Raw genomic sequence first — 72,089 nt, forward strand, 5'->3', positions numbered from 1 at the left:
AAAACTTCTAAAATTAATTTACAAAGTAAAGGCAATTAAGACAATTTCAGCATTATTTTTTGATAAAGTCGACAGACTCTCAAATTTGCGGCTACTATTAAAAGCCCATGTGTAGCCAAGTCAATTTTTAAAAAGAAGAGCCAATAAGGGGGAATTCCTTAGCTTATATGAAGACATACTGCCCACACATGGTAAAAAAAGAGTACTGGTGCAGGAATAACCAACTACAACAATGAAGTGAAATAGAAAGTTTAGAAGCATATATATATATATATATATATATATATATATATATATATATATATATATATATATAGGGTTAACCAAAGTTTTCGTTCAGGTTTTTCCATAACGTTTTATGGAAAAACCTGAACAAACTTTTTGGCCAACCCAATATCTAGGAACTTGATGTATGAAAGAGGTGGCAAGACAAATTAAAGGAGAAAGGACAAGTTCTTAAGAAGGTGTTATTGGGAAATGGATTAATATTATAGAGAAAAATAAAGTGGGATCTCTACCTCACACCATACACAAAGGGGGAACTTTTAGATAATTTGAGACTTAAACATGAAACATAAACTGTAAGGTAATGAAACAATAGGAGAATTTTTGAGTGGAATTAGTATCTAGAATATACAAAATGCTCCTGCAAATCAACAAGAAGAAGGCACAAATATGAACACAATGGTCAAAGAGTAGCGGATTCAGAATAGGAACCTCAAGCAGCTTACAAGTATAGAAGAGTTCAGCCTCACTCATAATCATATAAATGCCCAATTTAAACAGCAGTGAAACATGGAAACAACCTAAATGTCCATCGACAGATGAATGGATAAAGAAGATGTGATACATATAGGCAATGGAATACTACTCAGCCATAAAAAAGAACAAAATAATGTCATTTGAAGCAACATGGATGCAACTAGACATTACCTTACTAAGTGAAGTAAGTCAGACAGAGAAAGACAAATACTATATGACATCACTTATGTGTGGAATCTAAACTATGACACAAATGAACCTATCTATGAAACAGAAATAGACTCATGGACATAGAGAACAGACTGGTGGTTACCAACGGGGAGGAGGTTAGGGGTGGGATGGAGTGGGAGGTTGGGTTTAGCAGATGTAAACTTTTATATATAGAATGGTTAAACAACAAGTTCCTACTGTATAGCACAGAGAACTATATCCAACATGCTGTAATAAACCATAATGGAAAAGAATATATAAAAAAGGAATGTGTATATATGTATAACTGAATCACTTTGCTGTACAGCAGTAATTAACACATTGCAAATCAACTATACTTCAATAAAAAAAATAAACAGCAATGAGATATCACATTACACCTATCAGGTGGATTAAAATCAGATTGTTAGAGCACATTAAGTCAGACAAAGATGGCAAGGATGTGGGGAAACAGGTGGGAGTGGATCAGCATTCTGGGAAGTGATCTGGCAAGTAAGACGACAGAACTCAAGAAGATATCTTTTAGGTTGCAAACAGATTTTTAATTAGAAATATGAAATTCTAAATGGATTTTTAAAATAAATTTATTTATTTATTTTTGGCTGTGTTGGGTCTACATTGCTGTGCGCGTGGGCTTTCTTTAGTTGCGGTGAGCAGGGGCTACTCTTCGTTGTGGTGCGTGGGTTTCTTATTGTGGTGGCTTCTCTTCATTGCGGAGTACGGGCTCTAGGTGCTCAGGCTTCAGTAGTTGTGGCACGGGGGCTCAGTAGTTGTGGCACTCAGGCTCAGTAGTTGTGGCTCGTGTGCTCTAGAGCTCAGGATCAGTAGTTGTGACGCACGGGCTTAGTTGCTCCGTGGCATGTGGTATCTTCCCGGACCAGGGATCAAACCTGTGTCCCCTGCATTGGCAGGTGAATTCTTAACCACTGCACCACCAGGGAAGTCCAAAATAGATTTTTTTCACACAAAATATTATGCCAGAAGATATCAAAGAATTTATATCAACAGCTGTGGCACCTCAATGAATGACGGAAGTCTGGGTTTATTCTCTGGGGAATGTGGTTTGGAGGAAAGGACATGTCCTTTGGAGTTAGACCCTCCGCCTCCAACTTGAGTGCTCTTTCTACTCTTCCATGGACGACTTGCAGGTGCTGTTGAAACTATTGTTGCCATGAGAATGAAGCCAGCCACAGCAGACGACTCTTGCTAATTGTCAGCTCAGAGTGAAAAGCCAGGTGCACAGTCCTAAATAATATAGTGCTTTAAAAAGTTACTTTCATAAGTAAGATTAATACACTAATGCCTCCTTGGCATAATCAACTCAGTATTGATTGAGAGGTTTCAAAGATTGGACCTTTTGGGGCAACATGCAGGTTCATCTTTTTATCTCTGGTACCTGGCTCGATTTATAACATTTATGGACTTCTTAATCACTTTAACTGAAAGAAGGGACAAGCTATTTACTTCCAAAATCATAGGAAGATTTTTTTTTTCTTTTTGCAGACAGTGACCTCAACTCCTTTTTCTTGTTCAAGGATCTTTTCATTCAAGAAACATATTTTGATCGACTGTGTGCCAGGACATGTACCAAGTGCATTACACGCACCACCTTGTTGAGCCCTCCCAAGGACCCACTTGTAGATGCTCTCAGATCCCTGTGTACAGAAGAGCCAAGGCTTGGAGAGCTTAACTGCCTTGTTCATGGTCACATAGTCAGGTGTACAGTAAGAAATGAAACCAAGGGCTTCCCTGGTGGCGCAGTGGTTGAGAGTCCACCTGCCGATGCAGGGGACACGGGTTCGTGCCCCGGTCCGGGAAGATCCCACATGCCATGGAGCGGCTGGGCCCGTGAGCCATGGCCGCTGAGCCTGCGCGTCCGGAGCCTGTGCTCCGCAACGGGAGAGGCCACAACAGTGAGAGGCCCATGTACCGCAAGAAAAAAAAAAAAAAAAGAAATGAAACCAAGTCTCCCAACTTCACCGATATTAAAGGAATAGCTACAAAGTAAGGTCCTCCCTCTATTATTATGCAAGATGCAAAGATAAATAGGAAATTCTTTCCTCAAGAACTTACCACCTATTCAATCAGTTATAAACTGTGGGAAGCCTGCAATTATTTTAGGTAAAGATTAAAATATGGTGTAAGAGATCACAAAAGGGAAAGTTTAATTCTTTCTAATTAGGGGCTGGCTTCCCAAAGATGGTGGCATATGAACTGGACTTTGAATGGTGACCCGAATTTGAAGAGGCATTTTATGAGAGGGGGCCAGTTTGTTTTAAGGCGGCAATAGAAAAGGGTAGGATGTTTCAATCAGGAATAGTGAGGTTGGAAATGAAAGACTGAATATAGGACTACCCTGATGGTGCAGTGTTTAAGAATCTGCCTGCCAATGCAGGGGACATGAGTTCGATGCCTGGTCCAGGAAGATCCCACATGCCACGAAGCAACTAAGCCCATGCACCACAACTACTGAGCCTGCACCCTAGAGCCTGCGAGCTACAACTACTGAGCCCATGTGCCACAACTACTGAAGCCTGTGTGCCCTAGAGCCCACGTGCCCTAGAGCACACGTGCCGCAACTACTGAGCTCGCGTGCTGCAACTACTGAAGCCTGTGGGCCTAGAGCCCATGCTTCGCAACAAGAGAAGCCACTGCAATGAGAAGCCCGTGCACCGCAACAAAGAGCAGTCCCCCTCGCTGCAACTAGAGAAAGCCCGAGTGCAGCGATGAAGACCCAACACAACCAAAAAAAAAAAAAAAAAAAGACAATATAAAAAGGCAAGTGGGAATCTGAGATGCATCTTCCTAGATGTGATAGTTAAAAAGTCTGGGATTCTATAACATCACTGAAGGAAATACTATGGAGCAAACATTATAAACATGGAGTCAAGAGCTTTGTGAACCCCCTGAAATTTTTGGCAAAGATGTGTAAGCGTGTGTGTGTGTGTGTGTGTGTGTATTTGTATGAGAAAGAGTATGTGAGTGAAGGGGATGCATACGTCATTTTCTGGAAAGAAGGACCATAGTCCATGGCTGACCACTGGTTCTCTATGGGTTATGTAACCTACGAAAAGAAGAACTACTGCACATACAATGAGAAAGCAAAGATCAGACCTCAGGAGTTACATAGAGAAAGTGGATTTGGTGAAGGAGCCTAGACGGATACTGTCAGAGAGAAGAGCCATAGACATCTACTATTACAGAGGGCCAGGAGGGAAAGGTTAAAGCATGGGATGACTGGTCAACCATGCCTAATGAGTTTAAGTTTGAGAATTCTACCAGGTGTGATCATCTGTGCTCTTGCGGGTTCTCGGGACATCATTTACAGGCTCCTAATGGATACTTTAAGTGATGATGAGTAGACAACTAATGCAATCACAGCCGGAAACTGAGCCCTATTTAAAAATGGTCCACTAGATGGCACTATGGGCCAATAAGAATATTCATCTGGCCTTCACAAGTGAAATATGTTTACCTTCCACTTTTTTTTCTTTCTCCTTTGCTAATATACTGCAGCCTGATCCCCTGCATTATTTGCCTATTAAAAACAATGGCATTTAGAAATAATATCCCTACTTTTCACTATTCGTTGTTACTCTTTATGTAATCCTCAGTAGATTTTGGAAAACCTTCATTCGTATCTCAGTTCTAATACAGAAAGTTGGATCTAATCCCCAATTTACTAAAACCCCTCATAAGACTGTGTGTAGTCATTGCTGGCATTTATTGATTCTTGAGGAGCTGTGAGATTGGGACAGGCGGGAAATAAGAGTGAAAGGAGAGAAAATCCTCTAAGTTTGATCAGAAGAGCAAGGAACACAAGCTTTAGCACTGATTGATCTGGCAAGGGAATAAAGCAGCCAGGAATTCCACGGAGGTGCAACGTTGCTTTCAAGGAAGAGAATCTCATTATCCTGGGGCAGAGATTACTTGGGACTTCCATGTGAAAACCTGCATTTTAAAAATTATTATTTTTATGCAGAAAGAATGGACAGCTTGAATTAGGCACCAGGAAGAGGAGTTAAAATATATCCTTTGGCCAAAGAAAATCATAATATGCAATTTTACATTTATATGTCACTTAACCAGTTTACAAAGTGCTTTTCTGCATGCATCATATTGTTTGATTCTCAAAACCACCCAGGGGGCGGGCAGTGTAACCAACCCCACTTCGCACAGCAGGAGACAGAGACTCAGAGAGATTCAGAGCCTTGCTCAGGGATGCACAGCCATCGACAGGGAAAGCTGGCATAAAAATCTAGGTCTTCACTTTTTTAATGTGAAAAATGGGGCTAATGACACCTACCATGGTAGAGATGTGTTCAACGTAACCGCATAATAAAGGTCTCGACATGGAGTCAGTATATGCTAGCTGGTTTCATTATTTAGAAGTAGGTTAAAATGCCTATTTCCAATGATATATATGTTAAGGATCTTTGATTGCGACAATAGAAACCAATATAGCAGATTGTTAACTTGTTAACCTTACACCTCCCTCCCTGCCCCCCCCGCCCCCCTCCCCCACCCCTGTCATTGTGCAGAAAGGAATTTATTGGAAGGACACAGAATAGCTGCAGAATCAGAGGGAAAGCAGAGGAGCCTGGCTTTGAAAAGTACAGGATGCAAGAAAAATTGGGATTGACCCACCTTGGGCCACACGTATACTCCACAGCTAGGGGAGAAAAGGGTCCTTGGCTGACATCTGCTTTCAGGGGAGGATGAGTTATCTGAAGGGGAAATTGGGATGCTATTGCAGAAGGAGAAGAAATAAGGGCCCGGCAGAAAAACAAAACATTGGATGTCATTACACAGGGTATTTCTCAAATGAAGGCCTTAAACATCTCTTTCTGTAAAGCTAGAGATGATGACCTATATTTATCGAACATTTATGTGCCAGGTACTGTTACATTTATGAACTCACTTAATTCTCTGACAACCCTATGAAGCAAGTAGTAGTATTAGTACCATTTTACAGGATAGGAAACTAAGGCATATTTGACCAGGGTGGCAGAGGCGAGTTTAAAACCCAGCGAGAGCTCATCACACCAGAAAACAATAGTCTTTAGAGGATTACTGTAAAAATGAAAAGTTAATTTTAGACGGAGACATGAAATTGCTGTTATTTAGCCATTTTTGACCTCGAAGAATGACAGTTGCCTATGACTCCCCTTAGTACATGTACAGCACTCAGAACAGGCCCTGTAATATAGTCAGTGCCCAATGATGTATTTCATTATTATTAGGTGATCCTGCCTGCCTGCCAGCAAGTGAGATTTAAAAACTAAAATTGCACAGGCCATTATTATGTAAGCTGGACTGGGTTAGGGTAGAAGTGCAGGAAGGTGTCCTTTGATTAGTGCTACCCTGAAGTTTCCCAACGAGCAAGTTAGGCGTTTTGGTAGTTTTTCCACTTATGATCTCTGTGTGTCTAAGCTTCTCCTCTTTTTTCTCAGACTTGAGACTTGTGTGAATTCTTTGGGACTGAGAGCACAGCAAAAAGTCTTCATTTTATGGCAACACAACGTCATGTGCAGAAGCCCTTAACCATCCTTTGGGACTCAATCCCCTCCTCTCCTTCTCCCCTCCCCCACTGCCTCCCCCTCGCATCTCTGCATCTGAAACTACCCTGAAGAAATGGACTGCATGACCCAGAGCTGGAATGGTCTCTGGGAGCTGCTTAGCCCAAACTCTGAGCTGTTTATCAACAAGAAGGGGGGACAGTTTTTTGCAAACAGTTGCAAAAAAAGGTGGGGGGATGGCCCACGTCTAGGAGGAGTAGCTGCTGGTCAGCCCAGGAGGTCTCTGAGCCTCTGATTAGGTGAGACAATCAATGACTCCACAATTCTCCGCAGATTCCGGCACACAGCTCCACACACCACCTCTGAAAAAGAAAAATAAGCCCTGCAGCACAATTCCCTGCTTCTCCCTCAAACCCAAGCTTCGCTCCCATCTGCCTGAAGAAGCTTCGCTCCCATCTGCCTGAAGCCAACGGTTACTTATTTTCTGGAAGGACAAATGAGGACCTGTTTTCAGTGAAACTGATTTCCAAGAAGCATGTGACTCCTTGACGGCTGACCCGCTGTTGGATTCAATCCTGGCTGCTGTGGTTTCGAGAATATCATCAGGGTAGCTTCCCCGCTGTGCAGTCCATGTTGGGACTTACACCGTCTTTAAAAGGCACAAATAGCTGCATTGAATAATGTAACCCAATGTTCTAACAACCCCACTTATACTCAGGCTAAATGTAAAGGTCACCATTGCGGGGAAATAGTGGCAAGAGAATGAAAGCGTCTTAAACACGAATTTCACAGGTGTTTCCTCATTTGGAAAGTCTTACACTATAAAAGAGGCAAAATTGCCTGTGAGTTTAACAAAATATACAAGCGTAGAATTCATTTCTTGGGAACAAGATAACTTTAACAAAAATTGTAAACTAGACAAGTGTGGAGTGGTAAAGCGTGTCTCAGATGCTTTCTCTAATATTAATAATTCTTGCCCCCTATAGTTATTGAACACCTACTGTGTGTTAGGAACTGGGCTAGGAATCAGATGGTACACAAGACAAACCCCCGCCTTCACAGAGCTCTCAGTTTGTCAGGGAAGAAAGATACAAAAGCATGGAGTTACAATAAAGGGAGATGAGGGTTATGAAAGAGGACGTACATTTGGGAAGCACATAGCGGGGGGACCTGTAATAGTCTGAAGATGCAGATAGCATCATCCCCCAATGAAGTCAGGACTTGGCTGAAAGCTAAGGGATGAGTAGGGGAGAAGCATTTTAGGCCAAGGGAAGGTGTAACATGGATAGGGGGGTAGGGGGAACAGCATATCTAGAAGTTAGGGGAGGAGAAAGCACGCCATACCTGGCACCGAAGATAATCTAGAGCAGGAGAGACATAGTATGGCCCTCAAGCCAAATCCAGCCTAATGCCTAGTTTTATAAACAAAGTTTCACTGGAACACCGTTGCATCTGTTTTCACTGGAACACCATTGCATCCATTTCTTTATTGTTTACGGTAGCTGTTGCATTGCAGCTGTTGAGTGGTTGAGACAGAGGATGTATGGTAACTAGACCACAGTAGGCACTTAACAAATAGTGGCTGCTGTTAGTATCTGCATTCCTCTCATTACTCAGATAACAACATTGCAGTGAAATGGCTTAAGGGAGAATAGAAAGTTCCTACCTTCCTAGGAACTGGGCCAAAGCAACAAGTAATTGTCAGACCCGGTTTAAACCCATTCTAATCGATCAGTACCCATTTTACATCAACACCTACACTGCTGAAATTCATCTAGTCAGCAACAGTGTCACACTGTCATTCAAGGCATCTGCAGCTAAAAGTCAACCCATGTGCACTCTCACTTCTGAAAAATTCATCAATCTTTGAATTCTACTCTTCATATATATATATTTAAACAACCAGCCCTCAGCTTTGCTTAACGAGTTTGGACTTTACAAGTGTTATTTGTCTCTTCAGTGATGATGACCTCTTTTGTGGACGTGCACAAAGTGAAAATTTGCCTAAGCCAGGATTTGAATCCAGATATATCTTACTCCAATCCCACATTCTCTTATCCACCCCTGTACTTCTCAAGTTGGGAATGTATACTGCTGCTGTTAGCTGAGAAAATGGTAGCTGCTACACAAAATTGGCTTTAAATAACATTGCATCACATAACACGAGGAGGAATTCATTTCCTTTTCCATCTTCAATTCTTTTACATAGCAATGAAGAAAACAGGCTTTGGAGCCAGACTGGTCTAGGAATGTATTCGTTATCTATTGCTGTGTAACAAATTAGTCCAAAACTTAGAGACTTACAATACCAATAACATTTTATTATCTTAGATCATGTGGGTCAGGACTTTAGGGTGGTTAGGTGGCTCCAAATAGGGGTGTCTCATAAGATTATTGTCAAGGTGTTAGCCAGGGCTGCAGTCCTTTGAAGGCTTGACTGGGGTTGAAGGGTCATCTTCTACGTTTGCTCACTCACATGGCTGGCAAGTTGGTACTGGCTGTTGGTGGAGGCATCAGTTCCTTGCCATGTGGACTTCTCCATACAGCTGTGTGAGGGTCCTCATGACATGGAAGCTGGCTCTCCCAGAGCAAGTGATCAAAGGGAGGAAAGTGGAAGCACCTGTATCTTTTATGACTTAGCCTTGAAGTTTGGTAGTTGGGCTGCTATAAGAGAATAGCACACATTGGGTGACTTTTAAATAATTGAAATTTGTTTCTTATAGTTCTGGAGGCTGTAAGTCCAAGATCAAAGTGCCAATATAGTTAGTGACTAGTGAGGGCTCTCTTCTGAACTGCAGATGGCCATCTTCTAATTGTACCTTCACATCAGGGAAAGAAGACAAGAGCTCTCTGGGCTGTCTTTTATGAGAACACTAATCCCATTCATGAGGGTTCCACCTTCAAAGGTTCTACCTCCTAATGCCATCAGAGTTGGGGATAGGATTTCAACATATGAATTTTGGGGGGACACAAATATTCAGTCTGTAACATTGTGAAAGTCACACACTATCACTTCTGCTGTATTCTTTGGTCACACACACTAATGTTGATACAATATGGGAGGTGACAACACAAACGTGCAGATGCCAAGAGGCCAGGATCATCGGGAGCCACTCTGAGGGCCATCTTGGAGTCTACTGCTACCACTTACTAGCTGTGCAATGTTAGACATATTAGATTTCACTGTGTCTCAGTTTCCTTACCTGTAAAATGAGAATACTAATATTACCTACCTCATATACAAGGGTTTTTTTTGAGAATTAAATGAGTTAATATTAGTGAAGCCCATAGAACAACGCTTAGCACATAGTACATACTTAGAAATGTCCTGTTAATACTTTTATACCTCTCTAATTCAGTCTTACTCAAAGAGCCATTCCACCAGGAGATAAAGGGCTAACACAAGAATATAAATCAATGTATTGCTCCTTCATCAAGGGAGTTGTGCTGTCATAAAAGAAGTCTGTTGTAAACTAAAAAAAAAAAAATTAATTAAAAAGTGTCACTTAAACAAAATATTGCATGTAGTGATGTAGTTGATTTGCATTTTGGAGCAATCTGTTAAGAGTAGACAGAAAAGGCAGTTTGCAGACCAACAGCCAGCCCACAAATCACACTTTGACTAGTGATTTCCTAAATCTTGATAATCTCCCTTTTTAACTGCAAGAGTACAACAGCAGTGTTCAATGGCATTGTTTTTTTTTTTTTTTTCCTTTCTTCTCTTTTCTTCCTAATTTCTCAAAGTGTAGAGGGAAGTGGGTGAGAGCAGGGAATTTTATAAAAGTGATAGCATGCTGTTGAAATGCAGAAGAAGGATGGGGAGAACAGTCTAAGAGGAGTATGTGTTTGACAGGAGGAGAAGTCATGGAAAGTTATGAAAGGACAATTATCTTCTGTTTAATGGCAAATGGTTGTTTTCCTCCATTTACTGATGTGTTACAGAATTTCTTTTAAAATAAACTTATGCCTTAGTTTGGGTTTCTTGAAAGCAGAGCCTGAGACAAAGACTTGCTTGTAGGTTATTCATGCTGAAAGTAATTCCAGGGAGCAGAAATTGGGGAGTAGATAGGGAAGCAAATACAGCAATGAATTGTTGTATTGGCCAGTGCTGCAGGGGGCTAGTGTTTTGTCTCATCAGGGTCTTCTGAGAACTTTTTGAAATTCTTGTCTCCCTGGGATGTAAAAGGAAAAAAATAATATCCATCAGCTCTCTTCCCCTATTGGCCAAAGATGGTCTCCTGGTCTTAACTCTCCTTTACTTCTAGATTGCATATTGCAGGTAAATGTTGCATGGGTTCCCCAAAAGAGTCAAGGGCTGTGTCAGAAAAGCTCCAGGCTAGCAAATAAGAAGTATGTGGTGTATGTGGAGGCCAGGTGCTCTCTGGTTATTCCTTCGTAGAGCTAGTCAAAGTCTGCTGCTTGGAACTTCCACAGCAGCAGCTATAGCAAAATGTAGACCCCAAAAGATTTCTGTGGATCACAAGAAATGTTCAATAGAATGCATTAAAATAAGGAAGCACATTTTGAAAATAATAAACATTAAGTAGGGACTTTGAGTTTCAGCTTGAACATGTAAAGAACTTAGAAGTCATCACTCATCCTTACAGAAAAATCTGGATAAAATGACCATCAGAGAAGAAGATTGGGCCCTCAGAGAAGGTTGGATTCAGAAAAGCGTGAATGCAGGGCAAACTGACACTTCTAAATGTAGAGAGATGGAAATTTGCTTACCTTGAGGGCAGATACTAGAACCATGAACTCGTGGGGGCATTTAAATGGTAATTTCAACAAATTGCCAGGTATAGAGTATGGACTAGTGTGACAGTAAAGACTGCTGGGACCCATCAGTCTCAGTCTTCCCCCCAACCAAACTTTCATGGGCTTTTGTTCCAGGAGTCCCATCAGGTTCTCATGGTGGGTATCTGAGAAAAATCTCCCTATAACTCTGGCAGCCATTGTGAAATAAGCCCAGAGCTATCTTCATAACAAAGGCCTATTCTCCTAGGAAAGAACTTTGCTGGAGCCTTGTTCCAGATGGAAGAAGGGAATTCCTCCCCACTCCAGCCTTCCTATCCCACTTATGGGGAAAAAATTCATTTTAATCAGTGAACAGCCCTTCAAGGTAGTAGACTGGGAATGCTATAGTTAGGGATGGGTGGGGAGCAGGGAGAAAATAGCTATTCCATTGAAGAAACGATGTGAAGGTCACAGTCCCAAGACTTAGGCTCACTGAAAGGCTGATATTTAATTGGAAGATTATAGACTGCTCTCTCTCTCTCTCTCTCTCTCTCTCTCTCTCTCTCTTTCTCTCTGATATCTTACCACCAAACCAACAGTGTGGGGATTACGGCTAAAAGAACTGTAAGACACAAGCTCTCTCTGGGGAAAACTACATAGGGAAGTCCTAGGTCAAGAGAGGAGACAAGATGAATAACACTAGAGGAATTTGAAGACTCAGTCATCAACAATTACAAGAGACATTAAATACAGCCCTGATACTAGCCTGACTAGCATATATCATTACACTAATGGCCTATTTACCCAAGTCCCTATTACCTGATACCATATGTCTCACCTTCAGCAAAAAGTTATAAGGTATGCAAAAAGCAACAGAAAATACACTCTGAAGAGATGAGAAACCCATCAGAACCAGACTAACATATGATATGGATGTTGCAATTATCCAACAGGAAATTTAAAATAATTATGAATAGTATATCAAAGGAAAAAGTAGACATCACAGAAGAACAGATGGGACATGTAAGCAGAGACATGGGATTTCTAAGAAAGAATCCAAAGCGGGTGCTGGGTGAAAAACCCCACAGTGACAATGAAGATTGCTTTTGATGGGCTCATTAGTAAACTAGATGTGACCAAGGAAAGGATCAATGCGCTTGATGGTAGGACAATAAAAACTACCCAAAGTGAAATGCAAAAAGAAAAAAGAATGAAACATAAAAATGTATCAAAGAATAGTGGGACAATATCAAAATTTGTAACATCTGTGTAATGAAAATACCAGAAAGAGAACAAAGCAGAAGAAATATTTGAAGTAATAATGGCCAAGAACTTTCTAAAATTACTGGCATACATCAAACCACAGATCCAGGAAGCCCAGAGGACACCAAGAAAGATAAGTACAAAAAAATCAACACCTAGGCACTCAAACTTCAGAAAACTACAGACATAGAGAAAATATTGAAAAAAGTCAGAAAAAAGTACCTTACCTGTAGGAGTAATAAGGACAGATTCTATCAGACTTCTCATCAGAAACTGTGCAAGAAAGAAGGGAGCAGAGTGAAAAATTTCAAGTGTTGAAAGAGATATCTACCAATCAAGAATTCTAAATGCAGCAAAATTATCTTCCAAAAGTGAAGGAGGAATAAAGACTTTCTCAGACAGATAAAAGCTGAGGAATTCATCATCAGTAGATGTGCAAGAAATGTTAAAAGGAAGAAGGAAATTTTTCTTTAGGAAGAAGGAAAATGATATAGATCAGAAATGTGGAAGGGTGACAGAGTGACAAAGAAGGAATAAATAAAGGTAAAATAAAATCTTTTATTTTTCTTATTCTTAATCCATCTAAAAGGTAACTGTCTGCTTAAAGCAATAATAGGAACAATGTATCAGGTGATGACAGCATATGGATAAGTGAAATAAATGACAACAGAGTCATAAGGGATGGGAAGGAGAAATTGATAATACGTTGCTAAGAGATACTTGCACTACTCACGAGGTGGTATAGTGTTCTGTGAAAGTGGACTTAGATTAATTGTAAATGTATATCACAAACTCTGGCAACCGCTAAGAGAGCAGATAAAATTAAATCATACTCAAAATGAATCATACACCTACATGTAAAATGCAAAGCTATAAAACTCCTAGCAGATAATACATGAGGAAATCTAGGTGAACCTGGATTTGGTGATGACTTTTTAGATACAGTATCAAAAACAAATTCAGGAAAAAAATTGATAACTTGATTATGATTAAAATTAAAAACTTTTCCTCTGTGAAAGACACTCTTAAGAGTATGAACGGATAAGTCATAGATTGGGTGAAAATCTTTGCAAATCACATATCTAGTAAAGGGATGGAAATCAAACTTCACAAAGAATTTTAAAAACTCAACAATATGAAAACAAACAACTGAATTAAAAAAACAGCGAGATACCTGAAAGAAGATGTACAAAATAAGCATATGAAAAGATGTTCAGCATCATATGCCATTAGAGAATTACAAATTAAAATGACAATGAGATGCCACTACGTGCCTGAGAGAGTGGTTAAAATCCAAAGCATTGGCAACACCAAATCCTGGAGAAGATATGGCAAAACAGGAACTCTTATTTGTTGCTGGTAGGGAAAGGCATAGCCATTTTGGAAGGCAGTTTGGAAGTTTCTTTAAAAAAACTAAACATACTCTTACCATATGACTCGGTAATTGTGCTCTTTGCTGTTTACTGAAATGAGTTGATAGCTTATATTCACACAAAAACTTGTACATGAGTGTTTTTTTTTAGCAACTTTATTCATAATTGCCAAGACTTGGAAGCAACTAAGATGTCTTCAATAGATGAATGGATTAATAAACTGTGATATATCCATACAATAAAATTAATTATACAGTGATTTTAAAAAATCAGCTATCAAGCCACAAAAAGATATGGAAGAGCCTTAAATACATCTAAAAAATTTTTTTATTGGAGTATAGTTGACTTACAATGTTGTGTTACTTTCAGGTGTACAGCAAAGTGAATCAGTCATCTATATCTATATCTATATCTATCTCCATTCTTTTTCAGATTCTTTTTCCATATAGGTTATTACAGAGTACTGAGTAGAGTTCCCTGTACTATACAGTAGGTCCTTATTAGTTATCTATTTTATATATATAGTAGTGTGTATATGTTAATCCTAATCTCCTAATTTATCATTTCCCCCCACATTTCCCCTTTGGTACCCATAAATTTGATTTTGAGATCTGTGAGTCTGTGTCTGTTTTGTAAATAAGTTCATTTGTTTCATTTTTATTAGATTCCACATAGAAGTAATATCATATGATATTTGTCTTTCTCTGTCTGACTTAATTCACTTAGGATGATGATCTCTAGGTCCATCCATGTTGCTGCAAATGGTGCTACTTCATTCTTTTTAATGGCTGAGAAATATTCCATTGTATATATGTACCACATCTTCTTTATCCATTCCTCTGTCAATGGACATTTAGGTTGCTTCCTGCAAAATAGCTTGCTGGGATTTTGATTGGAATTATATTGAATCTATAGATAAAGTTGGGAATAATTGACATCTAAACAATATTGTGTCTTCTAATCTAGGAACATAGAATATCTTTCCACTTATTCACCTCTCCTATTTCTTTTATCAGTGTTTTTTAGTTTTTATGTATATATCTTGCATATATTTTGTTAGATTTATATCTAAATATTACACTTTATGCATAGTTTTGCTTCTTTTCAGAATTTCATATATTGGAATCATATAGTACATAGCCTTTTCAAATTGGTTTCTTTCACCTAGAAATAAGTACTAAAAAACACTGTCAATTATTCCCAACTTGATCTATAGAGTCAATGTAATTCTAATCAGAATCCCAGCAAGCAATTTTGTAGATATCAATAAGCTGATTCTATAAAATTTAGAATTTACATGGACAAACAAAAGACCCTACACAATACTAAAGAACAGAGTTGGAGAGCTTGCATTACCAAATTCAAGACTTATATTAAATGTAGTGTAATCAAGACATGGTGGTATTAGCAAAAGAATGGACACTGATCAATGAAACAGAAACAAACCCACAAAAATATAGTCAACTGATTTTTGACAAAGGAGCAATGACAATTCATTGACAAAGGATAGTTCTGTTTGATAAATGGTAATGGGACAATTAGGTATCCATATACAAAAATATGAACCTCAGCAGGGACCTTATACCTTACCAAAAATTAATTTGAAATGGATTGCAAACCTTAGTGTAAAATGCAAAACTATAAAGCTTATAGAAGAAAATCTTGGAAAAGTCTATGTGACTTTGGATTTGGCAATGAATTTTTAGATACAACACCAAAAGCATGATTCATCAAAGAAAAAATAAGTAAGCTGTCTTTTATTAAACTTAACAAAATTTTCATTGAAAAAGACACTTTTAAGAGAATGAAAATGCCAGCCACACACAGACTAGGAGGAAATATTTGTAAGACATATAAAACAATATAAAAAGGAACAATGCAACTGAAATATTGGCAAAATATCTGAATGGACACTTTACCAAAGAAGATATACAGATGGAATATAAGCATATGAAAATATGTTCAATATCTTTTGTGTGGTAGGCAGAAAAATGGCTCTCCAAATATGTTCACGTGCTAATCTCCAGAATCTGTGACTATGTTACCATTCATGGCAAAAGGGACTGCAGATATGATTAACAATAAGGACCTTGAGATGGGAGATTATCCTGAATTAATCTGCTGGACTCAATCTTATGAGTCCTTAAAACTGGAAAAATTTCCTATGGCTGCACCCTAACAGAAATGTGTTGACAGAAGAAGGGTTACAATGATGCTTTTTTTAGGGTTTGATAGTACAAAAAAAGGGGCCACGAGCCAAGGAATGTAAGTGTCCTCTAGAAGCTGGAAGTCCAGGGAATAGATTCTTCCCTAGAAATGCTGACACCTTGATTTTAGCCCAGTGAGACCTGTATCGAACTTCTAACCAATACTACAGAAATATAACAGATATGTGATATTTAAATTCCCTAAGTTTGTGGTAATTTGTTACAGCAACAATAGAAAACTAATGCAATTTGTCATTAAGAGAAATGCAAATTGAAATTACAATGAGATACTGCTACCCACCTATTGGAAGGGCTAAAATCCAAAAATCTATAATACCATCACTGGTTAATATCCAAGCAGCAGAAACTTGTATCATTGATAGTTGGAATGCAAAATGATGCAGCCACTTTGGAAGACAGTGGACATTTCTTAGAAGGACAAATTGTCTTACCATATGGTCAGCAATCATGTGACACAGTATTTACCCAACCAGCTTAAAAATTGAAGTCTACACAAAAACTTATATATGAATGTTTATAGCAGCTTTATTCAAAATTGCCAAAAACTGAAAGCAAACTGATATTGTTTTAAAAAATAGGTGAATGGATAAAAAATCTTGGTACAACCATACAATGGAATATTATTCAGTGATAAAAAGGAACGTGCTAGTAAGCCATGTGAATATGTGGATGAATCTTAAATACATATTCCAAAGGGGAAGAAATCACCCTGAGAAGTCTAAATACTTTCTGATTCAATTTATATAACATCCTGGAAAAGAGAAAACCATAGAGTCTATTAAAAAAAAACAACCAATGAACAAACAAACAAACAAATCTAGTGGCTTCTAGGAGAATTAAGGAGATGGGAGGGTGGAATAGGTTAAGCACATATGATTTTTTTTTAAAGCAGTTCAGGTATTCTGAATAATGCTGTTATTGTGGATACATAACACTGTGCATTTGTCAAAACCCATAAAACATTAAAGCATGAGCATTAAAGAGTGAACATTAACATAAACTACTTAAAAATAATCATTTAGGAGGTTGGGACCTACCAGGGTGGAAAGCAGAATGTAACAAAACATTTAGCTTTGATTACATTGGTAGTGGATGCCGTGTGTTCACGTGGGGAGCTGTATTAGAAAAATAAAGTGACTGAAAGGCCTGTTGTCAACCCAAAAGGATAACCTTGGGGATTTTCATAGTCTGAGTAGGGAGAGGAGTAGATACTGCAATTATAAGATTAACATTAGAAGAGTCCTGATCTATCCATGGAACAAGCCCTGGTAAGGAAAGCAGATAGTGGTGGTCACACGAGAGGGTATCAGCAGGCCTGTGGAGGTGATTCTGAGGCAGAATAGTTTAGAGGCTAATAGAGTGGACTCTCAAGGATGACAGCCAGGTTCCTTCCTCTGTCACTTGCTTGCTCTGTGACCTTGGGCCAAACACTCAACCCCTGTGGCCCAGCTTCCTCATCTATAAAGTAGGAATGATAAGAGTACCTACTCCTTTAGGGTCGTGGTGCACTTTAAATGAGTTCAGAGAATGGTCCGAGCACACAGGGAGACCTTCCTAAAAAGTCAGCAGCCGCAGAAAGGTGAATGCTTCGGTCCTGACCCATTCGTGTAGCTCCATTTCCCATTTGCTCCTGTGAGACCAGCATGGGCCACTCTGTGAAGCTGGGCCATGGCTGCAGAGAGCCAGTATCAGGGCTTGTCAATGAAGGAGTCCCCACTATGTCATCAGTGGTTAAGCTCCTTGGGCATCTTCAGTGGCACGCCGATCACGGCCTTCGGATCTGGCTCACTCTAGCTTTAGACAGTCCAAATGATTAGAGAGGACCTCCAAAGTGAGTTGAAAGCGTCCTCCTGTTTTTTCCATCCGTTGACTATCATTTTGCCCACTGGTCAAAATGCACCTAAAATGGACCTAATCCTTCCACATGACACTCCATCAAAGCACTGGGGTCAGGCATCAAGCCAGTTTAAGGGTTTCCTTTTCCAGCCTAAGTCTAGAAGAATAGGAGAGTACATATCAGAGTACCTGAGAGGGTTGACTTAAGGTGTCTGAAATAAACACGGTGTTTCTCAAAGCCCACACTTCGGAACCTGTGTGCCTCTGCAGTATTCAAGGGCCAATTTGGCGAAGGATGGGGCTGTGTGTGTTTGGGAAGAAGGGGATGACTTTAAAGGTGTTTTGTTACCAAGTTTGTTCACCTAAGGGTCTGCATGGTCTGATTTCCCCCAAACCCCTCTAGAAGCTCCGTTTCCTGTCGATCAGTGGTGAAACCCCCAGAACAGAATGGGTTGTGTGAAATTTCAGATTTTATGCAAGTTCGCAGGTAGAACCCATGCACAATTACTGCTTAGAGTTTGATTTTGCCACAGTGAAAGCCCCGCGGATTAGGCCTTTCACAAGAAAGGAAAAAGCCCCTTCTGAATTTTTAGTCTCCATTGGCTATTCCACAATAGAATACTTCATACTGCCAGTGCGTTTACAATGTAAACGTTTTCTTTTCAAGGTTAGTGTTTCAGAGCCCAAGGCCACTATTGAAACTGCAGGGGCAGGGCTGGAACAATTCTGCTGGCATTCTAAAAATAAGAAGCTTTATTTTCAAACTGCAGGATGTGGTTTAAAAGACAGATGTCTCAACAGTTTACTTTTTTGACTGCCACTTGTATCCCTTTTCTGTCAATTTGGCCTGGAGAAAGAGGCTGGTCCCATACAGAGGGAATAGTAATTTCTGAGAATTCTATAAGATGAACTCTCTGGGATCCCAGTAAGAATGTCCCCAACTTTCCCCTCCTTTTAGGGCCCAGGTAATGAACTCTTAGATTCAGGGTGGCTGAATCCTAGGCAGGATCAGGCCTCTGCCAACTACAGATTGGCATTTGCCATCTACCTCTACAAGGATTGAATCATGAGCTGCTGCTGACCTTCAACACCCCCTGAAAGGAGTTCAGGGTGCAGGCCAGGAATGAGGCACTCTGTGCTCTGGGAAAAACTGGCAGGACCTATCTTTAGATAGTTAGATATTTCAGGAGAAGATTTTATGAGCCCAATTCTTTCATCTCCTTGTACCTAGAAAAGCACTAAAATTGTTAATGGTGACATCTGCTTCTCGTGACTAGCAGCAAGTCTCTGCCAGCATGTGTGCCTGTTTTGCACATACTCCCCTTCTCCAAAATCATATATAACATTGACCTTCCCCCTACCTCTTTGGAGCAGTTCCTCAGAGCTATCTGAAATGCTGTCTGCTGGGATATAGTCCTCATTTTGCCCTAAATAAAACTTAACTCACAACTCTCACATTGTGCATTTTTTTTTTTCCACCTCCATCAGATACACCAGCAGGGAGAAAATTCTGAAAGGGAATCAAAGCTGCAGTGATTGACAGAACTGGAGCATCAAGGCCTTAGGGAAAAGCTTCCCTTTGCTGTTCTAGAGGGTAAAACGCTCATAGGAGTCAGGCTGGGATTCTTGGTCGTCTTCATTCCTTCATTCTTCCCAATTCTTGTCTTCAGTGGGAAGGAGAGAGTGTCCTTTATCAGAAGAATGCATCCAAAGTATTCCATAAGAGGGCACGCCATTAGCACCCAGCAGATTTGTTTGTCTTGAAGATGCTTTTCCCAGAAGGCTGGGGAAGACCCTGGTAGGAGTCAACTTGGTTCTCTCTAGATGGTGGATCTTTACCGTGACCATCTCGGACCCAGGAGCCATGAAGCTGGGGCTCTGGGGAATGAGTTTCTTGGAGGAGGGGAGACAGAGGGAGGTCAGAGAATCTGGAAAAGAGAGTCTAGGAGTGAAGCATACTGCTCCATGAACATCTGAGGCGTGAGTATGTGTGGATGGGAAACTGACCCAATGGAAATAGCAAGCCCATGGCCCGGTCACTCAGTTGGCTCAAGGTCTGTAATCAGGGAGACTGTGTGCTTTCTGTTGATGGACTGAATCAGCAGACCCGTCCAGACTTTGCATAACAGCAGCTTTTCAGAGATATGTATGTATATAATGAAAAACATTTATTTTATATATTTATATATTATATTTATATATAATATTGTGGACAAAGAACCTGCCATTTCAGTAAACAAAGGGTGTTCTGGCCATAAAGGCACCAGCTAATGCATCCGCCCCCATGGTGAACCCTGAGGCAAATTCAGGAGGGAGAGAAAGAGGACGCAGGTCCAAGATAGTGTCCCTGAAAAAAATGCACAATCTAAAATTTGAGAATTATGGTTTATTTGGTGGAATTTCTGAGGACATCAAGCTTGGGAGGCAGTCTCTCAGATCCCTCTGAGGGGCTGCTCTGAAGAGGTGAGGAAGGAGCCCGGATACAGAGGGGTTTTTGCAACAGAGACCAGGTAGTCAGAACATCAAGAGATTACTGTTCATTAAAGAGGATCAGACACCACAAGTTAAGGAATTTAGCACTTTTCTATGTATGGGAAGATGCAAGAGTCTGGGCTTATTGAAATCATTCCTTTGTTCTGCACCTCAGCTATCTCGGGCCAGCATCCCATTCTTTCCCATCCTGAGTCCCCTCAGGGTGCACCTTTGGGGGTGGCTGCAGGGACTGAGGGCTTGGCAGTGGGCAGCCCATTTGTCTCCATCCGGCATCCCCTCTGGGCTCACTGCTGGGGCAGCTGCCGTGGCTTGATGGCTGCAATATCCTTTGTATACTGATATGGCAGGCAACATTTTTCATTCATAATAGTTAAGATACATATCAAAGGAAAGATTTCAATGAGCCCAGATGCTTGCATCTTTCCACACATAGAAAAGCACTCAGATTATTAACTTGAGATGTCTGTTTTTTGTGATTAGCAGTACTCTTTGATGTTTGACTACATGTTGTTTTTTTTCAGCACAAACTCCTGTATATCCTGGCTCCTCCTTTACGTCTTTGGAACATTTCCTCAGAGCTCTCTTAAAGGCTGTCATCCCGGCTATAGTCCTCAGTAAGACCACCAAGTAAAATGTAATTCTCAAATTTTACATTGTGCATTTTTTTCAGTTGACAGTATATTATATATTATATTTTTATTTATATATCATATATCTATATTTTATATAAATATATTATATTTATATGTTTATATATTATATCATCTATATATTATATAGTTATATATTAAATTATTATTTATACATTATTTATAAATATATATTTATATATTCACATAATGTATTATATATTCATATGATGCATTATATATTCCTATAATGAAAAAAAATTTTCCAGCAAGATGTTATCCTTAGACCCCCCCCCCTTGAAATTTTGATTTTGACAAAATTGAAGTAACCATTTTACAGCCATCCTAGCCATCATTCTCTTTTCCATCAGTCTTTTGGGATTTTTGAATGACAAACATTTTTTTACAGTATCATTTAGGATTGCTTTTGTGGTGCTTGAGAACCCTGACATCATGGCATCACGGTGTAGGAAGAGCTAGCTGGCTGGCATTCAGGAAGGTCACCTTTACTCATGTGGCTCAAGCTAGCTGGCTTTTAGAAAATAACTTTAATTTTTCTGAGCCTCCATTTTCATATCTGTGTAATGGGAGGCTGAGATGGCTCAATGGTGGTCAATTTTTTTTTTTTTTTTTTTGCAGTACGCGGGCCTCTCACTGTTGTGGCCTCTCCTGTTGCGGAGCACAGGCTCTGGACGCGCAGGGTCAGCGGCCATGGCTCACGCGCCCAGCCGCTCTGCGGCATGTGGGATCCTCCTGGACTGGGGCACGAACCCGTGTCCCCTGCATCGGCAGGCGGACTCTCAAACACTGCGCCACCAGGGAAGCACCCCGCTGCTTTTTTGACTCCTCCTTTGAGTCTCTTTCAGTGCAGAGATTCACCCTTATAGGTCCCTGCTCCTATACGATTATTTCCCTCGCTCTTCCCATGTCTAGTTCATTTTCATACTGTAAAACTCCCAGCTCAAAAGTTACCTCTTCAGAGAGGATTTCTGGGACAACCCTATCTAAGTCATCCTGTCCCTCAAACTACCCTGTTTGTGTATATAATCTCACGTATTTATTTTCTGTCTCCCCATAAGGGCTGGGATCTTGTGTGTCTTGTTCACAGCTGGACCTCCTAAGCTTGAAGAGTGCATATGCTGAACACATATGTTCAAATAAATGGAAGGTTGTGATGGAGGATGGCTTTTGATGTTTTCAGTTAGTCCTAAGGGAATACACTACTTGAAATTGCTGTAATTTTTGTCACTTAACCTTATCTTTAACTTCTGTAGGAAGTGGAATGTACAAGCTTGGACTCTAGAGTAAAATCTTTTTTTGTGTGTGTGGTATGCAGGCTTTTCACTGTTGTGGCCTCTCCCGTTGCGGAGCACAGGCTTCCGGACGCGCAGGCTTGGTGGCCATGGCTCACGGGACCAGCCGCTCCGCGGCATGTGGGATCCTCCTGGACCGGGGCACGAACCCGTGTCCCCTGCATCGGCAGGCGGACTCTCAACCACTGAGCCACCAGGGAAGCCCTAGAGCAAAATGTTGATTCACATTCCAGCCCCAATACTTACTGACTGTGTGTCATTAATTTAACCTCTGTCCAATCAGCCATAAACTAAATTTAATGGTCATTATTCGAAGGTTTTGTGTTAATATGGAATGAAACAATCATGCAAAGTGTAGACACAGGGACATAGAAAGCACAAAATATTAACTGCCACTGCCATCCTCATAGTCATCACTATCATATGAAGGTAATTAGTATCACTCATAAAATGTTGCTACATTAAAAATAGATATAACTAGAAGAGTGACAAGTCTAAAAGCTTGAAGAAGAAAATATTTTACAAGTTTCTAAATTATTTTGGATATTTTTCTTTGAAAATATTCTGTATACTTCATGAATACAAAAACAGCTTAGATAAGATTATCAGACAAACAATCTCAGTAAAGTTAACATTCAGAGTAATGGTCCAGTTTTCCTTATTACTGTCCTAAATTTGTATGAAAATTGAGTCTGTACAGAAATTTGTAGCCACAGCCTGAACTATTTCCAGCAGTTCATTTATATCTTTGAAATTAAAGTGAAAAACATAAATAATTTGTACCTTTCATAGAATTAACCTCCCTCCATGTATACTTTCCTGTGATAGAGTTTAACATATTAACTGCCCCAGCGTTAGAGATGGGAGAGGTAGAGAGAGTATATTCTTGTCAATTCGGCACAAAGTCTCCTGGTCTCGCCCATGGGATCCTCGGAATCTGAATCCGGGAGCAAAGCTGGGTGTGATGTGTGAGTAGGGTATCCAGCTGCCTCTAGACTCAGTGAAGCTCTGGACACAGAGGACCCAGGGACCATCCCTGGAGGAGAAGTCATTGGAAGAGTTTGCTGTGGTTCCTTATGTCAAATAATCTGTTTAAGTGATTCAGGGTTCACCCCATCAGTGTTTGAGGGGAAAGAAAAATGCTAGGATCACCCACGTACAAGTCTTGTATTAACAAATTTAGGACAGGTAGCAGCTATTTTCTTCAGTCTCTCAAAGTTCTGTGTTCTTAGAAACAATACTGTGCATAGCAAAGTATACAGTCAATCAGCAATATTTCTTCCACACTCACTGGCCACGTGACCTGCTGTGATGCTAGAAAAATCTCGTCTTAACCTCCCTGAACTTAAAAGCACCCAGGAAACCCTTCATGGATAGATTTTCCAATGATTAAATATGATTCTAAGCCAGGGCTTAGTGTAAGTGTTGGTTTATCTAAACCATCTATCGCTCTCAAATGGTGTCACAAAGTTTTCACTTTCGACTTTTCATTTTTCAAATCAACTCCCACAGGGGTTTGTTCACCTCTCAAAAAAATGGCTCCTGAAATATAATCCTCTGGTGGCAGCTTTCTAAAGTCACATGGCCCAAGTATTATGGCAAAAATCATAGGCACACTTGTCTGAGAAAAGAGATTAACATCTTTGGCTAAGCTCTTTTTTTCTTTTTTAAATCCAAATGAGTTATCTTTAGTAAAGGAGAAAAGCATGTGCAAATCTCAAGCAAACCTTATGAAGTTCAGATTTCAGAACAAATCATTTCTTAAAGCAATTTTAAATTTTTTTTAAAGAAAAAGCAATCTGTAACATACAATTGGGTACCTTTTCTTTTTGTTACTTGGTGTGTATTATTAGTGGCAATTGCAGTATATTTTTCTAGCAAGATCACAGACTCTGATCATCAATAACCCACAGTTTTACACCTCTGGCAATGGCTTACCCAATTTTGTGCCTTTTCTACAGTAAAAAAAGGGCAAAGGCAAACATTATGCAACCTTAGGAGCAGTGGACAAATTGGGAGAAACATTTGCAATTCATGCCCCAGACAAATAGCTAATTAAATAGTTTTAGAAAGACCCACTGTTTAGAACACCTTCATATCTCCTGTGTTTCTCCTTTACTCTCACACTACTACCACACTCATACTTCTGACACCAGATGAGTGGCTTCCCCCCACCCCGCCACCAAGCATTTCTGAGACACCAGCTGGGAGTCCTACAGTTTAACTCAATTCTGACACTATCTACCTGGAGATAGTGTCAGATGCCACAGGTTAAAGGCTCAGTCCCACAAGACTTCCCCCACCTCCCACTTTAGATGCCAATCACCAATTCAGGGTGTCCACTGTGCTTCTGACTATGAATTGGAAGTTCCCATGACCTCCTCCTTGGCTCAGGTTACTTTGCTTGAATGGCTCATAGGACTCAGGAAAAGAGTTTACCTACTATTCACCAGTTTATTATAAAAGGATATGATAAAGAATATAAATGAGTGCCCAGATAGAAGAGATGTGTAGGGCAAGGTACATGGGAAGAAGCATGAAGATTCCAAGCCACCTCAGGCACGCCACTCTCCCAGCACCTCCATGTGTTCACCAGCGCAGAAGCTCTCTGAGCCCCATACTATTGGGATTTTTATGGAGGCTTCATCATGTGACTGCATGATCAGTTATTAACTCCATTTCCAGCCCCTCTTCCTCTCTGGAGAATGGTGAGGGGGGTGCTGAAAATGCCAAGCTTCTAATCATGGTTTGGTCTTTCTGGTGACTAGCCCTCATCCAGGAGCCCTCCAGGAGCCCACCCAGAGTTGCCTCATTAGAACAAAAGACATTCCAGTCACTCAGGAAGTTCCAAGGGATTTAGGAGCTCAGTGTCAGGAAGCGGAGTTAAAAACCAAATACTAAAACAAAAGATGCTTCTAGTGGCCTTATCTCTTAGGAAATTAAAGAGTTTTAGGAGCTCTGTGCCAGGAACCGGGGGCAGAGACCAATGTATATATATTTGATTATTTCACACTCACAATCAAAAGACAAGTAGACAAAGGATGTGAACAGATAGAAAAATATATATATATAAATGGGAATATAAAACATTTGAAAAGGTGTTCCACTTACTCATAAGAAGAGAAATGCAAATTAAAACTACCCAGAAATGTCATTGTTTACCCGCTAGATTAGCAAAGATCTAAAATTTGGATATTGTTGGAGTCACAGGAAAGCAGGATTTTTTTAGCTTTTTACATTGTTTTTTTAAAATTGAAGTACAGTTGATTTACAATGTTGTGTTGGTATCTGGTGTACAGCAAAGTGATTCAGTAATACATATAAATACATATACAGTAAGTCCCCTACATACGAACGAGTTCTGTTCTGAGAGCTCATTTGTAAGTCCAATTTGTAAGTCCAACGAAGTTAGCCTAGATACCCAACTAACACTGTACTGGGCTGGCATGGAGTGAACAGGCAAGAAGAGTTACTGACTGGAGGAGGGAGAGGAGGTGGGAGGTGGTAGAGTTGAAGGATCTTCTGCAATATGAGACAGAGGGCAAGCTGCAATTTCACTCACGCCTGACGCTGATGACACAGGTTCTGGTTCCTTGCTGGAACAAGATGCATGTTCACATCTTTGAAAGTTTGCAACCTGAAGGTTCATATGTAGAGAACTTACTGTATATTCTTTTCCACTGTGGTTTATTACAGGGTATTGAATATAATTCCCTGTGCTGTACAGTAGGATCTTGTTTATCTATTTTATATATAATAGTTTGTATCTGCTAATCCCAGACTCCTAATTTATCTCTCCCCCACCCCCTTCCCTTTTTGGTAGCCATAAGTTTTTTTCTATGTCTGTGAGTCTGAATCTGTTTCATAAATAAGTTCATTTGTGTCATATTTTAGATTCCATGTATAAGGGATATCGTATGGTATTTGTCCTTCTCTTTCGGACTTACTTCACTGAGTATGATAATCTCTAGGTCCATCCATGTTGCTGAAAATGGCATTATTTCATCATTTTTATGGCTTAGTAATATTCCATTGTATATATATACCACATCTTCTTTATCCACTCATCTGTTGATGGACATTTAGTTTGCTTCCATGTATTGGCTATTGTAACTAGTGCTGCTACGAACATTGGGGCGCATGTACCTTTTAGAATTCTAGTTTTCTCTTGTTATATGTCTAGGGGTGGTGTTGCTGGATCATATAGCAACTCTATTTTAGCTTTTTAAGGAAATTCTATACAGTTTTCCATAGTGGCTGCACCAATTTACATTTCCACCAACAGTGTAGGATGGTGCCTTTTTCTCCACACCCTCTCCAGCATTTATTAACTTTTTAATGATGCCATTCGGACTGGAGTGAGGTGGTGCCTCGTAGTTTTGATTTGTATTTTCTCTAATAATTAGCAATGTTGAGCATATTTTCATGTGCCTATTGGCCATCTGTATGTCTTCTTTGGAGAAATGTCTATTTGGGTCTTCTGCCCATTTTTTGATGGGGTGTTTTTGTTGTTGTTATTGAGTTGTATGAGCTAAAAGAAGGTATTTTTATATGTACCTGACAGCAGTGCAAATTTGCACAACTCCACAGAGGACAATTTGGAAGTATCTGTGAAGCTTATAAATGCAAGCATTCTTTGACTTGGCACTTCTGCTTCTAAGAATGTATCCAACATTTACACTCCCTTGCATGAGAAATAACGTATATACATGGTTATTCTTTGCATCATTGTCTGTAATTGTAGAAGATCAGACATCCTGAATGTTCATCAGGAGGGGGCTGTTAAATTTTTATTCATCTACACAATGAAGAACTTCGTCACGAGTATACGTAGGAAGATTGCTAAGATGTATTAATTGAAAAAACAGAAAGTATATAGTATACTACCTTTTGTGTAAAAAAGAGGATAAAATATATATGTTTGTATTGTATGTAGGTAGATAGGTATTTGCTTGTATATGAATGACGTATCTATGGGATGAAGAACTCACTCCATAAGTAATGAGGAAGAAAGAGGAGATATTATTCTATCACCATGAACAGTGTGATATCATAGAGGAAAGCACAAAAGACCCGGAAGAAGAAATGACTCTTTCTGGAAGGTGGTAAAAGGAGAAGGTAAATCCTGATCCATGGATGGTGGTTCTCCAAGTTGTGATGCAAGAAAGGGACAATCCAGGAAGGGAAAAATATGCAAAGGCTTGAAACAGGCTGATGTGACATTTGGGGCTGGGTAAGAAGTGCAATGTGGCCAGAGTTTCAGGTGTGCTGGAAGGAAATGGCAAGAGGTGAGTCAGGTAAGACTGATTCTAAGTCAAGGGAGCAAGATGGGTGAAGATGCCAGGGTGGGAAGGAGATTGCGTGAATGACACCAGCTTTACCATGGTGGAACTTTTGCTTTGAACCATCAGAAATATAACTGAAGCAGCAAGAAAGATCTTTGCACAAACTGAGTTAATCTCATGACCCTAATCCTTTCTCAGAAGCCAGTGCACTCTCCACTATGCTGACATTGTGATTACTAAAGCTTAGGTCAAACTGTGTCCACCACTAGCTTGAAACCCCTTGAGACTGCTCTCTGGCTCTTGTAATCAGGTCCCGATTCCTCAGTGTGGCACATAAGGCCTTCTAGTCCTGGCCTCATCTCTCCCCAGCCCTATCTCTGACCCTGATCCTCTAGCTATCCTGTACCCCTTGAGTCTAGCCCACCAGCCTATGCCATTCCATACCTCTCTGCTTTTCTCTGCTAAGGATGTCGCATCTCCTCTTCCTTCTTGCCTGCCCAACATTTAATACATAACCCAGATGTCATATCTTTGGGGCAGCCTTTCTCAAAGACCCACTCTTCCCTCCCCCACCCCAGCATGACTTTGCCACCCTCCTCTATCCTCCTAAACTACACCATATATATCTCTGGGAGGACTGGAAATAGAATTCAATTTTGGTGCCAGAGAGAGCTTTCCCTCATTCTATCTGCTACTCCATGTCTTGGTGACTTTCAGCCAATTACTTAACTGTGCTATACCTGTTTTTCTCTTCTACACAATGCGGGTCATAATTTTATTTTGTATGATTGCCATGTAGATCAAATGGGATTATGCACGTAAAGCATGATTCACAATGTCTGATTCCAAGTAGGCACTCGATAAGAGTACCTCCTGCTGCACGTATTATTGTAGGCATTCTCTCTGATGTTGCCACCACTATAACATTTCTGTTTCCTCCATCAAAGGTATCTGTTCATGTGCTTTGTTCCTTTGCCTTTGCCCTTTGCCATAGAGGGACCATCTTGCATCACCTCTGCATCTCCTATGCTTAGAACAGTGTGTACCTCTGTTAGCCACCTGGAGATATTTATTGAAATCAACTAATTAACTATAAAACATATAAATGATTTTATACAATATATAATACCTAAACCTAGTCACAATATTGGCAGTGATAGCAACAGACATTTGTAAGCTTTTCAGTTTAACAGGGAACTTTGGCATATTTTTAAGCTCTATTCCTTACTTCATTCTTCATTATCAAAGAGCATCACTATTTACCAATGCTCCCACTTAAACAGGAATGTATTACTTACTGGATTAGTTGAAATGTTCATAAGAAATGTACCTGTGCGCCATCCCTTTGATGAATTTGACCTATAATTTGATTATATAAGAAAACATCTCAGCAGGGGCTCCCTGAAGAAACAGGAAAGAGCACGGGAGATGAGGAAGAGAAACAGCTGATGGTAAGGAGCTCAGCAGGGTGCAGGAAGGAGGTGGTGTTGTTAATAAAAAAAAAAGGAGAAAGAAGATTTTTCATCTAAAATGAGAAAAGAGAGAAAAACAGCTGCATTTATACAAGATACTATGATTTCCTTCCATCTATGGGCGTAATGGGAAAAGAAATAACTTGAACATTGGTGTTATAACTGGGTTGAATTGAAAAGAAACCCAGCTGGAGAAAATGGTGGACCCAAACTGAAATGTAAGGTACCCTTGAAATGGCATTAGAAATGTGAGGAAAATGGCCATACTTTAGGATGGGTTGATTGCTCTGTGACCCAGAGGAGCCTGGGGTATATATTCATTTAAACTTCACTGGTTTCCAGACTATTAGAGTTCACAGAGACCTTGGAAAGTAAGTGGAAGGTTGAACAGGTATTCTGTGCAACCTGTGGGAGAGGATGACACCGCTTCTGCGCTAGCATTTCTCAATCCCAGTTATGCAGTTAGATCAGTATAAACCGAAGCCCCAATCTACCTTCACCACCACGCTGTCACTCAACCTATCTTTACTGGCTCAGCACGTGGTACCGCAATTCCTCATCTATCCAATACGGACGCCTAGGCATCCTCTCTCACTCCTCCTTTTCTCTCAACTTCCTTACCCAGTCCCTCAGCAAGTGCCGTCAATTTTGCCTCCTAAATATGTTCCTAATCTGGCTGCTTCTCTCCTCTACTCCTGTAAGCACTGCCTTGGCCTTAGAGCTTAGTTATACCTTACACTCTAAGCCTTTACACAAAACAAAACATAACAACCAAGACGATGCTCATCAGACCACCACATTGCTGGCTTCAACATGACTGTCAGAGCTGACTAGGCTGTTCCCCCTCCTTCTGCGTACACAACCCTGAAACTCCCCTTTAAAAGCCCCTGTCCCCTGCACAGCAATCAACAGACAGACAGGAGTGCACCCTCTTCCCCCATTGCCAGCCTCCAAAATAAAACAAGCTTTCCTTTCCTAACGACACTTGTCTCTTGAGTACTGGCTTTTGAGTGGCGAGCAGCCGGACCTGGGTTCGGTAACACTCCCAGACCACTAGTCCGAGCCCCCAACATATGTTTACATCCTAATTAGTCTCTCTGCTTCCCCTCATGCCTTTTTCACACCAAGTCTCTTAACAGCAGCCAGAAGGAGCTCTTAAAATGGAAGTCGGATCTTCAGTGGCTTGAAAACCAAGCCACATTCCTCAGCCTGACTAGCCTTACGTCATGTGGCTCATGCTTTCCACGCCATACCCTTCTCCTCTACTCTCTCACTCAACCCGCACACTCTGGCAGCTGGCCTTTGTTCAGGGTTTTCTATCCATCAGTGACCATCAGGGTCCCCAACTTCCTCACCCAACCTCACTTCGGTCCCCAAAACCTTGAGGTCCATGTGCATACAATACCAAGATATCCAACATTGACCTCCTGAACCCCCTGGTCCCCCCACAGATGTGGCTACCTTTACCTGAAACACGGGTCTCTCCATCTCCATCCTCTCTTTGCTGGATTGGTAAAAAGACACAAATCTAGAGGCCCCATTTCCTCCCTACTTTTAGAGGCTTAGCAAGCAGCCGGCACAGTAGGTGTGCCTTCGTTTCTCCTGGGACACCTGCTGCTGCGGATCCAGTGCAGCTTTGTCCGTGCGATAATGATGCTGGGAGATTGTGTGCCCTGGACTACTTCTCCACATTTAAGTACCCCACCCCCGCCCCAAGAAGCCCATGTCATATACTGATAAGGCACAGCATTCGTGTGTGCTCAGTAACTGACTTCATCTCATTCTTGTCACTAGAACATAAGCTCCACGAGGGCAGGGAGCCCATCGGGTTCATTTACCTCCACCTTTTCCCCACTTCCTTTCATGTATAGTGTTCAAGAGGGTTGGCTCTGACACCAAACAGCCTGTGCAGAATCTTAGCACTAAAACTTAACAGATGGGTCAATTAGAAAAAGTTGTTCAAATCTCGGTGCCTCTTTTTATCCTCTGTAAAATGGGAAAAATGACAGGTTTGTGAGGATTAAACAAGGAAATACACATCAAGCACTTAGGACCGTGCCAGGCACTTAGAAATTTCCACTTAAGTTTGGATTGTCTTTTTTATGATAGATGCTCAATAAATGTGGGTTGAAAGAACGAGTGAGTGAACTGTGTAGGTGTCAGCTCAAACATTGCCTCTTCATTAAGGCCTTCACTGAAACCCCAGCTAAAGCAGGTTCTTTTCTATAAGGTCACATTATCACAATTTGTTCTCTTCTCTTTGTGTCTCACTCTCAGGGGTCTCTCTCCCCAACTAGATATGAACACTTCAAAGTGTTTTTTGCTTCATCGGAGCACATCTTACCCAGTGCTCAGCACATGGTGTTGCCCAAGTTTAAGTACTTAATGAAAGAAATGCGGTGCAAAGATGGAAAGGCCTTTGCAATGTGTCCAATTGGTTGTGTGTTCCAGTAATTCTTCCAGAAATGCAGGACATTGGAGGCCAAGGTTAGATATACTGGGATTGTATGTACATGGACCACAAGGTTTTGGGAATCCAAGAAATGTTGGGTAAGTGAGTTCTGGGTACTCAGATGCCAATGATTAATAGAACGGATAAATCTGAATGTCCATGCGTCCACCCTTCAACTCAGAACAGTATCATATGTGGTAAATTCATGGTTTTGGGAGTCAGAACTGGTTCCGAATCTTGGCTCTGCCACCTACTGGCCATGTCACCTAAGCAAATGCCTTAGTATTTTTGAGCCTCGGTCTCTCTGTCTAATGGGAATAATTACTATTCATCTCACAGGATTGCTGCAAGAATTAAACAAGAAAATGCACGTAATTTGTTTGGGATATATAGTATTGAATTCTTACATCTACCTCAGCTCCCCGCGGGATCTCCACTAAACTGAAGAGAAAGGAATAAAAGAGAAAAAGGAAGAATGGGGAAGGGAGAAAAGAGCAAATGAGAACTAGCAACATGCTGTCAGAGCGTGTGGAGGAGGGATAAGTGACACAACGGGGTAAACGAAGCAGTGCCTGGGAGCCTACAGGGAGGGATGATGATGGAAAGCAAGCGTGTGTTTACCGTACAGAATGCAAGAAAATTTGGAAACTTGGAAACAGCGTGAACGGCTAAAGGTCAGAGGAGAACATCAAGACTAAAAACACAAGAATTGATTGAAAGTCTGATACAGAATATAAGACCTCAGACACCCCCGACCCCCACCTCTTGCTGCCAGGAAACAGCCCCTCTTCCCTTCTCCATGGGACTGGAGGTTCAGATTCAGGCTTTGAGGATGCCAGTTTGAGCGGAGTGGAGGAGTGAGGCATCAGGTTGAAATAAAAGGCATTTAGTAAAAGTCTACAGACTGAGCAGTGAGACACTGCAAGCTGCCCCCAGTCCCTGTTCCCTGACTTGCTTCCAGATCTTCAGCAGCCGGGAGTATTCCATCCTCTTCTCACTGCCACCAACACACATACAGATCACAAGATTCTTCTTTGGAGAAATGGAATTGCTTAAGGGAAAATGGCTACAGATATTGACACCCTGACCATGTAGTGTCTCCACAGTGGAAAACCCAGTTTGCCTCTAATCCACCTGGGTAAGGCTCACCAGCACAGAACTTCCACTCATGTCCAAGGGCCTCATTCTCAAATATCAAGTATCTCTCGATACTTGAAAAATCTGTGAAAGATGCTGACATGAAAGGCAGAGATAAAAACAGAGAAAAAGGATCCCCAGAAGAAAGAAAGGCAACAGAGACAACAAAAGAACATTTAGAAATTTCATTATTGGTATCTTTAGGAATATAAAGCAAGATATTGAATCCATGAAAAAGAACAGAATGACATAAAGGAGCAATAAGAAAAATAACTCTTTGATTTAAAAAAATATAATAAGTGAAATAAAAATTTAAAGAGGAAGATTGGTAGAAATGTCAAGAAAATCTTTCCAAAACTGGACCTAAAATCAAAGAAGTAAACATTAGGATAGAGAGATAAGAAAAATCAGAGACCCAATCTAGGGGATCTAATATCCAGCTAATGGGAATTCCAGAAAGAATAAAGAGAAGAAAAATTGGGAGGAAATTATCAAAGAAATAGTACAGAGAAATTTCTCAAATAGAAGGACATTGCTCTTTAAATTGAAGATGCCCCCATGTCCCTATCACAATGAATGAAAAGAGACCCACAGGAGGCACATCATCAGGAAATTTCAGTCAGCTAGTGAGAGTGAGAAGAATCAAAGTCTTTAGATGAAAAACAAGTCAATACAAATAAATTAAATTCAGAATGGCATTAGAAAATACAATAATGACATAAGATGCAAGAAGACAGAGGAATGTCCTCAAAGTTCTGAAAGAAAATTATTTCCAACAAATAATTCTCTACTGAGGTATCTCTCAGTCAAGCCTAAGTGGAAACTAAAGCCATTCTTGGACCAGAAAAGATTAAGAATATGTATTTCCCGTACGTCCATTCTTTTGAAGCTATTGGAAGATATATTTTAGCAAGAAGGGGAGTAAACCAAGAAATAGGAAAACGGGGTCCAGGGAACAGACAACCCAACAGAGAGGCAGAGACAGGAAGCTCCAGGTCACAGCTGTAGCACAGTCCTAGAGAGTCATCCAGGCTGTGCCCAAGTTTCCAGCCACAGCTGAGGGAATGGGAAGCCAGGTAGAGAACAGGAAACTTTAGGAGTTGAAGAAACAGAACTGGAAGTCCCAGGAAACCCACACATTTAAGGTTCTCAGGGTAGAGTACCAAAGAGGAAAACGCTGCTCACAGAGAACTCCGGGGAGTTACAGAGGGTCTCCCTTGAGTACACAGCTGTGTAATGACCAATGCGTGCCTGCGAGGAAACTCTTCAAGACTAGGGAAAGAACCACCCAAAAGGATTAGAGGGAAGTGGCCAGAACTTGCACAGAGTTGGGAAAGGTTCCTGTTCCCATAAGACAACTCAGAAACCCTCATAATTCACAAGGCATTTGTGAATAACAGTTTTGCCTCAATGGTGGGGAAAAACTCATCCTATTTGTCACCCAATCAAAAACAATCAGGTATGCAAAGAAGTAAGAAAACATGACCCATAATTAGGAGAGACATCAATCAATTGAAACTCATCCAGAAATAGTAACACAGATGTTGGGATTAATATACAAAACATTAAAAGTTATTACATCTGTAGAGCATTTATTTAAGAAGCCAGAGAAAAGACTGAACATGGTAAGTAGAGCCATAGAAGATATTTTTTAAAGACCCAAATCAAAATTCTAGAGATGGAAATTATAATGTCTGAGATGAAAAACACACTGGGTGGGACTAACAACAGATTAGATATTGGACCAAACGTACTCAAGATTACCTTGATTATATAATAGCTACAAGATAATTTTAAAATCCTGGAGGAAGCAGTTCTCCTATCTTCATTCTCATTTATAATCAACAGTGGACTTTCCTATTGACAGTACCTGTGAGTTGATTGAAAAATAATTTGGCATTGATGTTAAAAAGCCTGGCACGTCCTTCATCAAAATAGACTCTTTTCAGGCCATAGGGATAAATGCTTCCTGTTTGACGATACTAAGTGGTTGGCTCATTAGCTTGTCATGAATAAATCCCCTTTTCCAAATATATGCATGCCATGTTTTTAACCTTTTGTGTTACAGACAAGAGAGTTCTAGTGGGAAGAGCTCAGGATTTGGAAGCCTGATTTTCAATAATATTCACCAAATATTTGTTGAATGTGTCTTGTGTTCCAGGCATGGTGTGAGGCACTGGGAACCCATTGGTGAATAAAACCTGGCACCCATCTCATGATGTGCAAAATCTAATGGCAGGAGACAGACCAAAAACCTTGCTATTCTGACTCAGTGTGCTAATGCTATGATGGGAAAGTAGAAGTGATGATGGGAGCATATATGAAGGAATCTAATCAGATTGGGAAGCCAGAGAAGACATGCTGGAGGAAATGAAGTTTCCTCTGCGATATGAAAGATGAACAGGGGTTCATCCACTGAAGAGCTGGAGGAAGATGATTCCTGGGAGAGGGACTGGCATAGGCTCAGAGTCAAGAAAAGACAGGCATCTCTGGGAAACTACAAGAAACTCAATGTGGTTAGAAAGTTGGAGGACTGGATTTGGTGAAAGATAAGCCTGGGGAGGTTTGGTGTAGATACTGTCCTGAGGGAAAAGGAAGGATGGAAGGAATTTAGCATGGGATCACATTTACTTTTTAAAATGTTGACTCAGGATATAGTGGCAGACTTGAAGAGAGGGCAAGGAGAAGCCCTCTGCCTGTGTGTAGATCACCTCCCGTCTCACCTCCTCAGGCACCTTGCTCTATGCCTCCTTTCATTATCTCCTCCCTCTGCAGCCAGCCTCCCTTTTCCTCTATCTCCCTCTCATCAGCACCTAAATATCCCCCAGCTTCCGCCATCTTAGAAAACGTGCCCTGATACTTTCTGGTTGCCATCACTCTCTCTCTCCATTATATTCAATAGTTTGCCTAACGACTTGGCCACCTTCTCCCTCACCACTTCTGACTTCCCCATTGACCCCTCAGCCTCTGAGGTCACCAGTGTCTTTTGTGGGCTAAACCCAATGGATTTTTTTTAAGCCTTTGTATTACTTTTCATACTTCAGCAGCACTTAACATGGTTGAAACTTCTGGACACTTTCTTGAAATACTTTTCTCCCTTTGCTGTTCCTTCTAGTCCCTTTGTCTCACTCCTCTTCCTTTGCTAAAACATTAAAAAAAATTACCCAGCGATTTGTGTTCAGGCCATATTCTTCACTATTTAAAGGATTTTAAAAAAGATTTGACTTTCTACTATTTACACAATGAAAACATAAATATATCTGTTTAAAACCATTCATCATATACAGATGAAGTCAAAGCTCCCCTTAAATACTATCCTTGGTCCCTCTCTATACTGCAGAGGTGACTGGGGTCATCCTTTGGTGGGATTCATCTGTGATTATATTTTCTCAACCTTTACATACACACCTATGTACCCAAAGAAAATTTCTACTTTGATATGTTTGGATTATACTAGTAAATATGGATTTATTTCATTATTTCATTTATGCTTTTTAAGACTGCAGCTTAAACCAGACTTTTCCTTGATATTTATCTGCAATCTTGAGGCCCTTCCCTCGCCCCAGAGGTCACCACTGTTTTGGCTTTGTAGGAATGGTTCTAGACTTTTACTTATAAATCCACAAGCATACAGTTTGGTTTTATGGAGTTCTAAAAAAATCTTAAGCAAACATACTTTTGCAGCTTGTTTTTATAAATTGACAATATGTCTAGAAAATCTTTCTTTGTTAGTACTAGTGGGTCAACCCCATTCTTTTAACATAAAAATTGCCACAAACATAGTGGTTTAACCCAACACACGTTTATTATCTTACAGTTCTACATGTCAGAAGTCCAGAATGGGTTTTACTGGGCTAAAATCAAGGCATTGGCAGGGCTGCATTCCTTCTGGAGACTACAGGTGAGAGTCTGTTTCCTTACCTTTTCCAGCTCCTAAAGGCTGCCTGAACTCCTTGGCCTGTGGCCCCTTCCTCCGTCTTCAAAGCCATCCGTGTGGTATCTTCAAATCTCTCACCGGCTCTAATGATTCTGCTTCTCTCGTTCACTTATAAGGACTCTTGTGATTACACTGGGTCCACCTACACAATCCAGGATAATCTCCCATTGTAAGATCCTTCATTCCATCATCTGCAAAGTCCTTTTCCATGTGAGGTAATATATTCACAGGTTCCACGGACTAGGGTGTCGACGTCTCCGGGGGTCATCCTGCAGCCTAACACTAACCTCATGTAGTTTGCCGCTGTTTTATTCTTCTATCTTTATACACTTTCCCTGGTGACCTTCCTCATTCTCGTGGATGATGGCACATTTCCATCTCCAACACCAGCTGCAGCTATTGGATAACTAGACATCTCCCATTTGACATTTCACAGGCCCTGGAACCCAAGCTGTTTCTCACCTTTAGGTTTGTGTACCCTTTGCTATCTTGGCTTGAACACTCTTGTCCCTTGTTTCTTCAAGTAACACTATCTTCTTTGTCCGTCAAGACTCAGGCATGTGTACCCTTCTCCAGGAAGCGTTTTTGGGATTAGTGTTCATATATTTTAGAACTACGACTCTTGCAATATTCCTTCTGTATTGTAAATGCCTGTGTTGATGTGTCAACTTTCTGGGCTTAATTACTTTTTGTAACCCAGTGTTCGGACTGAGTTTGGTCAATAAATGCTTATTGAATTTATAAAGTCAATAAATGTTTGTTGAATATATAAGGTCAGAAAGAGCAGTCTTGATGGCCAGCGTTTATTTTGAATCTGCCCTCAAAGATGCAGCTGCCTCTAAGTTTCCAACCCCGGAATGTCTGACATTTCCCCACTGAAGTGGTTTAGGAAGAGGGGTTGCACGTTTGACTCCATGCCAGTTTTCTGGGATGCAGGCTTGATTCTGCAGTCCCCTCTTTCTAAAGTTAAGGAGAGGATAATAAAAGGACTTGCAGCACCTGGGCCTAGGGTTAGCGAGGAGCAGCTCACCTCTCATTCTGCAAGGGAAAGGAGAAGAGGAGGATACCAGGACCTTAGCGAGCATAGCTACAAGGAGAAAGGCATTGGACAGGAGATGAGTGTCTGCACTATTCCTTGTTGGCTTGCCTATCCCTGCTCATCTCTTTGCAAATATCCCTTTTGTTATCCTCTCTGTAACTTACTCAGCTTGAATATGCTCTCTGCTTCCTGCCAATACGGACAGTGGTCACATCTTATCTGTAATCAGTTCCCCAATATTTAGAATCAAACCTGCACCCCAGAACTCCATTTATGTTTATGGGATTAGTATTAAATATCTTATGATAAAATATTACAAAAGTTGTTCACTTTTGTAACGTCATGGGGTAATCATGGCATGTTATAACTGGACCTGATCGTAGATATTTTCCAGCCCTGACCCATCATTTCATTTAAGGTGAAATTTTGTGTGGGTTGTGTCAACGCTGAGAGTGTGAGATAGTGAGTTGAAGACTTTGGAGTCACACAGGCTTATATTTGGATCCTAGAGCCACAATTAATGGCTTGGTGACTTGGGCATACTCAGTTTTGTCAATTGCAAAAAAGAAGACACTATTAATCACTGAGTTGTTGAGAAGATTAGATGAGTTAATGTATCTGAATTCCCTGGCATTGAGTGTGTCACTTAGCACTTGCTGACAGCCATTATTACAAACTCAGATGTCCTGCTTTCTGGTCCAGGATGTGTGTTTTACTCCACCATTTGACCAGACAAACTGAGGTGAACGGGAGATAGTTCAGTAGATAGAAAGGACTTGATGTGGCCCGGCTTCTGCTGTGAACTTCCTCACTGTTAGACTCTGTTAAGAGGTAAGGAGCTTTTGCAGTTGGTTCTCAGCCTTGTTCTTTGCCAGACTCCGATTTGACATTTGTGGCTTTTCTACTTTCATCCTTGTCTTTACGTTTGTTTTGGTAACGCTGAAATTCTTTAGTCAAACCCTTCTCACAGAGGACAGAAAAAGAGGGGAAAGAATGTAGTTCAAGGGAGCTTGATACTTTTTCCCTGAACCTTCTTTCCTAATCCCAGGTCTCTTGGGAAGGTCCTTACCAGGGTGGGCTCTCCATGATTCAAACATCCTATTTAGCCAAGCCTCTAGCAAGCTCTTACTTTGAAGGATAGAGTTTGTTGGTCTGCAAACCTAATGCAGCAAAGCTCTTGATATAGCAAACATTTCCTGAAGTCCTATTTCCTTCCCAAGTATTTCGGAGCTTGCAAACTCAGATATAATGAATGGAGCCATTAGAGGGAACAATCACTCAACACCATAAGTTATTTTAATGGGCCCATCACTTAAAACTAAACTTCCACCATCTGTTCTACCCTTTAACTGCAAATGCAAAAAGAACACTATTCCCAATGGCATCATAAAAAGTTAGATATAAGTGATTTAAATGCGTGTTTTGGTTCTGTATTCAGTGCAATATAGATCTGAAGGAAGGCTCATATTGGATGTATTTTTTCATGGCAAAATCAAAATTCAGAATAGGAGAGTTTCTTTGTTCACAAAAAAGTGGCTTTTTAGTTAACATGGAATATGTTCTACCATGTTATTCCTTCCTTCCTTCCTTCCTTCATTTATTTGGACTTTTTTTCCACAAGTATTTATGGAATGCCAACTTGTGCCTGGCAATGTACTAGACAATGGGGTATAGAAGTTAACAGTGATAATTAGAAAGATCACTGGCACTTCCAAAGGAAAATAAAACAGAGCATTTCATATAAATAAACATAACAGTCATGTAAAAGCCTAAACATAAATTTTGTGTTCTGCTTCAGAATGGTAATGTGATGGGGTGGGAAGAAGTTTGCAATGAGCCAGATCTTGGTTTTAAATTCCCAACTCCTCCATAATGTGACCTCTCTGAGTCTGTTTCCCTATCTGACATTTATTTCATATCTGACTCTATTTCCTCATCTGGAAAATGGGAACAATATCTTCCTCATGGGTCTGCTGTGATTGAACGAGTTATGTACACACAGCTGCTCCCCTCACCTGGGTGTGGCTCATAATGGGCACTCTGTGTTAATTCTCCGTTTAATTTCCAACTTATTTTTTTATAGATTTTGGAAAATTACTTTTCGGGCATAAAATGATAGACTCATAGAACACTAGAATAGGAAATGGTCTAAGATGTATTCAGCTTCTTTACATTCAATGTTCCTTATTTTACAGACAATCTAATTTCATCCCAGAGAGCATTAGTAACTAGCTCAGCATCTTGCAGTTTGCAGTGCTCTCTAGAACATTCTGATTGTGATTCTGATTTTATTATTCCATGAATAAAAAAATGAGCATGTACTCCCCATATATACATATATTTAATTTTGTATATTGAACATGTATATTTGATATACATGAACTACTATATTGACATATTTTACACATTATGAAAAAAATATATCATAGAAATAAAGAATGAGGTAATGATGAAGTAAATAATATTTGTTGTTGCATTAGTTGTGATGACTTTCTACTATGTTGACGGCATGCATACTAGCCTCTTGGGGCACATTATATACTTAGATGAAGTTCATTATTAATATGAATTTTTAATTCCACAGTTCATCTTTTTTTAAATTTTGAGGGTTTTTGACTGACTTCATTATTTCTATCTTGTGATGGGGTTGAGTATCAGGAGGAAAAGCAACAACTCTGCTGTTTTTCTCTTGTACTCATACTGTGCTCAATCTGCAGTGTCTCTGCAGGAATATTTTTAACCATTTCTCCATTTTGTGATGATTAGTTTGGTTAAAACTAGACCATAAAGTGCCCAAATCCACTTATCCAGGTACAGGGTAATATGCTGACAGTGAATGGATGTGCAAGGAAGCTGCTGCTGTCTCTCGCCCATCATGGAACTTGTCCATGAGGGTCCTCTCTGTACATTATGTGGCACGTGACCCTCTGACATAAGAGCCAAAGGAGGGTGAGAGTGTCAACCTGTGTATCAAATACCAGCAAAATTTTTCTTATTTTTTTCAAAAGATAAACAATTAAATAACTGCCCTAATATTTTCTTCCTTTTCCCCAAATGGTGAGCTTGCTCATTTCACTTTGGAGGCAATTGAATTCATGGAACAGGAAGGACTAGAGGCTGAGTCTACTGATGTCCCAATGATTTTTTTTTTTGCAAATAACAAAATTTTTATTTTATTGTAGTATAACATATGTTCATAAAATTGTACATGCCACAGGAGTGCACTTTCCTGAATTTTCTCACAATGAACCCACCTGACCACTACGAAGATCAAGAACTAGAAAATTCCTGGCGCCCCAGCGTGCTCTTGGCCTTACTCCTGCCCCCAAATAACTCCTATTTTGACTTCTAACTCCACAAATTAATTCTGTTGTAAATTTTGTGTAAAGAGAATGATACAATATGAATTACTTTAGGCCTGAATTTCTTTTGTTTAACATTATCTTTGTGAGATTTGTCTGTGTTGGTTGGTGTACGGATAGCTCATTCATCTTCTTTACTATGCAGTCTTCACTGCGTACGTATACTACCATTTGCTTACCATTCTGCATTGATGCATAGTTGAGTTGTTTCCAGTGTTTGTCTATTTTGAATGATGCTTCCATGAACACTCTTTTTGTTTTTAATGTATAGATTTTTTAAAAATTAATTAATTAATTAATTAATTTTTGGCTGCGTTGGGTCTTCGCTGCTGCACGCGGGCTTTCTCTAGTTGCAGCAAGTGGGGGCTTACTCTTTGCTGTGGTGCACAGGCTTCTCATTGTGATGGCTTCTCTTGTTGCAGAGCACTGGCTCTAGGCGTGCAGGTTTCAGTAATGGTGGTGCATGGGCTCAGTAGTTGTGCCTTGCGGGCTCTAGCGTGCAGGCTCAGTAGTTGTGGTGCACAGGCTTAGTTGCTCTGCAGCATGTGGGATCTTCCTGGATAAGGGCTCAAGCCCATGCCCCATTGGCAGGCAGATTCCCAACCACTGCGCCCCCAGGGAAGTCCCCATGTGAGCACTCATACATTTGGTGTGTTTATGCTTGTATTTCTGTTGGATATAAATTTAGGAGATACATACAGCAGTAGGATTGCTGAGTCACAGAGTAGACATATTGAGCTTTAGTAGGTAGAGCATATATATATTAATCAACTATTATTTCAATAATGCTCTGTAATTAACCACATCAAGATTAACAACATACAACAATAAGAAGTTATCTCTCACACATCTGTGTGTTGGCTGGGGTACTGCTGTTCTAAGCTGGACTCAGCTGGACTTGGCTTCAAGCCAGACACTGGGTTCAGATCTATTCCATGTGTCTCCCATCCTTCTTGGACCAGAGGCTCCTCAAGGCACATTCTTCTTAAGGCTCAACCAAGCTTCTTCTCAAGGCTGGAACCAAGATGGTATGCCTAACTGCAAAAGCACATTTCAAGTCTCTGCTCACATAATGTCCATCAGCAACCCAATGGTTAATACAAGCCACATGGTCAACCCAAGGGATGGGGGAAATTCACTCCACCCGTAATGAGGTCTTTGTTAGTGCGTGGATATATAATTCTATTATACAGAAATGAAGAATTCGAACCCCTAATTCAATTGACCATATAATCTTCCAAAGAGTACCAATCCAATGTACACTGCAAGCAATGAGTTTTTAAAGTTCCCATTACTCCACATCCTCAACATTTGGTATATTTTCACTGTTTAATGATAGTCATTCAATGTCATGGTTTTAATTTATATCTCTCTAGTGATTAGTGAGGTTGAGCACCTTTTCAAGTACCTTTTCTAAAGTGCTTGCTCAAGTTATTTACCCATTAAAAAGATTAGGCAGCAAGTCTTTTTCTTATTGATTCATAAGATATGTTCTGAAATTAGTCTTTTCTTGGTTATCTTTTTCTGCGTGTCTTGTCTTTTCACTCTTTTAATTGTGTCTTTGGATGAACAAACATTTTAAATTTGAACACAGTCTAATTTATCAATCTTTCCCTTTATTATTAATGCCTTGTATGTCCCACCTAAGAAACCTTTGCCGACCCTTGGTTCATGAAGATATTCTCCTGTGTTTTCTTTTAAAAGCTTTATTGTTCTCCCTTTCATATTTAGATCTACCATCTATCTGGAATTCATTTTTATGTATTTTGTGATGTAATGGTACAGATTCATATGGATATCTAATTGAACCATACTATTTATTGAAAGTCCATTTTTCGCTTTGCCTTGTCCTTCTCATATTAAGTGCCCATTACATGTTGTGCATCCCTGGACTCTCTATTCCATTCCACTGGCCTATTTGTCTGTCTAATGTCAATACTATGCTCTCTTAATTACTATAGCTTCTTAATACATCTTCATATCTGACACCATAAATCTTCTAGCTTTGTTCTTCAAGATGGTCTTGACTTTTCTTGACCTTATGTTTCTGTTAAAAACGTTTAAAACAGCTTGCCAATTTTTATAGCAATCCTCCTGGGATATTGATTAAAATTATGATTAACTTGTGGAGAATCAATCATTACATTTTTCAATCTATGAACATGATATATTCCACCATTTTTTTAGGTCTTTAAAGTGCTTTACCCAATAGATCTTTTGCAAGATGGATTAGCTGGAAATTTCCTAAATTATCAAGTTCTGGTTCCTTTTTGCTTAACAGTTCCTCAAATTATCTGTTTCCTCTACTATTCCTTGTAGTATAGAAGCAAGAAGAAACTAGATCTTACCACTTTGGTTGAAATCTCCTCAGTTAAATATCCAAGTCCTTTGTTTGCAAGTTTTTCTTTATACATAATTGCAAGACACAATTCAGCCGCCCTTTCTGCCACTATATAAAATGGATTCCCTTTCTTCTGGTTTCCAATCATTGATTCCTCATTTCCATCTGTCCCTCAGTGGCAGTGTCTTTGACATCATATTTCTACCAACAGTCTGTTCATGACGATTTAGGTATTCTCTGATGTAATATACATTTTCTCTATCATGATCCTTACTTCCTTTTAAGTCCTCAGTAACAGAGTCATCAACATCAATATTTCTACTAACTATTTTCAAGGCAATTTAGACTTTCTCTATTACACTCATCAAAATTTTCCAGCCTCTGTCTTCCTTATTCTAAAGCCACTCTCACATTTAAAAATTTTTGCTTCAAGGGCATCCCATTTCCAGGTACCAAAATTTCTTTTATCACATCTTTTTTTTTTTTTTTTTTTCCAAGTATGCGGGCCTCTCACTGTTGTGGCCTCTCCCGTTGTGGAGCACAGGCTCCAGATGCGCAGGCTCAGTGGCCATGGCTTACGGGCCCAGCCGCTCCGCCGCATGTGTGAACTTCCCAGACCGGGGCATGAATCCGTGTCCCCTGCATGGGCAGGCGGACTCTCAACCACTGCGCCACCAGGGAAGCCCTTTTCACATCTTTATTGGAGTATAATTGCTTTACAATGGTGTGTTAGTTTCTGCTGTATAATAAAGTGAAACAGCTATCCATATACATATATCCCCATATCTCCTCCCTCTTGCGTCTCCCTTCCACTCTCCCTATCCCACCCCTCTAGGCGGTCACAAAGCACCAAGCTGATCTCCCTGTGCTATGCAGCCACTTCCCACTAGCTATCTATTTTACATTTTGTAGTGTATATATGTCAATGCCACTCTCTCACTTCGTTCCAGCTTAACCTTCCCCCACCCCATGTCCTCAACTCCACTCTCTACGTCTGCATCTTTATTCCTGTCCTGCCCCTAGGTTCTTCAGAACCTTTTTTTTTTTTTTAGATTCCATATATATGTATTAGAATACAGTAATTGTTTTTCTCTTTCTGACTTACTTCACTCTGTATGACAGCCTCTAGGTCCATCCACCTCACTACAAATAACTCAATTTCATTTTTTATGGCTGAGTATTATTCCATTGTATATATGTGCCACATCTTCTTTATCCATTCATCTGTCGATGGACACAGGTTGCTTCCATGTCTTGGCTATTGTAAATAGAGCTGAAATGAACATTGTACATGACTCTTTTTGAATTGTGGTTTTCTCAGGGTATATGCCCAGTAGTGGGATTGCTGGGTCATATGGTAGTTCTATTTTTAGTTTTTTAAGGAACCTCCATTGTGTTCTCCATAGTGGCTGTATCAATGTACATTCCCACCAATAGTGCAAGAGGGTTCCCATTTCTCCACACCCTCTCCAGCATTTATTGTTTGTAGATTTTTTGATGATGGCCATTCTGACTGGTGTAAGGTGTTATCTCATTGCAGTTTTGATTTGCATTTCTCTAATGATTAGTGATGTTGAGCATTCTTTCATATGTTTGTTGGCAATCTGTATATGTTCTTTGGAGAAATGTCTATTTAGATCTTCTGCTCACTTTTGGATTGGGTTGTTTGTTTTTTTGATATTGAGCTGCATGAGCTGCTTGTAAATTTTGAAGAGTAATCTTTGTCACTTGCTTCATTTGCAAATATTTTCTCCCATTCGGAGGGTGGTCTTTTTGTCTTGTTTATGGTTTCCTTTGCTGTGAAAAAGCTTTTAAGTTTCATTAGGTCCCATTTGTTAATTTTTGTTTTTATTTCCATTTCTCTAGGAGGTGAGTCAGAAAGTATCTTGCTGTGATTGATGTCATAGAGTGTTCTGCCTATGTTTTCCACTAAGAATTTTACAGTGTCTGGCCTTACAATTAGGTCTTTAATCCATTTTGAGTTTATTTTTGTGTATGGTGTTAGGGAGTGTTCTAATTTCATTCTTTTACATGTAGCTGTTCAGTTTTCCCAGCACCATTTACTGAAGAGGCTGTCTTTTCTCCATTGTATATTCTTGCCTCCTTTATCAAAAAGTGGTGAGGATATATGCGTGGGTTTATTGCTGGGTTTTCTATCCTGTTCCATTGATCTACATTTCTGTTTTTGTGCCAGTACCATAGTGTCTTGATTACTGTAGCTTTGTAGAATAGTGTGAAGGCCGGGAGCCTGATTCATCCAGCTTTGTTTTCTTTCTCAAGATTGCTTTGGCTATTCGGGGTCTTTTGTGTTTCCATATAAATTGTGAAACTTTTTATTCTAGTTCTGTGAAAAATGCCATTCGTAGTTTGATAGGGATTGCATTGAATCTGTTGATTGCTTTGGGTTGTGTAGTCATTTTCACAATGTTGATTCTTCCAGTCCAAGAACATGGTATATCTCTCCATCTGTTTGTATCATCTTTAATTTCTTTCATCAGTGTCTTATAGTTTTCTGTACACAAGTCTTTTGTCTCCTTAGGTAGGTTTATTCCTAGGTATTTTATTATTTTTGTTGCAATGGTAAATGGGAGTGTTACCTTAATTTCTCTTTCAGATTTTTCATCATTAGTGCACAGGAATGCAAGAGATTTCTGTGCATTAATTTTGTATCCTGCTACTTTACCAAATTCATTGATTAGCTCTAGTAGTTTTCTGGTAGCATCTTTTAGGATTCTCTATGTATAGTATCAGGTCATCTGCACACAGTCACAGCTTTACTTCTTCTTTTCTGATTCAGATTCCTTTCATCTCTTTTTCGTATCTGATTGCTGTGGCTAAAACTTCCAAAACTATGTTGAATAATACTGGTGAGAGTGGACAACCTTGCTTTGTTCCTGATCTTAGAGGAAATGGTTTCATTTTTTCACCATTGCAAGCGATGTTGGCTGTGGGTTTGTCATATATGGCCTTTATTATGTTGAGGTAAGTGCCCTCTCTGCCCTCTTTCTGGAGGGTTTTTATTATAAGTGGGTGATGGGTTTTGTTGAAAGCTTTTTGTGCATCTATTGATATGATCATATGGTTTTTCTCCTTCAATTTGTTAATATGGTTTATCACATTGATTGATTTGCATATATTGAAGAATCCTTGCATTCCTGGAATAAACCCCACTTGATCACGGTGTATGATCTTTTTAATGTGCTGTTGCATTCTGTTTGCTAGTGTTTTGTTGAGGAATTTTGCATCTATATTCATCAGTGATATTGGCCTGTAGTTTTCTTTCTTTGTGACATCTTTGTCTGGTTTTGGTATCAGGGTGATGGTGATCTTGCAGAATGAGTTTGGGAGTGTTCCTCCTTCTGCTATATTTTGGAAGAGTTTGGAAAGGATAGGTGTTTGCTCTTCTCTAAATGTTTGATAGAATTTGCCTGTGAAACCATTTGGTCCTGGGCTTTTGTTTGTTGAAAGATTGTTAGTCACAGTCTCAATTTCAGTGCTTGTGATTGGTCTGTATATATTTTCTTTTTCTTCCTGGTTCAGTCTCGGAAGGTTGTGTTTTTCTAAGAATTTGTCCATTTCTTCCAGGTTGTTCATTTTATTGGCATATAGTTGCTTGTAGTAATCTCTCATGATCCTTTTTATTTCTTCAGTGTCAGTTGTTACTTCTTCTTCATTTCTAATTCTATTGATTTGAGTCTTCTCCCTTTTTTTCTTGGTGACTCTGGCTAATAGTTTATCAATTTTGTTATTCTTCTCAAAGAACCAGCTTTCAGTTTTTTTGATCTTTGCTATTGCTTCCTTCATTTCTTTTTCATTTATTTCTGATCTGATCTTTATGATTTCTTTCCTTCTGCTAACTTTGGGTTTATTTTGCTCTCCTTTCTCTCATTGCTTTAGGTGTAAGGTTAGTTTGTTTATTTGAGATGATTTTTGTTTCTTGATGTAGGATTGTGTTGCTATTAACTTCCCTCTTAGAACTGCTTTTGCTGCATCCCAGAGGTTTTGGGTCGTTATGTTTTCATTGTCATTTGTTTCTAGGTATTTTTTGATTTCCCCTTTGATTTCTTCAGTGACCCCTTGGTTATTTAGCAGTGTATTGTTTAGCCTCCATGTGTTTGTATTTTTCCAGACTTTTTCCTGTAATTGTTTTCTAGTCTCATAGCATTGTATTGAGAAAAGATACATGATACTATTTCAATTTTCTTAAATTTACCAAGGCTTGATTTGTGACCCAAGATATGATATATCCTAGAGAGTGTTCCATGAACACTTGAGAAGAAAGTGTATTCTGTTGTTTTTGGATGTAATGTCCTATAAATATCAATTAAGTCCACCTTGTTTAATGTATCATTTAAAGCTTGTGTTTCCTTATTTATTTTCATTTTGGATGATCTGTCCATTGGTGAAAGTGAGGTGTTAAAGTCCTCTACTATGATTGTGTTACTGTTGATTTCCCCTTTTATGGCTGTTAGCATTTGCCTTATGTATTGAGGTATTCCTATGTTGGGTGCATAAATATTTACAATTATTATATCTTCTTCTTGGATTGATCCCTTGATCATTATGTAGTGTCCTTCGATGTCTCTTGTAATAGTCTTTATTTTAAAGTCTATTTTGTCTGATAGGGGAATTGCTACTCTAGCTTTCTTTTGATTTCCATTTGCATGGAATTTCTTTTTCCATCCCCTCCCTTTCAGTCTATATGTGTCCCTAGGTCTGAAGTGGTTCTCTTGAGACAACATATATATGGGTCTTGTTTTTGTATCCATTCAGCCAGTCTATATCTTTTGGTTGGAGCATTTAATCCATTTACATTTAAGGTAGTTATCCATATGTATGTTCTTATTACCATTTTCTTAATTGTTTGGGGTTTGTTATTGTAGGTCTTTTCCTTCTCTTGTGCTTCCTGCCTAGAGAAGTTCCTTTAGCATTTGTTGTAAAGCTGGTTTGGTGGTGCTGAATTGTCTTAGCTTTTGCTTGTCTTTAAAGGTTTTAATTTCTTTGTCGAATCTGAATGAGATCCTTGCTGGATAGAATAATCTTGGTTGTAAGTTTTTCCCTTTCATCACTTTAAATATGTCCTGCCAGTCCTTTCTGGCTTGCAGAATCTCTGCTGAAAGGTCAGCTGTTATCCTTATGAGGATTCCCTTGTATGTTATTTGTTGTTTTTTCCTTGCTCCTTTTAATATTTTTCTTTGTATTTAATGTTTGGTAGTTTGATTAGTATGTGTCTTGGCTTGTTTCTCCTTGGATTTATCCTGTATGGGACTCTCTGTGCTTCCTGGATTTGATTGACTATTTCCTCTCCCATATTAGGGAAGTTTTCAACTATAATCTCTTCAAATATTTTCTCAGTTCCTTTCTTTTTCTCTTCTTCTTCTGGGACCCCTATAATTTGAATGTTGGTGTGTTTAATGTTGTCCCAGAGGTCTCTAAAACTGTCCTCAATTCTTTTCATTCTTTTTTCTTTATTCTGCTCTGAGGCAGTTATTTCCACTATTTTATCTTTCAGATGTCTTATCCGTTCTTCTGCCTCAGTTATTGTGCTATTGATTCCTTCTAGAGAATTTTTAATTTCATTTATTGTGTTGTTCATCTGTGTTTGTTTGCTCTTTAGTTCTTCTAGTCCTTGTTACACGTTTCTTGTATTTTCTCCATTCTATTTCCAAGATTTGGGATCATCTTTACTATCATGACTCTGAATTCTTTTTCAGGTAGACTGCCTATTTCCTCTTCATTTGTTTGGTCTGGTGGGTTTTTACCTTGCTCCTTCATCTGCTCTGTATTTCTCTGTCTTCTCATAATGATTAACTTACTGTGTTTGGGGTATCCTTTTCACAGGCTGCTGGTTCATAGTTCCCATTGTTTTTGGTGTCTGCCCCCAGTGGCTACAGTTGGTTTAAGGGGTTGTGTAGGCTTCCTGGTGGGGGGGACTCTTGCCTGTGTTCTGGTGGATGAGGTGGATCTTGTCTTTTTGATGGGCAGGACCGTGTCTGCTGGTGTGTTCTGGGGTGTCTGTGACATTATTATGGTTTAGACAACCTCTCTGCTAATGGGTGGGGCTGTGTTCCTCTCTTGCTTGTTGTTTGGCATGAGGTTTCCAGCACTGGACCTTGCTGGTCATTGAGTGGACGTGGGTCTTAGCGTTGAGATGGAGATCTCTAGGAGACCTCTCGCTGATTGATATTACATTGGGCCAAGAGTTCTCTGGCAGACCAATGTCCTGAACTTGGCTCTCCCACATCAGAGCCTCAAGCCTGACACCTGCTTGGAGCACCAAGTCCCTGTCAGCCACATGACTCAGAAGAAAAGGGATAAAAAGAAAGAAAGAAGAAAAGAAAAACAATAATAAAGTTATTAAGGTAAAAAGTAATTAAAATTTTAAAAAAGTTATATAAAAAAGAGATCAACCAAAGCAATAAACAAATCCACCAGTGATAACAAGTACTAAAAACTTTACTAAAAAAAGTGAAAAAATAATACAAAATGTACAGACAGAACCCTAGGACAAATGGTAAAAGCAACCTATACAAACAAAATCACACGGGCTTCCCTGGTGGTGCAGTGGTTGAGAGTCCACCTGCCGATGCAGGGGACACGGGTTCGTGCCCCGGTCCGGGAAGATCCCACATGCCGCGGAGCGGCTGGGCCCGTGAGCCATGGCCACTGAGCCTTTGCGTCCGGAGCCTGTGCTCCGCAATGGGAGAGGCCACAACAGTGAGAGGCCCGCGTACCGCAAAAAAACAAAAACAAAAACAAACAAAATCACACAAAGAAACATACACACTCAGAAAAAGAGAAAAAGGAAAAAATATGTATATATAGAGGAAGAGAGCAACCAAATCAATAAACAAATCTACCAATGATAATCAGCTCTAAATACTAAACTAAGATAAACATAAAACCATAAACCAATCAGTCGCAGAAAGCAAACCCCAAGTCTACAGTTGCTCCCCAAATCCACTGCCTCAATTTTGGGATGATTCATTGTCTCTTCAGGTATTCCACAGATGCAGGGTGCATCAAGTTGATTGTAGAGATTTAATCCTCTGCTCCTGAGGCTGCTGGGAGAAATATCCCTTTCTCTTCTTTGTTCGCACAGCTCCTGGGGTTCAGCTTTGGATTTGGCCCCGCCTCTGCGTGTAGGTCACCCTCTGGCGTCTGTTCTTCGCCCAGACAGGAGGGGGTTAAAGGAGTGGCTGAGTAGAGGGCTCTGGCTCACTCAGGCCGGGGAGGGAGGGGTACAGAATGCGGGGCGAACCTGAAGCGGCAGAGGCCGGCGCAACTTTGCACCATCCTGAGACCCACCATGTGTTCTCCAGGGGAAATTGTTCCTGGATCACAGGACCCTGGCAGTGGTGGCTGCATAGGCTCCCGGGAGGGGAGGTGTTAATAGTGACCTGTGCTTGCACACAGGCTTCTTGGTGGCGGCAGCAGTAGCCTTAACAGTTCATGCCAATCTCTGGTGCCCACGCTGATAGCCGCGGCTTGCGCCCATCTCTGGAGTTCGTTTAGGTGGTGCTCTGAATCCCCTCTCCTTGTGCACCCCAGAACAATGGTCTCTTGCCTCTTCGGCAGCTCCAGACTTTTTCCCGGACTCCCTCCCAGCTAGTTGTGGCGCACTAGCCCCCTCAGGCTGTGTTCACACAGCCAGCCCCAGTCCTCTCCCTCGGATCTGACCTCCGGAGCCAGAGCCTCAGATCCCAGCCCCCACCTGCCCCAGTGGGTGAGCAGAGAAGCGTCTCAGGCTGGTGAGTGCTGGTCAGCACCGATCCTCTGTGCAGGAATCTCTCTGCTTTGCCCTCTGCACCCCTGTTGCTGCTCTCTCCTCTGTGGCTCTGAAGCTTCCATCCTGCCCACCCCCGTCTCCTCCAGTGAAGGGGCTTCCTAGTGTGTGGAAACTATTCCTCCTTCACAGCTCCCTCCCACTGGTGCAGGTCCCATCCCTATTCTTTTGCCTCTGTTTTTTCTTTTGTCCTACCCATGTACGTGGGAGAGTTTCTGGACTTCTGAGAAATCTGAGGTCTTCTGCCAGCGTTCAGTAGGTGTTCTGTAGGAGTTGTTCCACATGTAGATGTACTTCTGACGTATTTATGGGGAGGAAGGTGATCTCCACGTCTTACTCCTCTGCCATCTTGAAGGTTCCCCCCAATTCTTTTAAAATATAATTATTATTGTACTTCTGGGTAAGACCCCCAACCTGGAAGGTAAATGACCCGATAAATGTGATTTTTACATGCCTATAGAGAGATAAAATGATATAATATGATAATAACTAAAGACCTATTATGTTGGTTAATTGCAATTTTAAAACAATATATTGTTGGGGGAAATAATTGATAAATAGATGGGAATACAGAGAAATTGCAGCACCCTACAAAAATAAATACATCACTTTGATGACACTCATGTTTAGCACAGTTTTTTAAAAATATGGTTCTAATTTTAAATACACTTGGAATTTCATGCCTGGTCCCAGATTAATAATGATGTAGGAAATTTCCTTTGTATTTACCATATCGCTGTGACACAGAGCTTTCTTAATGTGGGGAAGTTTAGGGTCAAACTGGAATAGTGAAAGCATTAACCCAATTCTTTGAAAGAAAAAAAAGCTGGAATAAAATAATTAAGTACCCTTTGCCTTCTAATGAACCAACATGCAACTGCATCCAATTTCACCTCTGCTTTCCCTTTGATCTCTTTACGCTTTCCTTTGGTCAAACCTCCTCTGTTTGAATTACACTAATTTTAACTTGGTGTCTTGCAACTGAGGATACAGATTTGTGCAGGCGCCGCCCCCACCCCCCAGTTCCACGTTGGGCTAAATTTGCCCAGCACCTGGCTGAACATATTGGTTTCAGCATATTTACCCAAATTGTTAGTAAAATATCAGAAACAGTCGGCTCCTGAGAATCAAATCACAAGCAACATCCCTGTCACGCTAATACAATTCAGACTAGAAATTCACAAGAAGAAACACCCCACTCCCATTCACATCAATGGCAGTCCCCGGAACCCCAGATCTGGCACTTAAAGCATCCGTGGAGCTGGGAGAAATTAGGGAGGCAGTTCAGCTAGTTTCAGCTTCATGTTTCGTATATATTTTGTGGATAATTTTTCGACTCTTCCTTTTCATCTCGTTTTAACTTCTCCAAGTCCTTTGACTAGCTCTGTGTAGAGAGCTATTGCCAATCTCATTTCCTGTGGTCTTTTCAAATCCAATCTTTTTAGCTCCCTCTGTTTGGTTGAGGGATTAGAACTTCTTAGCCTTAAAGTTAGTTTTGGAATGCAGGTTGAGGGTCAATGGTAAAGACTGCTTCCCGCTTCCATTTTTGTCTTGAAGTAGCCTTTTTGATTTAAATGTCTGGAAACTGACAAAAGCCTTCTTAGTGTTATTGTAGCTGGAAAATGGCCCAGTTCCAGCCCAATCTTTTGCAAAAAATTCCTTCTTTCTGTTCCTGCCTTTTGCAGTAGAATTCATTATTGCAATGACTTGTTTACTTACATTTCTATCCAGTGATAATGAGTTTTTCAGCCTTTAGGTTTTAAGGTCCCTGGCTGCAGGGAGAAGGCCAAGAAAAAGATGGGAGGATTGGGAGATCTTGCCCTGGGACTAGCTTCTCCGCACAGATTCTGAACACTTATCATTAACCTTTTGTCTCTTTCACATCTTAAAAAAAAATCAGGATTCAAGAATGAACTAGCCTGGTCTCCGAGCTCAGGGTTCGCTGGTGTGTCGGAACTATGGGTGAAGTTAATCACTTGTTATCCCTTCTAAGCTGGGGGGTGGTCACAGGAAGGAGAGAAGTTAGTGCTGCTGTAAGAGGGAGATCTTCAGGTGGTCCTGCTGTCTATGATGGCAGAGGTCCCACTCTCCCAGGGACCCAGCAGCCTTAAGAAATCAAAGCTCATGTTTAAATACAGACACCATTTTCCGAGAAATGGATTGAAATTCTGTCAATGTCAGAATCTGTGTGTTTTGTATATTATTGTTAAGCAGAGGGGTAATTTTTCATAGTATCCATCAGTTTATTCATCCACTTGCTCCTCATCATTTCTTCATGCATTTACTTACCAATCCTTGTGCTTAAGCACCTACTGTTTTCCAGGCTCTGTGCTGGGTCCTGACAATAAAATGTCACAAAGTGGTGATTGAGATCCATAAGGAAGCTGGAAAGAGCCTGGAGACAGTTCTGCTACAATTCACGACTAGGATGTTAGTCACAATCCTGACTGCAGGGGTGAAAGGGAAGTGGGTAGGGAGGGTCACAGAATTCAATAAAGTAATTAGGCACTGAAATGTTTAGTTGAAAGAGGTAGGGATGAGGGGGGCAGACTTCTGTCTACTCGAATCAGTGATAAGAGTTGAAAGCGGTTACCTTAAGAAAGGCGTGAATTCAGACTGGAGTTGCAAAGGTAGAGCCCAGCCGAAAGGCTTGGCCTTGGGGGCCCTTGATGGCCCTTGATAGAGCAGGCAGAGCTTAAGAGGAGTGCACTGGGTGTCATGGACATGGATCCTTTTCCTTTTCTCTTCCCATCGTATGGACCCACTTCCTGTGATTGGGGAAGCCCGTCACTAGGACCCTTGATGACAGCGGCAGAGCCTGCCTGCAGTGGCAGGAGCTGGAGGTCCGATCCTGACTTTTCCTAGCTTCTCTCCCAGCTGGTGTTTTGGTTTGTGCCTTAGACTCAGGTAATCAAAAGCAAATGCCTTAGACTTTGAATGGTGAGCCGTTCGTGCAAAGAACAGAGATGTGGAGAATCCATCCTGGTGGCCAGAGGAATAGCTATGATAGGAGCTTTGAGCCTCGGGGGACCAGGCTTTGAGCCCACCGCATAGTCAGGGTCCAGTGAAGGCAACGCCGTGGCACAATGATGGAAATTTTGTTTTCCTTGGGAGGAAATCTGATTTTAGGCATTCTTCTAGGAGAACAGCCTCAGAAACTCGTTTCCCAGCCTTCCTTCAGCTCCAAAGAACCCAGTATCATTTCAGTAGGTCAGTTTTCTGTTTAAATGTGCCAGTAGAGGGTCAAATTCTCTTATATCCTCACAATGCAATGACGAAACTCAGAAAACTTAAATTTAATACAAAATATTATCCAATATATAGTTGATATTTAAATTTTGTTAATTGTCCCAATGCTGCCTGAAAGTACTATTTTCCTCTCTCATCCAGGGTTCAATCCAGGATCATGCATTACACTTAGTTATCATGTCTATTTAGTCTTCTTTCTTGTCTTTCTATTTTGTTTTGAACAACATTGAAATTTTTGAAGAGCACAATCTGTTGTTTTGCAGAATGTTTCCTAGTTTGTCTAATTGTTTCCTCATGATTTGATTCAGGTTATGCATTCCCAAACCTTTGACTAAAACTTTGCATTTGTAACTATGGTCTCAAATCTCTGACAGCCTTGCATCTATCTGTAGGCCTGTCTTACCTTGGATAAGTGACTTTATAACCCTGGGAAGATATAATATATAAATATAGGTATATAGACGATAAATAAATAAATTTGGTATTTAAACATTTATGTAAATTGTGATTATACAAGTGTAGTAGAAAGTTTGTATTCATTGTGCTGTTGGGATATACTTTGTAGGATGTTTGAGACATTTAAGAGAATATAACATCCTAGAGAATTTAGACTTGAGATTTCAATTTCAAATGTTAGGAAGTTTTATCTAATTACATTTGCTTGAAAGCTTAAGAGAATCTAAGTTATCATATTTATTCATTACTGTCGGAGACATTGAAATGCTTAACTGTATCTGATCTACTCATTGTGTAACTTCATATGTATTAAAGTTAGGAGAGTTGTGGAGAGTTAGAAAGACTTTTATTGGTAGCTTTATAAGCCTGTCTTGTTGGCTGTTTGAAGTGCTTAAGAAAATAAAATAGACTTAATATATGATCATAGTTTGACATGTTTAAGAGAATGTAATTAATGAAGTCTTAGATAGTATGGGAGAATTTAACTTGTTAAGTTTTTAAGTTTTTGTGACTTTGATATATTTGAAAAAATTTGACAAACTTTAAAAAATAATGTTCATGTGCTTAGGGAAAATTAATCTGTGAAATTTATGAGTTAAATTAGTAGAAATCAAAGAATAGAACAAATGAGAGTGTTTTTAATTTTCACATCTAAATACTAAATTTACAAGCAGATATGCTGGACTTGAAAATTGAATTTAAAGGCTGAAGAAAAGATAGATTTGAAATAAAAAATGAAAAGAAATGACTATTGGTGAAAACCCAAGCTATACCAAATATCTTTTTTCACACATCGATGCTCCCTTGGACGTTAAAAAACAGTTAAATAATTAAACAAAAACCAATTAAAACAATGAAAAAACCTATCAGTTGATAGGCCAGAAAATCATGGCACACAATGCTAAGCACGAAGGAAAAGGCAGGCACAGAGGGTTAGAAAAGGCACCTCCTCTGATCTCAGGGTGCAGTAGGGTCAAGGGATACTCCAGGGAAGGTGATGCCAGAACTGCGTCTTCCATGGTGAACAGGAGATAGCCAGGCAAAGAGAAATGGGGTGGCCTTTCCCCCATGAGCAGAGCAAGGAGGATTGGTCCCTCTGAGCTGCTGGGGTGCAACTGAGGCTGTGCCAGATCTAACCAGGTCTCACATCTCCTGAGACTCTATGAAATTGCTTCAAATTATTCATTTAATATTCCCTCGTTTATTGAGTGCCTACTGTGAGCCTGTGTCTCTGTTTCTCTTGAGGTTAAAAAACGGAAGATCCAGACCCTCTCTGTATCATGGCACTTGTTACCTTGCCCCCAAATAAGCTGGTTTATTGATACATCTTCTTGATAAGGCTGGAGGTGGCTTCAGGAAAGGGATATCAACTTTTGCTTTTCTGTATCTACACCATGTGGTATAGAGCCTAGAACATGGGAGACACTGGCTAAAGGCCTGTCAGATGAATAAACTAAATCACAAAGTAAACAAATAATAACAAGTAAACCAAGCATGACGATTCAGTGTGAAAAGGATTAAACTCTTATTCAACATATATTATCTAAGTGCTTTTTGTGTGCTATGCATCTTTTTTCTAGAGGTGTTGATATATTCATGAACAAAACTGTCAAAAAAATCTCTGTGTCTTAGTCAAGATTCCCTAGAAGCAGAGCCTGAAAATGTTCTTCTTGCTCAAGAGATTTACCCTGGAAGTGCTCATGGGAGAAAGGGAGTGAGGAAAGTAGGAGAGGGAGGGGAGAGAACCAAGCAAGAGTGTGGTCTCAACCGAGACAAGCCTTAGTTTGATCCTATGAAGAGACTCTGAAGCACAAATAATGTAACAGACTTAGTCCCATGTTGAGACAAGGGGGGCTAGCCTTTTGTACACCCATGTCAATCCATCACTGACTGAGGTGTGTCCTGAAGAGGATTTTAGGATAGAGTCCCATAGGACTAAGCTTATCACACTTGCCCATTTATAGGACATGGAGCTACCAAGGGCCACTCTGGAGGATCACTTCCCTGCCAAACTTATTTTTTTCTAGTCTTATTATGCTGCAGAAGTTTTATATCCCATCGAGGATTAAGATCTACTACCCCTGCTGGTATAGTAACCTCATTCTGTGACGGCTGGTCTACTTCCATGAGGATCCTCAAATGACCAAGTAGCACTCTTCTGGGTCCCTTGGTAAAAGCATCCTCTTCTCTGGAAACCAGGACTTTTATACCTGCAGGGTCTGAAGTTACAGGCAAAGGAAACACCCATTTCCTAAGTGGCTTACCCTACTTCCACCCCTAGTTCTCTCACACATCTGTTTCACCTATTTATTGGACACATAATATAATGGCCATTGGTTTAAAATGTCCACCACATTATAAAGACTATCACCCCATATTCAAAGGTGTCATCTTCAATCTGGCCCCTCAGCTGTCCTCAAAATGTTGTTCCATCCCTCTATCAGGCCAATAGCCTCTGGAGAGTTCGCAATATGGTAGGACTAAAAGATTCCACGGTTATGTGCTCATTAACATCTTCAAGATGTCCAGATGGTCAAGCTGCTTTTGGACTATATTTGGGAAAATTAACAGCCCTGCAGCAACACTGAATGTGTACTATTATCCCATGAGCATCCAACCTATTTCTCATCTTCCTCTCTTATGAGAATGGAAAAGAACACACTCATTAAATCAATAGCACACACAATACATCTTAGACTGTATTAATCTCCTCAAGTAAAGACACCACATCTGGCACAGCAGCTACACATAAGACGATACTTGGCTAAGTTTGTGACAGTCCATGAATATCTATCATAATCCATCTGGTTTTTGCCCTAGTGAAGTAAATGGGGTATGACAGTCTATTAAGGATTTGAGGGTGACACTAATATCTGTCATATATATTCTGGGATGAGATATTGGTTTTGATTTACTATCTTGGAGGGAGGAGCAACTTCACAAGCTTTCACTTGGCCTTTCTTATTATCATAGCTCTTACTCTGCAGGTTAATTTGAGAGCTCTGCCAAATTGCTAAGTAGGGCAATTTTGATTATACATTTAGAAATCAGGGAAATAGCAATGAATGAATCTATGGAGCCAATGGATCCACTTTGAGATGGACCTGGGCCAGGAATTCATTTATTAATGAGCCCCATAGTCCCCGCTATAACAGGGGTAACAATGGCACTTTGGGTTTGGGTTCCTGGGTGTTAGTGTCTAGACATATCCTGTATTCTAAGCCCTTAAAAGATCTGCTTATTTGCCTGTCCTCAATACACAATTATCTGAGTAAATGGCCATAATTTTTTTGTTGTTATTGTTTGCTTGTTGGGCAGAAGGACTGGGAAAGCACTGCCGTGTACACTTGCTGTGTTGTTGCTTTTTTTTTTTTTTTCCACAAAGATCTGGTCTTTGCTGCAGGCAATGAGCTCTGGATCTGAGAACTCTGGTCTGCAAACTGGACAATCATGACTTTCCACTGGAGCAGCTGACCTTATCTTTCTGATCATCCATTCTCAGAACTTTGTTTTTGTTTATGTATTTTAAGCAGTAGACTTGCTGGTTGTCCATATATTATATTGTCCCTAAGAATGCCATGTGTTAAGAGCTATTTCCAAGATTCCTATTGGTCGGGCATGCCTCGGCTGCTATTCCAGTGTTGGTGTCCATGATGGCAAATAGGTTCAGTTTGTTTCTGATTGTTAGGTGCTGCCACCTGACCTCTTCTATTTCATGCTCCTTTCATTCTCATTGCTATTAGGGAGCCCAATTCTGAAGCAGTATCTGCTATCATCCACCCTGACCTACAGAGGAAAATCGCTTCTCAGTTTTTCAGTGCCTGTGACTCTTTCCCCAGCACTTTCTTTATTACCTTTATTGTCCTCTGAGCCATCCCAAGGAAGATGTTTAGTTGGTATTTTTTCTGATTTGTCTAATAGACATATTCTAGTATCCTCACTTCTCTGAGCTTCAGGAATCCTTCCTCCATGGCTTTCATGCTTTATCTGGTATCCCTCCTTCGTAGAAGGTGGACCATTACTTTTCCCAAGCTCCTAAGTGTTACTCCAGCAGTGTGTTGGAACCAACACTTGGGGCCCTATTCAGGATGGTTGGTGTTGTATTACAGATGAGTATCCCATACTGACAAGCCCTCCATTATCCAGCTTTGTATCCCTCTACCTTGGTCAGATAATCAGGCTCCACCCCTAGTCACATTCTCCGGAAGTACCATGTTAGTTTGGTCCTACAGCCCTTTTGGAATATAACCTCTTACTTCACTTAGCAGTATTGGCATTTCTCTAGTCAGGTCCAGCTGAGATTTAACTTTAATTGTGAATCTGGTAACCAGCAGGAAAGGCAGAAAGAGATTCTGATGAGGGCAAGTATAATATCATAAGTCACTTGCTTCATTTTAGATCTCTGCATAGTTTTCAAGCAAGGGAGAATCTCTATCTTCCTAAAAGAAGGAGGGGTTACTTCTGCAGGCCCAGAAGGCTCAGGGGAATCTGGGGGTCAGTATCCTCATGGTCGTCTGTCTGGATATCCCCATCTCAAGCCTCAGGGGGCTACTATTTTTGTACCCAATGACTTTTTCTTTGGATATTTGCTTAGGCTGAACATTCAGACTTTTTTGAAGCTCTGTCATTCTTAAAATTAACTCTAGTGTACGATCTTAAGCAACGTCTGCCTTTTAGCTATTCGATAAAGGTCTTTAAAGACTGTCAACAATAACCTATGGCCCTCACACTGTGCTTTGAATTGTTGATTAATAGATCTGACCATCTCACCCTGTTGTTTTCCCTTTTCAATAAGTTGATGTTGCTTAGTAACAACCACCAGACTCCACAGTTCTTATAATGATCATCTCTTCTACATCTCTTGAGTGCCAAAGACATGGTGCCAGTGAGCATACTTCTTTCCAACTGTTCATCAAACGTAAGAGCCTCAGCCATTCCAACACTTGACTATGTCAGGAATGATCTGTACTCCACCTAACACCAGTGATGGGGTCCTCGTTGCCATTCAGCCAGCAAGCGATCCAATTTGAGAATCTCATCTTTTGAGCTTCCTAGGACCACTCACTTCTGGTACCAACTGTCTTAGGCTTGGTTCCCTAGAAGCAGAGTGTCCTTTAGAAACAGAATACCCATCCAAAGATGAGTAGTCTTATTCAAGTGGTTTATTGGGAAAATACTTTTCAGAGAACGTAAAGTAAGGGAAGCAGAACAGAGCAGGGAAAATGCTAAGCAGGAATAGAGGTAGTCTCAGCTACAACTACCTGCAGTCTGCACCTATAGTGATGCTTAGGAAAACAGTTTGCACCACAAAGTTATCCTTACCCCAAGGCAGTGGGCCAGCTTTTTGGTACCTCATGGGAGTCAGTCACTGGCTATGATCTTCCTCTTGAGGGAAAGTGCTGGGTTTTTTTGGCTGAGGAAAATTCTATGAAGGCCACGGCACAGATGTGACAGATAAGTGGGGAGTAGATGGAGGGGGGCATGGTGAACGAGGGTGTTTGAAAGCTAGATGAAGTAACAGTGTGTTTACTGTTGGGAAAGACCAAGTAGAAAGGGATAATGTAAAGATAAGTGAGAGAGGAAAATTGCTGTAGCTGAGTGGTTAAGTGGGAATAGGGTCCAGTTTAAAAATATATGGATTCATCTAAGCTAGAAGCATGGCGTTTCATCCACAGTAACAACAGAGGAGTGTCTACGGAGGCTACAGTGAGGGGTGTTCAGCTCCCCAGCTATGTGGCCTAGGAGGTTGAAAAGCAGATGCATAGACCCTGATAGGGGCTTGTCAGAATGGGAAGAAGTCTCCCTGACAGAAGCTGCATTTGATTTGTACCTTAGAGTGGAGTAAGAGGCATTGTTTAAACAGAGAAAGGGTCAGAGGAGAGTTTCTATTTTTGTGGTTCTCTGAGGGATATAAATTCTGAGGAATTTATATTACTTCCCAAATTAAAGCAGCTCTTCTGAAAAACATTCCACACATATCCTTCTGAATCAAGGGAAAGAAAAAAAATCAACATTTATTCAAGACCTACCATGCACCAGTGCAGCAAGTCAAATCCTCACCATTGGGTGCTGAATGCTGAATGTCCCGCTGGAATTTTCTCCTGGAAATCACAAGAACCAAAAGACACAGTCCTGCTTTATTATCAGAAGTGCTTTCATCAATCTGCGTACTCAGGAACAAAAGTTCTTTACAATTCTATTAATTCAGATATCATGACGACTTCTTCCCAATACATATCCACAAAATGTATTTGTCTCTGTGTACGTATTGCATATATTTATTGTGCCTATCTTCATGTTGTCCAGCTGATCGTGTCTCCTTTACTCTGTCTTCCAATATCTGCCTTGGTGAGTGTGTGTGTCAAAGTCATGACCAACACAATATTGGCATCATGTTCTGTAATCTCAGACTTCATGACATTCTATCTAGTCACCTATGACATGCACATAATCAAAGTGAATTGGGATGAAACTGTTGTTGATGATGATGATGATGGTGAGGCTGAGGTTATCACGTGTGATCTCAGTGCCTATAATGGTGCTTAGCACATAGTAGACCTTTAATTTGTTGATTGGATGGATGGATGCTGGTGGAATGCATGAATTAATGAGTAACATGAAACTAGATTCCTTAGATTCTGTTACCCCACACTTGGATATGTTCTTCTAAATGTAGAAGAACCAAAAATCTGTTATTCAACTATTAGCCAAGTTTACTTGTCTTTCTTTACAGGCTATTATGGGGCCAAGGGCTGAGTTCACTGTTTCCTCTCAAGAGGGATTGTGATGCAGTGAAAAGAATACAGGTTTAGAATTTGAAGCCTAGCATTAAAATATAATTCAGTTACTTCCTAGCAGTGTTATCTTGGGCCAGTCATTTAACCTCTCTCAGGCTCTCTCTACATCTACAAAAAGCAGAATAATAACAGCCTTTGTTGTACAGGATTTCGGTAAGGATTACATGAGATAATGCATGAGAAAATGGCTTGTGCGCCAAAAGCAACAGAGAAATTTGCACTGCTATTCTTCTCTTTGATGCAGGAGATGCCAGCTAGTCTCTCTTTATGAATTCATAGGGGCTTAGCTTTTCAGATATGTTATCTTTTCATTTCAGCCTGGAAAACATAAAGATAATGTGAAGGCTGATAATCCCCGGGAAAAAAAGCAGAATAATGACAGCCCTTCACCTCTGCAGAACTGAACAGCTTACGTAGTATGTTCCCACACACAATCTCATCCAGTCGTCACAACAGGCCCAGGCAGTGGCTGTTGAGGTCCCCTCATCATTGTCGGGAACTGTGACGAGGACAGCGTTCGCCTCCGGAGGGAAGGAGCTGAGTAGACCCTGCAGCTGAATTCCCTGTATAGAAAGTGGCACAGAGGCTGGGATTTCAGCTGCCAGGGCTGGAGGTCTGCTGCCTGGCTCATTGTTGACTCCAGCTGTGATGGTTCATTTGATGTGTCAACTTGACTGGGTCATGGGGTCCCCAGATATTTGGTCAAACATGATCACATTATCCTGGTCTGTGAAGGTGTTTCTGAATGAGATTAACATTTGAATTGGTAGACTGAGTACAGGAGATTGCCTTCTCCAATCAATTGAAGACCTGAGTAGAACAAAGAAGGTGAGGAAGAGGGAACTCCACCGACCTGACTGCTTTGAACTGGGACTTTGGCTCTTCTTGGGTCTGGAGACTGGCAGCTTTGGACTGGAACCTAAGTCATCATTCAGATGATGGTTCATTCAGAACCATCATTCTGGTTCTCAGACCTTCAGACTCAGATGGGAACTATCCCATAATTTTCTAGGGTTGCCTTGGCTCTAAGTTTCTCAGACTTTCCTTGTTTTTGATGATTTTGATGCTTGAGAGGATTACTGGCATATTTTGGAGAATGCCCCTCGATTGGTATTTGTCTGCTGCTTTTCTCATAATTAGCCTGAGGTCAGGGGTTTTGGAAGAAAGATGATAAAGGTAAAATGCCATTTTTATCACATCACATCAAGGGTACCTACCAACAACATGACTTAGCACAGTTGATTTTGACCTTGATTACCTAGAAGAGGTAGTGTTTGTGAGATTTTTCCACGTAAAGTTACTTCCTTCACTCTACCCCCGCCACTGTACTATTTGGAAGGAAGTCAATATACACAGTGCACGTTTAAGGAGTGGGAAATTGTGCCCCCTGTCCTTGAGGGCAGAGTATCTACACATACTACTTGAGACTTTCCTGCATGAAAGGCTTGTCTCTTCTCTCACAGTTATTTGTTCAGTTATTTATTTATATCAGTGTGGCTCCTGACATTTATTTTATACCTTGGCTACAATCCAATACTACTTTATTTTACTGCTCATATTTTTTCCAGCTTTGGCCATCTGGAACTTTTTCATTTAGCTCCTATTTCCTTCTGACATATCCCCATCACTTTGTGTATGTGTGTGTGTGTGCATGTGCGTGTGTGTGTGTGTGTGTGTGTGTGTGTGTGTGTTCCTACTTTCTTACTTTCTGGCACTGTAAGATGCTCCAGGCTCATCTCAGGCCCTGCCCCAGTGCTAGAGTCAGCTACTTCTCCAAGGAACTCTTGTTCCTTTTATTGAACAATGGTATTAGAAACAAAAATCGGGGTACTAGGTGTGCCCATTGTTATTGGAGTGTTGTAACTTTTAGGCCTTCCCAGCTGACAAAACAAGGGAATATATGTGTGTATATTAATTCATGTACATATATCTATAAATATTTCTATACATTATCGCCTGTATCTATATTAAGCCAAACGAGTTCATGCTGATGAGTCCAATTCTATTCATTATCATAAGAATCATTCTAGCCCTTCCCTTGGATTGTCTATAATCTTCCACTCCAACAGTGATGAAAACAACCATTTACTCAATTGTTCAACTTCAATATACATGCAGAACTGTATCAGAATTGTTAACCCATGCACTTGGGGGAAACAACTTTATCAACTAGAGTATAGACCTGGTTGTATATGTACAATTTATTTTGCCTTTAGTTTTACAGACTCTACTCATTTTCGAATTTGCTTAGGCAAGCACATTTACCCCCAACCCCTTCAGTGAGGTTGTTTCACGTATTTATAATACAGTTAGATTGTTTTGTCACATCCTGCATTCCATTTTGGGATTCCACTGGGCACTCAAATAGGTTTTTAATTGCATACATTAAGAAGCATTCTTTGTGCAGTAAAGTTCAGTGGGTTTTGACAGGTGCACAGTGTGATATATCCACAGTAGCGTCCTATATCGTACATAATGGTTTTACCTCCCTGAACAAATTTCCTGTGCTTCACTTGTTCAAATCTCCCTTCTCTCCTCTGAAACCCTTGAAAATCACTGATCTTTTCACTGTTTCTATAGTTTTGCCTTTTCTAGAGTGTCATATAATTAGACTCATATAGTATATAGCTTGTACAGTAGTTTCATTTAAAATTTACTCATGTCTTTTTTTTTTTTTCGGTACGCGGGCCTCTCACTGTTGTGGCCTCTCCCGTTGCAGAGCACATGGCTCACAGGCCTAGCCGCTCTGCAGCATGCGTGAACTTCCCGGACCAGGGCATGAACCCGTGTCCCCTGCATCGGCAGTCAGACTCTCAACCACTGCACCACCAGGGAAGTCCTGTTGGGAAAATTTTAATCACAGTTTCAATTTCATTACTTGTGATTGGTCTGTTCATATTTTGTATTTCTTCCTGGTTCAGTCTTGGAAGGTTCTGCTTTTCTAAGAATTTGTCCATTTCTTCCAGGTTGACCATTTTATTGGCATAGAGTTGCTTGTAGTAGTCTCTTAGGATGTTTGTATTTCTGCAGTGTCAGCTGTTACTTCTTCATTTCTAATTTTATTGAGTTGAGTCCTCTCCCTCTTTTTCTTGATGAGTCTGGCTAAAGTTTTATCAATTTTGTTTATCTTCCCAAGGATCCAGCTTTTAGTTTTATTGATCTTTGCTATTGTTTCCTTTGTTTCTATTTCATTTATTTCTGCTCTGATCTTTATGATTTCTTTCCTTCTACTAACTTTGGGTTTTGTTTGTTCTTCTTTCTCTAGTTCCCTAGGTGTAAGGTTAGATTGTTTATTTGAGATTTTTCTTGTTTCTTGGGGGTATGCTTATATTGCTATAAACTTCCCTCTTAGAACTGCTTTTGCTGCAACCCAGAGGTTTTGGATCATTGTGTTTTCATTGTAATTTTCCTCTAGGTAGTTTTTGATTCCTCTTTGATTTCTTCAGTGATCTCTTTGTTATTTAGTAATGTATTGTTTAACCTCCATGTGTTTGTGTTTTTTTACGTTTTTTTCCCTGTAATTGATTTCTAATCTCATAGCATTGTGGTTGGAAAAGATACTTGATACAATTTCAATTTTCTTAAATTTACCAAGGCTTGATTTGTGACCCAAGGTATGATATATCCTGCGGAATGTTCCATGAGAACTTGAGAAGAAAGTGTATTCTGTTGTTTTTGGATGGAATGCCCTGTAAATATCAATTAATTTCATATTGTTTAATGTGTTATTTAAAGCTGGTGTTTCCTTATTTATTTTCATTTTGGATGATCTGTCTCTTGGTGAAAGTAGGGTGTTAAAGTCCCCTACTATTATTGTGTTACTGTCAATTTCCCCTTTTATGGCTGTTAGCATTTGCCTTATGTGTTGAGGTGCTTCTATGTTGGGTGCATAAATATTTACAGTTGTTATATCATCTTCTTGGATTGATCCCTTGATCATTATGTGGTGTCCTTCTTTGTCTCTTGTAATAGTCTTTATTTTAAAGTCTATTTTATCTGATATGAGTATTTCTACTCCAGCTTTCTTTTGATTTCCATGTAGTTTTGATTTGCATGTAGTGATATCTCATTGTTGTCTTAATTTGTAATTTCCTTATGACAAATTGTCTTAGTCCATTAGGGCTGCTATAACAAAAGTACCATAGACTGAGTGGCTTAAACAACAAATATTTATTTCCCACAGTTCTGGAGGTTGAGCTGTTCAAGATCAAGGTGCTGGCAAATTCAGTGTATGGTGAGGGTTCCCTTTCTAGTTCGTTGATGGCTGTTTTCTCACTGTATCCTCACATGGTAGAAGGAGCTAGGGAGCTCTCTGGGGTCTCTTTCATTAGGGAATTAATCTCATTCACATGGGCTCTGTCCTCATGACCTAATCCCTTCCTGAATGCTCCATCTCTAAATATCATCATTTGGGGGATTAAGTTTCAACATATGGATTTTTAAGGGACACAAACATTGAGTTTATAACATAAATGATTTGAGCAGCTTTTTCTGTGCTTATTTGTCATCTTCTTTGATGAGTTGTCTGTTCAGATCTTTTGCCCATTGTTAACTGAGCTTTTAGTTTTCTTATTGTTGAGTCTCAAAATATCTTTTTAAATGCCAGATAAACTTGCAGGAAGGAAGAAAATTCTTCAATATCCTGAAATATCCAAAAGGCATAAATTCACGGGTAAGCAAACACTGGAACCAACATTTTTCCTGGGTATTTTTGCCGATACCTGAAAGACTAGAATTTGGTGTTAATGTGTAATGCATTGGAAATGGAAGAGAGAGGTGAAGGCCTAAACTGAGTGAGGTCAGGTGGGAGATTAGCCTTCAGCTCAGCCCATATTGAACATAAACTGCAAGAATGAAACAAACAAAACAAAATCCAACCAATGAAACAACAAAAAAAACAGACAACTTGTTCTGCGAAGGAAGCAGCAAAGAGATTGTTTTTCCCAGGCTATGGATGGATGGATTGATTGGCGAAGGAAAGGGAATGAGCAGGGATAGAACAATGTCTATACTATGAGTCCAAATTCATGTGGGGATGGGCAGGAATTTACACCATCTGGATAACCACATTCATGAAAATCCCCAGTTGAAATGTCATTTAATTCTCATTCATATTCCCTATCTTTTTGTCTCCCTGCCTGCACTACCTGTAATTTCTTCAAATCTGTCTTTCAGTTCACATATTCTCATTTTGGATTGGTAGGGTCTTCATTAACCTGGCAGAGGCAAATACTAATTGCTTCTGGAAGAAAAGACTTTAAACTCAGACCTCAAACAATAATCAAACATAAAATTCCAAAGAACATGAGCTCACATAAACACACACACATACACACAAATCAACCAAAGCACAAACAAAAGAAGCTATCATAAACAAGTCAGCAGATAGAAAAAATGTAGGGTCAGATCCCCAAACTAGAATTTTCAGGTATAGGATACAAAATAAACATACTCAAATATTAAAAATCTAAAAGTATTGAAAATATGATAAAAGTACAAGAGACTACCATAACTGACCCATCACAATGGAATGAAACATATTTAACATCTAGAAACAAAGCAAATATTAGTATTAAAACTCAGGGGAAGGATTAATGTAAATTAGACATAGCAAAAGAGAGAAAAATTATGCTGGGAGATAGTTATGAGGAAATTACATAGAATGCATCTCAGAGAGACAAGAGAAGGGACGTATGAAGGAGAACAAAAGAACATGGAGGAGTTAGGGACTCAAACATGAGCCTAATGGAAGTTCCAGAAAGAGATGACAGAGAAGAGGGAAAAGTCATTTTTTAAAAATGTCTGAGAATTTTTACTACCAATAGAAATATACCTTTTCTTACGTTCACAAGACCAGATACATTCCAAGCAAGATACATAAAATGTAAGCTACACCTAGACACATAGTAAAATTAGAGGTTAGTAAAGATGAAGAGAAGATCTTAAAACCAGTAAGAGATGAAAGATAGAAATGTACAAAGAAACTAAAATTAGACTGACAACTGATTTCTGAATGGTAACAAAGCTAAACTTATTGTAGTAATCATTTCACAATATATGTAAGTCAAGTCATTATGCTGTACACCTTAAACTTATACTGTCCTGTAAGTAAATTATATCTCAATAAAACTGGAAAAAATAGTATCAAAGGAAGCTAGAAGACTGAAAAATGTTTCTTGAAAGTTCTGAGAGAAAATAACTCTCAAATCATAATTCTAGTGCAAATATATGATTTTCCAAAATAACTTTGGAATAAAAACATATCAAACAAAATCTGGACTAATTAATTTCCATTAAGCTTTCACAAAAGGAATTCCTAAAAAATGTACTTCAGAGAGATGAAAAATAATCCTATATGATCTGAAATGCAAGAAGGAAAAGTGAATAAAGATAATGGTAAACCTGTGGGTAACTCTCAACAAATATTAATTATAAAAGGCAATACCTACAATGCCTAATGTATGGAGGTAGAAACATTTAAAGTAGAAATAAAATTCTGCATATTTATATTGTATAAATCAGGAGGGATATTTGCAGTTAAAAGCATTAAAAAATAATGTTGTTGAGCAGGAGGGGAAAGATATTGGGTTGGCCAAAAAGTTCATTTGGGTTTTCTGTTAGGATCTTATAGAAAAACCTGAATGAAATTTTTGGCCAGCCCAATATTATATCTCTCTAAATATGCACCTTAAAATTTCCAAGAAAACCAACAAAATATTAGAAACAGTACATTTCCAAGATAGTAAAGGAGAAAAAATTGGAAGTGTGTATGGGTTGAAGAGGAATTCAATAGGTGGAAAGGAGAAAAAAATAGAAAAAGAGGATAAAATAAGATGTATAAAATGTAAGAGTGGTGATAGTTTTAAAATCTCAGTAATCAAACACCATGGTGACTCAGATGCAAGTTTTGTTCAGTTACATTGCACAAAGCTTTTTGTTGCAACAATATCTATAGTAAAATACGACTGAATAATATGGGGCAGGGTCCAATGGGGTCTAATATATTGTTCATAATTTTTTAAAAAACCTCTTAGGAAATTAGCAATAGAAGGAAACTTTCCTAAAATTAATGAAAAATTGACAGAAAACCTACAGCCAACACCATATTCAAAGGTAGAAAATTAAAAGGGTTCTCTTTAAGTTCAAGGAAAAGACCAGGATGGTCCTTTAACTTCTTCTATTCAACCTTTTCCTAGAAGCCATAGCTCATGTAATCAGGCAAGAATTATAAATGAGTTTCAAGGTTTGGAAAGGAAGAAACTAAGCTACGATAATTCACAGATAATACTGTCTACAAAAAAATGTAAATGAATATACAAAGAAATTAAAAGAATTAGTAAGAGTGTTTATCAAGGCCTATGGATCTAAGATACAAAAGTTAGGGCATTTCTTTAGATAAGAAAAAGAAAGTTCAAAATGTCAGAAAATAAAATTTTAAGTGTCCAGATATCACCCCAACCTAAAAAGTACATCCCAATGCAAAGTACAAAGGAATATTTTTGACAATGACGTACAAATTATTTTTTTGTAACAAGTTAAAAACTTTATTGAAAGACATTAAGAAGACCCAAATAAACAGACAGAGCATGTTTATGTATAGAAAGCATTCAGGTTGTAAAGATGTTAATTCTCCCCAAACTGATTAATAGATTCAATTCAATTCCAGTTTATATCTCAACAAGTTTTCTTGTGGAATGAAAAAAACATTCTAAAATTTTCATGAGAGTACTGGGACGCAGCTGCCAAGATGGGGTTAGAGGTTTCTTGGGTGTAATGCCCATGAAAGATAAAGGGAAGAGCAAGCAGGAGTGGGCAGATAAAGCCTTCAGATTGCTATGTTGATCTGACCTCTGTGAAAAGATAGGAGGAAGAAGAGAGCATCCAGTGAGGAGAGCCTCGGTCTGTGGCGCAGCTGTGAGAGGTCTCCACTAATCCATGGCGAGCCTGGGGGAATGTTTGCCCATAGAGGAGTCCCACTCTGGCCAGTTATGGTGAGCCCTTCCTCAACCACCGCTGTAATTGTCATTGGCTGGGCCTGTCTGTGGAGTATGTGGCCTGAGGTTGAAAGCTGAAGCAGACTCTAAGGGCACCTCCAGCTGGAAACTGTAGGCTGACTGCACCCTCTACGGCAGATTCTCTCTTTGGAGGGAGATCTAAGTAGTGTGTGTGCTTTCGTGGCTGCCACGAAAGGGCAAAGTGACAAAGTCAGTGAAGACTCTGGGTGGGGACTTGCCCCTCTGGATATGGAGACATTATAATAAAGTTGTAGAAATTAAGGTATTGTGACATTGACACGGGGATAGGCCAATGGAAAAAAGAGGGAGTATAGCGTCAGATCCACATGTATATGGAAACCTGTTGGGTAACCGACTTGGCCCTGCAGATCAGTGGGGAAAGGATGGGAAACTGTAAATGGTGCAAAGAAGATTCTTTATCTAGATGGTAAGAAATGAAAACGGATCCTTACTGTGTCTCAGACACAAAAAACAATTCCAGATGGACTGAGTACTTAATGTCAATGGCAAAATTTAAAAACATTTAGAAGGAAATGTAGGAGAATGTCTTTATGATCTTGAGATAGGACAAATTTCTTATGACACAAAAAAGCACAAATCATAAAGGGAAATATCAATAAATTCAATACATTAGAATTGACTTTTGTTCCTCAAAATACATTATAAACAGAGTAAAACAGTAATCCATAAACCAAGAGAATATATTCTTAATATATATAATTGACAGAGTACTATTATGTGCAGTATGTTTAAAGAAAAACCCTTGAGAATCAGCAAGATAAAAGCCCAGTGATTCCAATGGATAAATGGACTAAACACACGAACAGGAATTTCACAAAAGAGGAAGCGTAAATGGTCTATAAACACGAGAAAAGATACCTAATCTCCTTAATAATGGAAGAAATGCTAATTAAAATAGGATATAAAATTTTACAACTATGAGATTGGCAAGCAAAAACCTTGAATATACCAACTGTTGGCAAGAATGTGGAGTAATGGGAACTCTTGTACATTACAGGTGGGAGTGTACATTGGCATAATCACTTTGGAAAACAGTTTGCGATTATCTTATAAAGTTGAAGATACACATATCCTATGAGCCTCAGTTCTACTCCTGAATGTTTATTCTTTGGCAGTGGTCTTCACACTGTAGTGCAAATGTTTCCTGGGGCTTCATGAAGACTCTTCAGGGGTTCTGCAAGCATAGGTGGTTTTAAGTGAATTTTTAGACCTTCAATATCTATCTGTACTCTTCTCTAAAATTGTTCTGTCTAATAACACATCTTGGATAAAAACATCTTTGTAGGTTCTCCCTTTTCTAACTCCCTTTTCACAACTATCCTTATTCTGTCGTTACAAAAGAAAACCTCTCACTGACCTCTTACTTGGGTGCATCATTCTGGGATGTAAAAATCCTTGGGGAGCACCAAAAAGTCAATGCAAGATATTGTTGCCCTGAGGCTTCCTTCAATCAAGATGCTATTAACCTATGGTAGGGCTTTGTGATTTTTGTGGTCTTGTAAATTTTTTCTGTTGAGAGCACAGTATTGTGTTAGCAATGGAATATTTTGGTTCACATCAGGATATTCCGAATCCAGCAGGAGTGATGACAATTTTCCTTACCTCCTGAAATCTCTGACTGCTATCCAAAATGCATCACTCTGGAGACTTCCCTCGTGGTGCAGTGGTTAAGACTCCACGCTCCCTGTGCAGGGTGCCAGGGTTTGATCCCTGGTCGGGGAACTAGATACTGCATGCTGCAATGAAGATCCTGCATGCAGCAGCGAAGATCCTGTGTGCTGCAACTAAGATCCAGCACAGCCAAATAAATAAAAAAATGTTTAAAAAAATGCATCACTCTGGTGAGTATCAAAGGTGGCAGTGCCTTATTTCATCCAGGTCACAAATTTAGAGCAAGACTGTATCTCCATCCATCCATCCACTCATCTACCAATGAATTATCTATGTTAGAGTCGTAATGCAAAATGAAATGTTTGTCAGGGCTTCACATCAACACTTTAATTTGAGATATGAAGTCAGATCTTTTTACTGACACAAAGTCTGGTCTGGGCGATTGGTTAAAACTAAAGATTAGTTTGCCGATTCAGTTATATACTGGATATTAGCCATAAATTGAATGGGTTCCATCCTCATTTCTGAAGTTTAGATGAAAATGTTTTAAAAGCACATTTTAGGATAAAAAGAATTTTATTAAAAATATTATATCAGCAAAATTTGATGCGAATCAGCAGTATTTCCTTTTCCTAACACTTTCTTGGTTATATAACCTAAAAGCAAGGGGACTCTGAAAAAATTACAGGGATGATGAATAGTTATTTGATAAATCTTTCTGGAATAAACATATGATAAACCTCTTTGTTCTATTTCCCAGAAACTG

The sequence above is a fragment of the Leucopleurus acutus genome (genome assembly GCF_964270905.1).
Source record: "Leucopleurus acutus genome assembly, chromosome: 4".
Taxonomy (NCBI): Eukaryota; Metazoa; Chordata; class Mammalia; order Artiodactyla; family Delphinidae; genus Leucopleurus; species Leucopleurus acutus.